The sequence below is a fragment of the Mytilus galloprovincialis genome, chromosome 13 (assembly GCF_965363235.1).
Source record: "Mytilus galloprovincialis chromosome 13, xbMytGall1.hap1.1, whole genome shotgun sequence".
Taxonomy (NCBI): Eukaryota; Metazoa; Mollusca; class Bivalvia; order Mytilida; family Mytilidae; genus Mytilus; species Mytilus galloprovincialis.
In genome coordinates, this window is record NC_134850.1 from 22,354,538 (window position 1) to 22,410,390 (window position 55,853).

Below are 55,853 nucleotides of genomic sequence, written 5' to 3' on the forward strand. Positions count from 1 at the left end.
TTTAACCAAATCAAAGATTGTCATGAGAGAGCTTTCGCCATGCCCATCTTTGGTCCCCTTTAGTATAATCAACACATCACCCATTGAATTTTTGGATTAAAATATGTTGGCCTTGTGAATCACTGGAGAGACATTAATTGTCAAAATGTGCATCTGGTGCAGTAGAATTGGTAATGTTATACATCGTTATAGTTTTCATTAGAATAACAAGCAACATATAAACAATACAATTTAATGATTTTTCATGCTTTAAGGGAATTTGCAGTTTTCATTCGCACTTAAACACGAAACAATAGGGAATAATATCGGAAATTTACGAGTTATGTTACTTGATATGTTAAGAAAGCTTTTGTTATGAACAAAAGGTTTACATCGATGCAGGTAGTGCAGTAAAATGAGAAATGCTTCATACTCTAAAAAAAGAAAAACTTTGGGCCTTTACATACTTCAGTGTAGACAATTACGGAACCATTTAATGTTATTAGATCTATACATTACTATTATATAGTTCAAGAAGCGAATAGCTGATTTAACCCTACTTAAATATGAAATGTGCAAAGTCCAAATACAAACTTTTATTTTCGTCAAACATTTGTTGTCTGAGTACAAAGTACTTCCAGGCGCCCTTATTTATTAAAAAGACCAACCCTTGCTCAAGGTTAAGCCATCTGGTTTTGTATTTATATTGAAATCTATTTAATTTTGTCTTAAAATTGGCAAAGTTAACAGCGCATACTATATAAAAAAAAACAATGTAATCATTTCTTTAACAATAAAATCAATGAATGATCGAGTGTCAAGTTATATAGGCCTATTCAAAGAAAAAAAAAAGAAATTGCGATACGATGACATGGAACGTAATTTCAGACCAGTAGTCAGCACTTCGGTGTTGACATGAATATCAATTAGATGGTCACATCCTTGGGACAGCGTTTTGGAATTTTTGGTTCTCAATACTATTAAAAAAATTGAAAACAACACGCTTAGTAATTTTATGCGTCCGAAGCGCTTTTCAATTTTATACCTCCGAAGTGCTTTTCATCTTTATACTTGTTTGGCTGTGTAACTATTTTGATCTGAACGTCACTGATGAGGCTTAGGTAGACGACACGCGCGTCTGGCTTATCAAGTTATAAGTCTGGAATCTATTAACACCACTGGGTCGAAGCTCCTGCTGGTGGACGTTTCGTCCCCGAGTGAGTTACCAGCTCAGTAGTCGGCACTTTGGTGCTGACATGATTATCAATTATATTCACATTTCTATAAATTTCCGATTTACTAAAGTATGAATTTTTTGAAATATTAAGGAATTTTTATCCCAGGCAAAGAGAACCTTAGCCGTATTTGGCACAATTTTTTGGAATGTTGGGCCCTCAATGCTCTTCAACTTTGTACTTATTTGACTATAAAACTATTTTGATCTGAGCGTCACTGATAAGTCTTATGTAGACGAAACGCTCGTCAGACTTATCAAACTATTAATACTGGCATGACCGTACTAATTTTGAAATCATTTAAAATTATGGCATATTCTCCTTCTTGCATAGCTCTGATTTCTTGTCAGAATTTTGACTTGCCCTTTTAATCTCTTTTTCGTTTTATTAGCTCTTCATCGTATAAACTTAGTTTTGGATTAGAAATAGTTTGGTTTGTGAATCACTGAAAAGACATTGATAGTCAAAATGTGCATCTTATGTAGTATCAAACACCTTAATCATATAAAATACTAAAACAGTTTGAATTTTCATGCTTACAATGTAATGTGAAATAACCGATTTTGGTCGCCCTATCTACTAGTAAACGAAAGTTATATTGAAGCTGACCTTCTGAATTAAAGACAAAGATCATCAAGTAGAAAGTAATGTTTTCTGAAACGTCAGAAAAGCTTCTTAAATAAACCATGGTTTACCAACACAAGACGATCGGGTGTATAAACTTAAGATAAACTTAAGGCCACTGCATACTTAAATGTATGAAAAAGGCAAGTACCATTAAGTTTAACTATAAATTTAGTTGATAGTTAAGGTAACAACTAACTAATTTAACACTACTTAAAGCTGAACTGTGCGAAGTCCGTCTACCAACAAAAGAGTTCTGTCGTCTGCATACAAAGTCCTTTCAAGCCCAGTTAACACTGCATTTAGTACACGTTACAACAGCATGATAATTTAGAAGACAAGAACAAGAATGATCTCTGTTATTATTGAAAAGGACATGCTTATCAGAAGCTCTTTTCACAAAAAGTCGTAAGAGTCGCTGGATGGAAATAATATTTATATCCTATCAACAGAGAAATGTAAACGCAGTAGCCTTAAAAAAATGTTATGCATTTCTTTCGTGAGTGCATGTTGTATATTGTATTGTAAAAACTCAATTTCTTTTCATGTATCTCAATAGGTAAATTAAGTGCACTCTTGATTCACACAGTACTTTGCAAGGTCGTCTTTTCATTTTATAACAAGGACACAATTGTAATTAATAAAATTCTTTCCTAGCATATTAATGATAAAAAACATTGATGAATTCAGACACAAAACCCAAACTGGACAAGCCAAGTTTAGTCATAACAATCCGTGATTCAAGATGTCACATGCACAATGATATAACATGTACCGGAAACAGTAATATTTCATTGGTATGACCTTTTGTTTTTTTGGATCTAAATCGCTTATTAATTTAATCACATAGCTGTTATATAAGACAAAACGCGATAAAGGTCAATTGAATAAGCAATCATGAATATGACCTCGACTCAAGAATATAACTAATCTACTGACATCCAATGTTTCAGAGGAAACTACCGTTGAACATATTTAGGCTTCTTGTGATTTCCTATAATAATAATAATAATAATAATAATAATAATAATAATAATAATAATAATAATAATAATTTTGTTACTACTACTTCTACTACTACTAATACTACTACAACTTATAATAATGATAATGATAATAATATTACTGATAATAATATTATTATTATGAATAATTATAGGAAATATAAAAATGTTTTGATGTATAAGAGTTCTTTAATACTTCAAGGAAAATTTACGAAGTATATTTTCCTATCCTTTAAAATAATTTTTATCATAATGAAAATAAGCAACAAAATTAATGATTTTACTGAAATACATTGATTTTGTATTGTATTTTTTTAACTGACAGATGCCATTGACATCAACGCTTTGATATAAGAACGATTTTAATATATTTTCGAAAACAAATACCAATAAAGCTGACATACACATTTGTATGAAAAAAGTAACCAAAATGTTTTGCAACATATAATAAAATGGCAACACAATGTAGCTTGTTTAAAAAAAAATTGAATGCATTTTCAAAGAGAATAATGTTTGTTACACAATGGACGCTTAATGCAACATAACATGATATAATTTTCATATAACAAAATTTATTTTCTTAATTATGACGTTTAAATTACACAATAATATGCTTTTAATAATTCCAAAAATTCAGGGATTTCCAAACAATAAATTGGAGTCATAATTAAGAATGTTTCCATTTTCTGCAAATGGACATTTGCGTGTGTAATGCTTAAAATGTATATTTTGAATAGTGAAACAAATTTTCTGACAAACTTTTTTTCACTATGTTACAACGTACACGATTCTTTAACAATGATTTGATATAACCTCATGAGGGACAAAGCAGAAGTTTAAACTGATGTTGCTTTGCTTTTCTGCTTACAATATTCTTTTACTTGAACCCAAATACATTCAAGTGATAATGTTATGGGGTCATCAATGCACCTCAACTTTGTATTATTTTACTTTCTAACTATTTTGTTCTGAGTGTTACTGATGAGTATTATGTAGACGAAACGCAAGTCTGGCTTATCAAATTGTAAGCCTGGTACCTTTGATAACTAATTATCCCCGAATCAAATTTCATCCTGATTTGGGTAAACGAATTGTTCGGTAATGCTACTGAATATTTAAAAGTCATAAGCTCTTACATAAGTGACGTCTTTTGTCATATCCGAGGAGTTACAGTTCATAATAATCCAAAATGTATTATAAGAAAACACGAACAGTTTAAAATTGATGTAATTTTATTTTGATTGAGACAGGCTGTCCAATTCATCAGTTGTTATGCAATCACAAGGTCAAACACGTTATGCATTTTATGAGCATGGTCAAATACATGGCATAATTTAATAAATACGAGTGACATTGTCGGTAAATAAGAAGTGTATAAGAAGAATATCTTTGTCATGACTCTATACACGTATTATCAGGAACTGCGCAGTTTATATCTGCTGATGTACATGTATGATCGCTTGTGGTCGATATATCGTTTGCATACTTAATAAAGCAGCTTTCAAAAAGCACATTCTTAACTTTTCGGAGAACCTTTCGAAAATGAAATACATTGTCAAGAATCCAATTTGTAAGCCAAATTAGAGTTAGTCTATATATTGATTGATTGCATGATTAATGTTAAATGCTTCATTTAGCACTTTTGTCCTATTTTGTGGCGGTTAGTCTTTATTGGTAGAGAACGCCGGAGTACCTAGCATCAACAACCGACCTTTGGCAATTAAGGTTAGAGTAGTCTGCACATGCCACATGTTAACTCACATCCTAAGTGTTATCAGGCCAATTATATATTAGTTCGACTATTTAGACCAGTTGGGCACCATCGCCCCTGTTTCTGATGAAGATTAAGATAAAAAAGAAATGATTACATCATGATATAATAGAAAGATTTTAGGACACTTTTGTTTGTGATTGTTTTTATGTAACGGCTTCTACTAATGCTCCCAAATTTATATTTAGACTTGCATATACCTTTAATTTGTTTAATTCGAGCGGTATTGATAGTTCCGTTTTTATGTGGTGTACAAAGGTTACGTTTTGAGTGAAGGCAATGTTCTATGTACTTGAACGTTTGACTTTAATTATTTTATTGCTAGGGTCTTAAATTTCGCATTCAGAGTAACGTCACCAAGAAAATACTACATTTAGTATTGTTCCTGTAGCTAAAAAGTTCAATTTGGAATGTTAGCAGAACCGTCTGTCCTGCTTCAGGTTAAAGTGTTTGTTCAATGTTGTTTTTGATGACGTTGAAGGCCAAATAACTTAAAACTTAGTACACATATTCCCTATAATAGAGTTTTTACCCAAATATTACGGTCTGCTGAACACACAGTATAATAGTGTGAGTGGAGCATCCGTGTACTATCGACACATTCTTGTTGTTAACTATAGAACCGCATATTTGACAAATAAATACGAAAATCGCAATTTTTTTGGAGTTTATTGCAGATAGCTTGGCACTGAGGTACGTACATCGGTCATTGTTTTTTTAGCAGTACACATTTCCCGGTATAATAAGACAGAAGCTACCAAGGGGCCTCCAAAACTTATAGGTCGATTAAAAATTACAACGCCGTTGCCAAAAAAAAAAAAAAAAAGACCAACGCACAAAAATCTAAATTAAAAACTAATGAGCGAGCAATACGAACCACACACAACTATGGGTAATATCAGTTGCACATAATTAGTAGTCATAGCATTAATATATATTTGACTTTTCTTTTAATTATATTGTTATGCTTTTTACAATTCTAGGCTATTTTACCACACATATGGAAATTTCGACATTATTAAATGGGTGTTAGTGACATGTTGTTTTTATTTAAAAAGTCGAAGAGGAACAAGTTTCTTGACAATAAACATGATTTATATAATGTACAAAGTAATTAAAGTTTACCGATTTACTATCAAAACGTTACGTCATGATCCATATTTAAGTCAACATATATTATATATGTACTAATGATGATGCATAACATAAGTGATACACAATAAAAAGTTATACAGATAATGTAAGCATATCCAAAACATAATATGAAAAATACCTAAAAGTGTTAGCAAACTAATTCCCTTCTCAACCCCCCAAAAAGTAAAAACATTCCCAGGCTGCAGATACATTTGTGTAGTTCCATAAATGAAAAGTGACAAGAAATACTGTGGCATGATGTACCTTTGATGCTTGAAAATACAAAATTTCAATTCTTGTATCTATGATGAGTTTATTTAATAAAAAAAAAGCAAAATACAAAATAGAAGAAAATTGGACAAAACAACAACAATAACAGCAACAATAACAATTTTAGTATATAATTTGCACAATACGTAATTTGTGCCGATATTCGATCCGTAAGTCTACAATGAAGAGACAAATCAAGATAAACAACAGAAACTCCAAAAAAGCGAGACGGCCCTCAACCATAAAACTCTTGTCAGTATTTCAAGTTCAAATTTTTCCTGGAAACACCGAATCCAGTATTTTGATTGGTTGATTTCTAAGTCTGAGTACGATTATCGTGCACGATAGGTTTATGTTTTTCCATACAAATATTCAAATAGCGATCAATTGTTTGTTTACATATTAGAAAAACAACACAATGAAAGATCATTGGGTTTTGTTATTCAAAGTAAGCTCATCGGAGGTCTCGTAGTTGTGTGTTCGTCTAGAGTGCGGGAAGTCGTGATTCAAACCCCAGACAAATGAAACCAAAACCTGTTTTTTGGTAACTGCTGCTTTCCCACTAAGCATGGGACATCAAGGCGGAAGAGAAAAGACAAGTAAGTCGAAGTCAAAATAATTATTACGGCAGGTTAACCTGTCATCCTCTGGACTGTTACCTTGTAAACTAGCAAGTTCAAAATCCTGTTCAGTGTGTCTGTTTGGTACAAATAAGGTAAATATTCATATTTAATTAACCCGTTGATATTCCCGTCCTGAATATGCATTTTAAATGCCGCTGGATGTTTAACAACTATTTATCATCGTCATTCTCCTATTTTATGTAATGTTTTGAATGTTCTATAATCTTTATGTAACAATATCATATTATTTATGTTAACACATGTGAAAGTTTGACACGTTTAAACTATGAATCCTGTTCAGTGTGTCTGTTTGGTACAAATAAGGTAAATATTCATATTTAATTAACCCGTTGATATTCCCGTCCTGAATATGCATTTTAATGCCGTTGGATGTTTAACAACTATTTATCATCGTCATTCTCCTATTTTATATAATGTTATGAATGTTCTATAATCTTTATGTAACAATATCATATTATTTATGTTAACACATGTGAAAGTTTAACACGTTTAAACTATGAATCAAACAGTAAAACTTACTAATAAGCACAAAACGCGTACCTTAAAATATAGTTTATGGGTAAAATGTGAAAGAAAAGTATGTCGTGATTGAACGAGGTTTTTTTTATCCGGCTTAGAACATTAAAAAACTAGAGGCTCTAAAGAGCCTGTGTCGCTCACCTTGGTCTATGTGAATATTAAACAAAGGAAGCAGATGGATTCATGACAAAATTGTGTTTTGGTGATGGTGATGTGTTTGTACATCTTACTTTACTGAACATTCTTGCTGCTTACAATTATCTCTATCTATAATGAACTTGGCCCAGTAGTTTCAGTGGAAAATGTTAGTTAAAATTTACAAATTTTATGAAAATTGTTAAAAATTGACTATAAAGGACAATAACTCCTTAGGGGTCAATTGACCATTTCCGTCATGTTGACTTATTTGTAAATCTTACTTTGCCTAACATTATTGATGTTTACAGTTTATCTCTATCTATAATAATATTCAAGATAATAACCAAAAACAGCAAAATTTCCTTAAAATTACCAATTCAGGGGCAGCAACCCAACAACGGGTTGTCAGATTCATCTGAAAATTTCAGGGCAGATAGATCTTGACCTGATAAACAATTTTCCCCCCATGTCAGATATTCTCTAAAGGCTGCGGTTTCAGAGTTATAAGCCAAAATCTACATTTCACCCCTATGTTCTATTTTTAGCCATGGCGGCCATCTTGGTTGGTTGGCCGGGTCACCGGAAACAATTTTGAAACTAGATACCCCAATGATGATTGTGGCCAAGTTTGGTTTAATTTTGCCCAGTAGTTTCAGAGGAGAAGATTTTTGTAAAAGATAACTAAGATTTACGAAAAATGGTTAAAAATTGACTATAAAGGGCAATAACTCCTAAAGGGATCAACAGACCATTTTGGTCTTGTTGACTTATTTGTAGATCTTACTTTGCTGAACATTTTTGCTGTTTACAGTTTATCTCTATCTATAATAATATTCAAGATAATAACCAAAAACAGCAAAATTTCCTTAAAATTACCAATTCAGGGGCAGCAACCTATCAACGGGTTGTCCAATGCATCTCAAAATTCCAGGGCAGATAGATCTTGACCTGATAAAGAATTTTATCCGATGTCAGATTTGCTCTAAATGCTTTGGTTTTTGAGTGATAAGCCAAAAACTGCATTTTACCCCTATGTTCTATTTTTAGCCATAGCGGCCATCTTGGTTGGTTGGCCGGGTCACCGGACACAATTTTTAAATTAGATACCCTAATAATGATTTTGGCCATGTTTGGTTAAATTTGGCCCAGCAGTTTCAGAGGGGAAGATTTTTGTAAAAGTTAACGACGACGGACGACGGACGCCGGACGACGAACGACGACGGACGACGGACGCCAAGTGATGAGAAAAGCTCACTTGGCCCTTCGTGTCAGGTGAGCTAAAAAGTGTTACACAACTGTTCACCTGTTTATGTAATGCCACGTGATTAAATCTAAATTGCAGTGTATAATTAACCTAGAAAATTACAAAGGGTACGATGGAAGGTGAACTAATTAAAACATCAATCGAAGAAAACTAGACAACTTAATAATAAAAAAAACCCTACGAACAAGAATATGCCCATATTACACGGATTCCCCACTCGCACTATCATTTTGTGTGTTCACTGGACCGTGAAATTGGGATCGAAACTCTATTTGGCATTAAAATTAGAAAGGTCATATCATAGTGTTAAGTTGATTAGACTTCAACTTCATCAAAAACTACCTTGACCTAAATCCATAACATGAAGCCGGACAGACGGACGGACGACCGGACGAACAGACGGATGAAAAAACGAGCGGACGCATAGACCAGAAAACATAATGCCCCTCTTCTATTGTAGGTAGGGTATAAAATCCAAATTACATTTCGATGGGGTCAACCATTCCTTTGCTCTTTCAATAGACGCCCATTGTGTTACTCCTTTTAAGATTACTTGATATAAATATCCGATGATAGACATTATACAGAAACAGAAATATTTTTATTTATGAGTTTTATCATTTAATGTAAACAGTAAACCAACAAAATACTGAACGCAGAGAGGAAAATTCAAAACGAAAAATCATTATAGTGCCTAACATGATTTTGTGAGGTAGACGAAATTAAAAACCAAAAAAAAAAAAGACCTTAAAACGATCGTATTGACTTTTTTGCTCTAAAAGTAGGTAGATCGGACATATTTTGACTTTATTTAATGACTTACTTAGTTTGGGATTAATTGTAATTAGCATGTTCCAATGAGACTGAAAAATGTTGTTTTTTTTGAAAAGATGAATAATAATTTTACCTAGCGTAGCGGTGTGTAAAGTGTATTTCGGCATTTCTCTCCGAAAAATGACTTGTTGATTGGAATAAAACGTCTTATTTGAAAACTTTTTCTGTTTTTCTCCGCAATTGACTATTAAAAAATAATCTATTTACTGTGTATTTTGAAAATTTTGTGAAAATAGGAGAATTGGCATTTCTTACCTTTCATACCTATACTTTCATTGATAAAACATAACATGGACTCATCCAGTGTCCAGTTTGAAGGTCATTTTAGTTACTGTATGCACGTCCTGATTTAATCAATAGTCATGTATGAAAAGTATAAACAGTTTGAAGGTAAACCAATTATAACTTAACCCAATCAAATTGCGTAATATTTAATAACAATGACCGGTCCACATTATAATAAGTAATAGGGGTAATCTGGGTAGGGAGAAAATGTAAGATATTCAATATCTATTTTTTAGCGATAACGAATAAAAATTTGTCAACCAAAAGTTTTGCTATAATTTCATTAACATGTCGTTCTGTATTGGTACAGTTTTTTTTATCTTTCATTTATGTATTTAAGGCCGTACAAAGTTTGGGCTTCAAAAGTCCACATAATTATTGACTTTATACAGAAAATTTATCCTTTTAAAACATAAAATGTTTCGAAAACAATACGTTTCTACAAAGCAAAATCATTTCTCAAAACACTGCAAAAAATTTCATTTCGATTGGTACAGGAGTATTGTCATAAAGTGTGTTGAAATGAACAGTGGTATAGCAAACATCGAATTCCCTCACACAATCTTGTTAGGCACTATAATCAGATAGCAAAATCAAAAGCTCAAAGACAGCTGGATAACAGCTGTCGTATTTCTAATTTGGTGCATTCATTTTCCTTGTGTATAAAATGGTAGATTTTACCTGGTTTTATAGCTAACTAAGCCTCTCAATTGTATGACAGTCGCATAAAATTTAAATGAAACAATATATAATTTGTTTGTTAATATTTCTATTTAATACAAAGAACAATATTATTCAAATGTCTTTTGACTGCATGTATAAGATTTTTTTTTGTGTTTGAATCAACAAATGAATTATCTTAACCATAATTTTTTAAAAGATTTTAAATTGTCTTAGATATTAAAAAATAAGAAAGTTAATCCAACAAACGGCAATAAAGCTAAAAAAAAAAAACTTTTAAAGAAAGTAATGATAGTGACATATGATAATGAGGTTATTTACTGGTATTTTGTTTGTTCTATTATAATCAGTTATTACTATTTACTTTCCAGTGGGCGTTTGTAACTAACAAATGATCTATAAGTTATGTGTATAGTATACAGGAAAATATCGGGATTACAATAACTCAATATCAGTACATTTACATGATTTATAGAGAATTTGATTATATAAAGATTGTTTTTAATATATTGTTCACGCACACTTGTTTTATAGTAAAACTAAGCCAAACGAGTGTATAAAACATATTCATATTTTTTTTTAATTTTAAGTTTCATATGATTTTTAAAAATCAATAAGTTAATAAGACAACCAAAGACCTCCGAACAAAAGAGGATGTGAATGTCTTCAACAATACTTTTTAAACAATTTGTTATACAACTTCCAATCAAAAAGATCTGATATCTGCAGAATATTTAAGAAAATGCTCATTTCGGTTAAATTTATTGAATTTCTCTTACGCAACACGATAAATGATTATAGTGTTCTCAATCATAATATTTGACATAAAAACCTGTTGAATTCAATGAATATCTGAACAGCCTTTATGTAACATCTTCAGGGGCAATTAAGTAGGTGTGAGTGCCTCGCTTAAAACGTGTAAAGATATTATGGCAAATAATCTCATCAGCAAGATTGATCTTCATTCTAAAATTGACATAGAATAAACTACATAAAAGAAATGCATTTATTTGAGTAATCCGTCATTTACTTTACACGTCGAATTGAAGCAACAGCTCTTTAAAATTCTACATTTTCGGTACATTTCACATATGACTTATTTGACAGTATAGTCGAGTTACTCGTGGTACGTCTACAGGGTTTTTGTTTTAAGTTGTATGTTTTCTTGTGTTTTACTGTTTGAGCGTACATGATATTGCCCCTTATATTAGAGTTATCTTATTTCTATTTTCTAAGTGTATGTAAAAAATATAATAACAAAAACACAGAACTCAGAGGGAAATGATAAACGGAAAGTTCCTAAGCAAATGGCAACTTTAAAAGCTCCAACACATCAAACTAATGTAACACAACTGTCATATTCCTTACTTGTTACATGCATGTTCTTATACTTGACGTTTGCTTTTGTTGCAGTTCAGTGGTACTATTGATTTGTTCTATTTGTTACCTGGATTTGGGGTTTGCTGTATCGAAATTTGATTATTGAACAGCGGTATACTGCTGTTGTCTTTTTTTTTTTTAGAGAGGCCATGTGTTATCTATTGAAAGATAAGACGTCCGTCCCTTTCAAAAATACCATTTTCCCATTGGCAGTCATTCAAAAAACCGCCTATCATCCTCGTGGTTCAGACTTGCAGCACTCACCAATTACATAAATTGCTGATAGTATATATGAAATAATTGCCATGTTTTCCATTGGAAATTAGCAGTAAACAATCAATTAATCATGATCGACTTAATGGTTATATAAATTGGTAATTTGTTTTAGTCCTAAATATGCATGTAAAATGTGCTACTAGTGTTAACGACTAAGCAAATGATTAATATACATATCAGATACTGCTGAACACGCCCATCATTTCAACATAGAGGTTAAAGTGAGTAATATATGCTTTGTTTGAATGAGGATATTTTTTATTAGTTTTTCAGAAATATATGTTTTGCTCCGATATCGAAAGGACTTTTTTTAATTCTATTTCGTCTGTACACTTATTCGTCATTTTGTCATACAACTTTGGTATCGTCAATACTTTGTAATGAGCCCGTTTTGAAATTTTTTTCTTCGATAAGGGTCTTTTTAATAAAGGATGAGTGCCGATTCTTTAAGTTTTTATTGTTCTGTAATGACGATTTATTTGTTTTTTCGTGTAAAACTATTGTAGATAGAGGTAAACCATTTACAGAAAATAAAACCTGCACGCATGCAAATTTAATCAAATTCAGCAGTTGAATGAATCCTAATATGAATTATTACAATGCACTGACAATTTATGTCATCCTCAATTGGTACACGCATTTCCTTATGTAAAAAATGGTGGATTAAACCTGTTTGTTTTAATGTTAGCTAAACCCTTCACTCCTATGCCTTTGGCAATACAAAAAAAGTAAAGTTAAATCACAAAAATACTGAGTTCCGAGGAAATTCAAAACAGAGAGTCCCTAATCAAATAATAAAACACATCAAACGAATAGGCGTGAGTTTCTAAAGTTTATATTTAAAAATTAATTGAAATACACATAAGACTATTCATCAAAGCACGACACATAATGTTATATAAACGCTTTCATCACACCTTTAAATGTCAACAAATCTTTTAAATACTATTTAATTTCAAATGCAAAGACAGTGGCGTAGTATTATTAAATGAGATTGTACATTTTAGCCTGAGGAGTGCATAACTAATTTTTGATTCGTTTTATCAAGCACTAGTAACGTTTAAAGATGAGTATGAGGTTTTGTTTTCAAATTTGTGTTTTTTCCTTTATTTTCTGCCACTATGTTGACGCTCAATTCCTTGCGGGAAACTCAGGGTGGCCGCCAAGTGGAAATGTTATACCCCGTGTGACCGCACCAGCACGTAAGTAGAAAATAAAAATAACTAATGACTTTATTCTATTGAACTAGTATGTATATTTGTTTAGGGGCCAGCTGAAGGACACCTCCGGGTGCGGGAATTTCTCGCTGCATTGAAGACCTGTTGGTGACCTTCTGCTGTTGTCTGCTATATGGTCGGGTTGTTGTCTCTTTGACACATTACCCATTTCCATTCTCAATTTTATTAACATTAAATTCATTCTGAATACATAGTATATGACATGATATAGTCGCTTGCACATTATGTTTGTCATTCAAAATGGCTTCTCAAATCTAAGGTGTCAAATAAGGCAGATTACGGTATCCGTAATGATATTCAATTGAGGAATTCTGGTTTTATTGCGTTAAATTCATTCTGAATACATGTTATATGACATGATATAGGTGCGTGCACATTATGTTAATCAGTCAAAATGGCTGCTCAAACCGAAGGGCTCAAAATGACCTCTAATTAGTAAATACTTGTAGGATCATGTTCGGTCAATAGTCACTGAAGCGTTCGTGGCACAAAGTTAATGCATACATGTATACGCAACTGTTTCATATTAATACACAATGACAAAAAAAAAAATCAAAAAATCTGAATGTAGCAAAAATATACAAAATGGCCACCCTGTACAATGCTTTGATATGTTTACTGTTTGATATTTTGGTGTAAAATTTCATCTTCCACACGCTTGACTTTATTATGTATATGTTGAGGATCTTGGAGTGTCTTTAAAAGTACCCACTGTAGGTAGGACAAAACTGACAAATTAAGATCGTAGTCGATATTACCCTGCCACAATCGGTGCTTCTAACTATTATCACTAAGGTTGAAAGTCAGGTGATCACTAATGATCAAGTACTTAGACCGCTTGGCTACTGTGGTATTCTGTAAGTCGAGGAAGCAAAGTCATTATCCGGACCCAAAAATAGGCATACCAGCAACAAAAACCAGTACACATGATTTTTAACAAACCTTTCTGAAACTGTCTATTTATAAATTATAAAGAAACTAAAAGTTTCAACTCCCCGAGGCACGGTTTGCCATCGATACATTTGCTATTACTTTTATGTCATGTTTGTCAATACAGCTCGTAAAATGTTTCGATTCTAATACATCATTGGCTTTTAGATATTCGACCTTGAGTGTTCCCAATTAATGAATGTTATATCTGTAAAACGCTTCAGATACATGAAATTAATAAACAATATTAAGCAATTCTGGTTAAACTAGCTTCCCTTATTCAAAGCTATGATGCATAGCCCGCCTTCAGCTATATCGTTTGTCCTCCTTGTTATAATCAACTCTTCAATTCCTGATTTATTTTCGGATTTTTAATGTGGCCTTGAGCATCACTACTGACGAAATGCGCATTTGAAGTGTAAATGGTGCCGTTTATGTTATTACTACCACTAGGGTCATAACTTTTCTGATGGACCGCTACCAGAGATTATCACCAGCCCAGTACTGAAACGACAGCAAATGCAAAACCAAGATTTTTTTACCGACAAATGACATAAAAAATTAAAAACATATAATTTTGAAATTCATCAAATTGTCTCATTACTCTTAACCACTGTTAATGCTCCTTACCCCGCCCTGATTTTTCTTACTTGTCTTGAATATTGTATTCGTCAGTTGTGAATGACAAGGGACATAATAAGTTATTTATCGTAATTCGCTGAATGTCTAATAACAACATTTTATTTCACCAATGTATTATACAATGTCATTAACTATCTTTGATTAAGTTATGATGTAATGTTATTCACAGTTTAATAAGAGTGTAGTGTGTGAATCTACTACACTTTTGTATGATATTACAAAAATAATGACTTTAGTGGTGTAATAAATAACGAAGAAAAAAAAAGTAAAATTGAGAATGGAAATGGGAAAAATGCCAAAGAGACAATAATCCGACCAAAGATCACCCAACAGCCGAAGTCCAACGGGTCTTCAATGCAGCGAGAAAATCCCACACCCGGAGTAGGGCTTTAACTGGCCCCTAAACAAAAATATATACTAGTTAAGTGATAATGGACGTCATACTTAACTCCCAAATATACACAAGAAACTGAAATAAAAATCATACAAGACTAACTGATCAGAGGCTCCTGACTTGGGTCAGGTGCAAAAATACAGCGGTTGTTTTTTGAGATCTCAACCCTCTCTTATACCTCTAGCCGATGTAGAAAAAAACACACACAACAATACGCACAGTTAAACTCAGTTAAAGGGAAGTCCGATTCCGATGTCAGACTAGGTAACAAAAGAAACTCCTTTGGCTCAAAATGTATATTTTCAATTCATAACAAAAACAAAGGATATGGGGTCACTATCAATGAGACAAAATCTGTACATCTGTATAAAAAGCAAAAACAAAAAGCATAGGAAAAGCGCTTTTATTGCTGTTCTTCATCTTAAAGTTGGGAATGAAACTATGAAAGGCTGATACATATAATCATTGGAGTAAAGTAAAATAAACTGTTTCGCATATGATATAACACAATGTTCAAAATGGAATATATACGAGAAAAATTTAAAATAAACATTAGTAAACATAATCTATATACATGGTGTCAGTTTTTTTAAAATTGTCACCAATTACAAAAGATTTACTACTCGCTCGTTCAGCTCAGTTTCAATACAACAAATTTATTTTCCTTTTAAGCTCGATGCAGTGCAATCAAAAGTATCAACTGTGAAAAATATGGTTTCAATGTCACAATGTTCCCGACTTTTCTTGGGCATCTAAATGTAGAAGCTGCTGATGCCCTGCTGACTCACACATTTAAAAATACTATTGTATGTCCAATTCCAAGACAATCTGCTGAATTGATAGGATGTGCCATTATTCTTCCGCTTTGTGAAATGGGTAAAAAAGTGCCCCCATGCCAGGAGGATTGCACAGGTAAAAACATAAAGTATTATAAGTATTTTGTATGTTCAATATTTTTGATGATATTCTTTGATAATACGATCGAGGATCTAGTTAATAAAGTACTACAACATTTTTAGTTTGATCTTTAGTCTCCGTCGTTTATATAGGCTTTGGTTTTTCAAATACGGCCTTGAAAATCACTGAAGAGACATCTTCAATTGTCGTACTAGAAAGCAGAAAACTAGGTTTTACAAACAAAACAAAAACTTCGTTACATTTTCTCAAAAGCCAACTAAAATTATTGCAATGGTTAAATAACCGTATCTAATTGTTAGCTTCTCAGCCAAGCATAACTGACATAAGATTGAATACAAGTAAAAAGTATAACACAATTTATAAAAATTACAGTCAATGTTTGCCAGACGTAGTCATATCTAGTTTCTAGATGTAAGTAAAATTTGTTGATTTTCAAAATGCCGATTAATGAATTTTACACGAAAATTTGATCATATTGACCTTTGATCCATGAATTATAAACAGATTCTAAAACTGCATTTAGTGTGATACGATATTTATCCACTCGAAACAGTTAACGTTTCAAATTTAAAACGCGAGGCTCGCTGAACGTTTTGAATATCTAAAATGTAACTGTTGAGAGTGGACAAATATCGTATGACACGAGATTTGGTGGTTGAATCTGTTTCTCTAATGCTTTTATAACAATATGCAGGCAAACTTATTCTTTTTTTCGAATGATCTGCAAAAAGATGTGTTCTTTCTAAGTGACGTTATCAGGTATGGTCGTCTTTTTATGCCGTCACAATAGGAAATTCAGAGGAAAGCAAGAAGATTCGACGTCATCATCGGATTTTAACCAATGAAGAACTGAGATCAAATGAACCATACGTTGATTACATTTTGTTAAACAACGGATGCAGAAAGGGATAAATTGACGAAGAATTAGAGAAATGGATATATATCGACGATGAATATGAATCAATCATTTATCAAAAACGACAAAAGCACACTTCGCTATATGTATACATTCTTCAATATTGAAATTAACATGTTAAGCATACAATTCAATAAAATATTGTTTAATATCAAATCTTTGTAAATACTATGTTGAAATACATTCAAAGTTTATATTAATAGTTCAAAACTCGTAAATCTCAAAGCGTTTTTACAGCAAGTAGAATATTTTGTGATTGTTCATTTATTGGTTAGACAATTTCTCACTTCTTAAGGATTATTTACCCTTTTGTTGATTCACTGCTAAATATATGGAAATTTTATAGAAAATCCACAGCCTTTATCCTTGTATTCAAATATTTGGCAATCTGTTGGCTGATAGATATAAGATTATTGCATGCAGTGCTAGCATCGATTTACTTAAAAACACAAGTTTATTAATGTAGTTATTGGTTAAAACGAAAAAAAGTATGGACCAAACCAAGTACACCTTTTAAGGTGCACTCGACTTAAGTGACTCAGTACGAGGTATTTTGGAATTTACAGGTTGATTAGAACTTTTTGTAAAAAATGAACACTTGCACATCATAGAAAAGCAAGTGAGTAATCTATGTTTCAAATTTTATAACACAAATATCTGTATTAAAGGCTGTGTTTTTTCTATAAAAATCTTGGTTTATTTGCCACAAAGTACTCTTTTTCTATTGAAAGGAAACAGTAAATAATAATACTTTGTATCAAGTACCCCCTTGGTATATGTACAAAATGGCCTATCTCTATTGTAGTTTTGATACAATTGAAGTTTAAAAAATTCGTACAAAAATGGCTACAGAAGGGGTCATAAACCATAATGATACATTCATGGCAAATTTTAACTCATCAAAATGTAAACAAAAAAAACATAAAAGTGTTCAAAAGAAATGCAAATAATCTTCCAAAAACAGAAATTCTATTTTATGTTTCGAAAACGAAACGCACACCTGACATATAAAATATCAATACTGGTATCTATGAGTTAATTTAAGATTTTGGATCACCAGGCTGAGCCCAATAGTCAGAACTTAGTCGGAAGTACTTTTATCATTGATATGGTCATAATTATAAATAAACTGTTAACAAATATTTTCATATACTCAGGATTATCTACACAAAGAATAACTAACCTCAGCTGTAGTTGACATACCTTTCGGAATTATGTTTTTTCCTTTTTATATAACTTTTTATGGCCCCGCAACGAAGTTGTCGATGCCACATATTTTTACCCTTGTCCGAAATTTCCGTAATTCTGTAATTCTGTAATTCTGTAATTCCGTAATTCCGTAATTCCGTCATTCCGTCATTCCGCCATAACCCATTATACGGAGTTTTTTTCTAAACGCCTTCAGATAATGAGCTGATTTTTGGTATGTGAGTTAACCATGATTAGTTACAGATCAAGTTCACGTTTCGCTCCGCTCTGGTAATTTTTGCGAAATTACGGGCTTTGCACTTTGATAAATTGTTGAAAAATCACAGTTATACAGACTTTTTTTTCTAAACGCTTTCAGATATTGGGATGATTTTTGGCATGTGAGTTAATCAATATGAGTTACAGATCAAATTTAAGTTTTGTTCTGCTCGGCTAATTTTTGCCGAAATTACGGGCTTTGGACTTTGATAAATTGTTGAAAATCACAGTTATACGGACTTTTTTTCTAAAGACTTTCAGATATTAGGCTGATTTTTGGTATTTGAGTTACTATGATGAGTTACAGATCCAGTTTAAGTTTCCTTCCGCTCGACTATATTTTGCTGTAATTTCGGGCTTTGAACTTTAATAATTTTTACAAAATCACAGTTATACGGACCTTTTTTCTAAATGCTTTCAAATATTTGGCTGATTTTTGGTTTGTGAGCTAACCATGATGAGTTACAGATCAAGTTCAAGTTTCATTCCCTTCTGCTAATTTTTGCAAAAATTTAAGGGTTTACAAATATGAAAATTGTTGAAAATCACAGTTATACGCACTTTTTTTCTATACGCCTCCATATTTTGAGCTGATTTTTAATAAGTGAGACTACCATCATGTTTCTGTCCACATGTGTTATTGAAATTGCAGATTTTTCAACTTTTTGAGACGGGCCATTCGTGTCGCTGTGACCCATCTAGTTTGATTCTGCGTCACTGATGAATGTGTTTTTTTTGTAGACAAAACACACATCTGGCGTACAAAACATATATCTGGTATCTATGATGAGTTTGTTTACTAGTTTTTGTAATGAGTTTGGTATACTATTTCAGTACCGTTTGAGCTTTTGATTTTGCCATTTAATTAGGGACTGTCCATTTGAATTTTCCTCGGAATTCATTTTTTTTTGTGATTTTACTTTTCATTTTTATTCCCTTTGCAGATGTTATCACGCAATGCAGAGTTAATCAATCCCCAGGATATGAGATGTCTCTCAGAATATGTACTTTATTTCCAAAAAGGTTGTCAGGCATTAATTGTATCAGAATATAAGGTAGGCAACCATTACTGTTATTGTGATAATATGGTTACTTGTGAACTGCAATTCATCCACATAGTAGGTGGTGCTTTGCATTAATATATATGTTAAAAGTGTTATAGTCTAGTTAATTAAGATAACTATTGCCATTCGAATTATATTAAAAATAAACGAAACCCTATAAAAATGAGAATGGAAACGCAAACGGCGTCAAAGAAACAGCAGCCCCCCAAAAAAACAGAAAACAGCCAATGGCTACTATAATAGGTCTTCAACACAGCGAAAAATCCCGTATCCGGAGGAAGGCTTCAGCTGGCCTTTTAAAAAAAAGATATATTAGTTCAGTGAAAAAGGACGCCACACTATCTACGAAACATTAAAATGATCTAAAATACTAAAACTAAAAACAAAAACAAAAACGCAGGACAGACTAGAAGTTCCTGACTTGAGACATGCGCAAAATGTGCCGGGGATAAAAAACTTTGTGTGATCTCAACTCATCCTCTATATCTCTAACCAATTTGGAATAAACATCCACACACATCAAAACGCAGAGTAAAATTTCAATTTAAAGGAAGCCCGATTCCGATGTTGGAAGAGGTATGCTCATGTATCATAGATCTATCATATATTGACGCCAATTTTTTTCGTTATTTTGATAGTAGAACAATCTAGAATTACTTTAAAAGATATTTTGTTTTGTACTGCATGTATTTCTCTTTACGTTTACGTTAAATTTACGTTTAATTCTGATCTTTTTTTTATAGGTATGACATAGGAGTGAAAAGATATTTGGAAGCTCAACATTTGAACATGCTCTTTACAAAACAATAAAAATTACCAACGTCACAATTTATATTAAATTGCTTTTGTCTTTTTTCAATACTTCAAACAATTAACATAGATAATTAGAAATGAAGTTTTTGATTAGTATTCCGATTTCTATTGTGTGAATGAAGAATATCCTGCATTTAGTTAACTAATGTACAAAAAAATAGTCGTAAAAAAATATATTTCTATAGCATATTAATAAAGTATCATGTTATTCTGCTTCTGTGCTGAACGGTAATATTAGAACTTCTGTTTACATCACAGTTAATTTTTGGGTCTTAGACGAGGTCCGTACTAAGCCATTTCGATTACAAATGCTTTAGAAAAGAGGAACGAAAGATACCAGAGGGACAGTCAATCTTCTTAATCGAAAATAAACTGACAACGACATGGCTAAAAATGAAAAAGACAAACAGACAAACAATAGTACACATGACACAACATAGAAAACTAAAGAATAAGCGACACGAACCTCACCAAAACTAGGGGTGATCTTAGGTGCTCCGGAAGGGTGAGCAGACAGTAATAAGTGTTTAACTTAAACTGAAGGATGGAAACAATGCCATGCACATTGTCGGAGGAGCGAGAATTAATATGTTATCTCTTCGAACCAAGAAAAAGGGTCATCCTTTTTATTAAGCTGGAAAATCAATTTAAATATTTAAATTATGTACATTTTTATAGTCCATTCAAACTAAGTTTGAACATCAAATTAATTGCAACAGAAAATGTGTTAGTTCTAACCTATAGCATTTAACCCCAAAGATACACAGAAAAAGTCCCATAAAATCTAACTTGAGGAAAACTCAAAATCAGCATTTCTAATTTCCTATGGAAATAAACATTGGAAGGGGAGATAACTCCGCAAAAATGAGTCTTTTTCTTGTCAAATTTTGGTTGATTTTCTTAAAATTCATGTAAAGTATGATCCTTTGATGGGGTTATAAGTTCGTATTTGACTACATTATATAATCTTCTGCTGATAAAATGCACAAAACCGAAGTCTTTTTATTTTTGTTCTCACATTTTTCATTAAAGAATTGCAAATTTGAAAAATTTGAAAAAATAATGTGAATATGTGGTATTGTTTATGTCTGTAAATTATATTTGTTCAGTATCTACCTTGTTTCAAGATACTTTAAGCCACAAAAAAAAAAAAATAAAAAAAAAATAGATGATTAATTATTTTTATTAAATTAGAGATTCTTTATCTTGGCATGTTGAAAAATCTAATAAATGGTAAACTCATGAATTATGAAATTTAGGTTGCAGCTTCATAGAAGATATGAAACACCTTTAGAGTTGTTTGTTATACTCTAAAGACGGCTAAAATATCAAGAATCAATACATTCTGTTGAATAGAAGCGGTAAAGTTATAATTCTCTATAATTTTGTATTGATATTTCTGCCTTTTTTGCAACGTTGTGTCCCATTTCAATGCAAATCTCCATAGGAATTCTGAAATCGTTTTTTTTTCAGTTTTCCTCAAGTTAGATTTTGTTTGACTTGTTCTATGTATTTTTGGGGTATAATGTTTAAGATTCAAACTTGAATATCTTCTGTTGCAATTACTTCAAGGTTAGGGTCAAATTTATGCTAGATTGACTGGACTCGGGGGATTTAAATGCATAGATACCCACAAAAGAGGGAGGAAAGAAACCAGAGGAACATTCAAACTCATAAACGATCATAAATCGAAAAAAAAAAAACCGAAAAAACTGACAACGACATAACATATGCCTATCGTTTCTTTGTGAAGCTTATCAATTTTCTATGCTTCGGCAAACGTTGATTTAAGTCTGTTTTGCTAGAACATAAAGAACTTGGAACTGGCTCCGTTAATGTGATAACAGGTCTAGTCTAACTTGTGTGTTTGACACAGACAGCTTTAGTCATATATCATATATGTCATACATTGTTTTATTAGACAAAAGTTCAGTATTTGAAATGATGATGTAATTTAAAATCTTTGTATCTAGAATTCGTTGATATAGCACGTTCATTTGTAGGACATTTGAATACACTCTCTGTATTTCTAAATTTGTGTACACCCTTAAAAAGTAAAAACAAAACTATCGAGCGCCAATGGAAAATTCAAAATGGGGAGTCCATCGAAAATAAGCAAATTTGACTAAATCACTCTTTTGACTTTATCATCATGCGGAAAGAATGATACACTATATTGTGTGTCATTGTTACTTTAACCAATAAAGTACAAAGGCTAGTATTTTAAAATTGAATTTTATGGAGCAAACTTACTTAAAACATATAAGTTAATTCGTAATTAAACATGGTGTTACAAAATATAAACATAATTTTACACACCATTATATTTTTAAATGTCCTGTACCAATATATATATATAAGAATCTGTAAGAGCAAACCATGATAGGTCCAAGTACGGTCTTCAACACAAGTCCGGTTAGTCCGTTTCTTTGTAGGTTGGCATTAAGTGTGTTGCAGAGTTTCTGTTGATCCCTTGTTTTCCCCTTATAGTTGATGTGCTGCCCTCGATTTTATTTTGTAATCAAGATATGTTTACTCTCAATCGATATATGACTTTTGAAAACCGGAATACTACTGCTGCCTTTATTCACCTCAACCAATAAAGTACCGCGAGCACAAGGGCTGACTTTTATAATTGTAGTTCATGAAGCAATACAATTGAGAAAGGAAATGGGGAATGTGACAAAGCGACAACAACCCGACCATAGAGTAGACAACAGCCGAAGGCCACCATTGGGTCTTCAATGTAGCGAGAAACTCCCGCATCCCCAGGCGTCCTTCAGCTGGCCCCTTAAAAATATGTATACAAGCCTACTGAGTTGTAGACACATTGGTGGCCTTCGGCTGTTGTCTCTTTGGCTCCATTTCCATTCTCAATTTGATTAAATTACATATTTGTTTATTATCAATTCAACATGGTATCACAAAATACAACCATATTTTACCCACCATTTTGTCATAAAATGTCCTCTACCAAGTCCGGTTGTTATCTCAATCGTTTCAGGTTTGTGTTTCTGTTTTCAACGGTTTTAGTTTGTAACCCGGATTGGTTTTCGCTTAATCGATCTTTCACTATTGGATAGCGGGAAACTACTGTTGCCTTTGTTTCCGAAAAATAGTTTCGTCTAAAAGTAAATGCACATTTACTCTGCATATCGTCATTTAAGTGAAAAAGGTACACACACTCAATTGTTCAAATGAGTTTGACATTATTTCTCAATATGTTACAATATCAAAAGTAAGTCTCTTACTATCAAATTGTGTAATTATGTAAAAGCTGCATGGAGTATTCGATCTAAAATAGTCTAATAACTTTATATTTCATTGTATTGTACTTCTATTGTTCTCTGTTGTCTATGCATGTTTTATTATGTAATATACGTTGTTAATTTTGCCATAGCATGTCTAAAATAAAGATTCATTCTTACATTCAAAAGCTTAAGCATCTGAGCAGAAGATAAAAGACCTATTGTTACTAGAACATGTCACCAAATTGCTTTCCGTTAAATAAAAAAAGAAGCTAGAACGTAGCGTTAAGTTTACAACATTCCAAACTCCCTTCAGAATGTGTATGTAAATCAAAAATGGAAAGCAAATAAAAACTGATAAAATCAAACGTGAGACTTTATCAACAAACAGAACGAATACTAAAAAACCGTCATAATCCTGACTTGGAACAGGCATATTCTGATTTTCCAGCTAGCTTAACATCCCACTTGTACCACATTTGTTAAAAGTTCTGCAAATTGTTAATTATATCATTTTCAAAGTATCCAATACATTATATTATATAGCAATCAACTCTTTAAAGTAAGTTGTTAGAAAGTAGGAATTTTAAAGAAAATACAGTATCTGTCATTACATGCCTTTAGTGAAAGTAAAATAGGATTTTAAGGATTAAGTAGAACATGGTTTGTGATTATTTAAATACCGTTCTTCCTTTATACTATATATACTATCAGTATCACGATGTATTTCATTATTTTGGTGACAGATGATTTGATACTAAGACATATCATTTGAAAGGTTAAGAAAGTATAAAAAAAAATCCAAATTCCAAGGAAAATTAAAAAAGGTGTAATTTGTCCCTCATAGGATACACGACGCTCTACTAAATAAGGGTCTAGAGGAAGATATCTTAAATTTCTTTACCCTTTTCTTTATACCTTTCCCCCTCTTTTCTTCATTCAGTATGCCCATTATTATCCTTTCTTATTATTGATGACCTATTTTTCTGTATCCTTTATTTTCTTGCTCTTTATTTTGCACTTTTTGGACAATATTCACTTTTCCTTAAACCCCTAGCCCTTCTAGACCTTCCTATATCGACCATTAGAACTAATGGAAAACAGGTGTCATACTCCTGACCGGTACAAACACTGTCCGAAGAGTTAACCAGTGGTTTTATAGCTAGCTAAACCTTCCACTTGTATGACAAACATTCATGGTTTCATTACATAAACCAAATTGTTTGAGCAATCCAAACATACATAGTTGGTTAACGTGACAATGGTTGGAACCAAACAGTCAGAATAGTGTAAACATATATCTTAAATCTCCAACACAACTAACATAAAAGTCTAAAACCGCGGATTTATAAAGTTAAAAATAAAAGCTAACAGATATTTATTTTATTAGATTGTAGAGTTTAGTTTTCTTGATTGAATTGTTTTACATTGTCATATCGGGGCCTTTTATAGCTGACTATGCGGTATGGGCTGTGCTCATTGTTGAAGGCCGTACGGTGACCTATAGTTGTTAATGTCTGTGTCATTTTGGTCTCTTGTGGACAGTTGTCTCATTGGCAATCATACCGCATCTTCTTTTTTTATATAATGACAAAGACCCTTTACAGGTAAAGTTAAATTCAAGATGATGAAAACACCACTTATAAAAACTTAATGTATCCTTATCGTACATCTTAACATACCCGGAACAGGAACGGCCTAACCTGAAAAAAACAAAGTTGAATACTCAAAAACCGCCCAAAAAGGAAAGTAAAAATCAACCATTATATTCTCTTTAATGCATAATATATAAGTACAGATTTATGTAATGTTCTTTATCGCTATCTTATGCATTTTTCCTTTGATCTTTTTTTTGTGATAATATTTTATATCAAACCCTTACCCTAACCCTTGAGATGAAAAATTATCGCTAGAAACTAAGGAGGCACGTGGCGTTGCTAATGCAATTGACATGAAATTGTAAAATAGGTAAAATAGCGATAAACAGATTATCATTGGTCATCTAAACTCGATTGCTTTTCTCGCTTTCGCCGTGCCAGTTCAAGCGAGAAAATCAATCTCGTTGAGATGATCAACGATAATCTATAATTATCTAACTATGTTTTCTTAATTGTTATGTGGTTTCAATGGAATCGAAAGTCTTTGTTGTACAAACATAGACCTTAACTTTAAAGTTGGTTAAAATTTTCAACATAAATTGAATGTAATTGGACAAGATAAATATGATGCTAACAGAAAGGTCAAGTGCGGTACGATTATATACTCTCTAAGACAAAATTTCGTAAAAAGGGTGTTGAATGCAATTACTCACACAACAGATGAGTCACGTGGAGATGTCTCTAAATGAAAAAAATGATTAGGATTTCAGTGATGTATGTGCTTCTTAACATAAAAATGTATAATGCACTTAATGTCCTTGGGATCACAAATGCAGTTAATTTATATGGTACGTGCGCAATGAATCTTGTAGTCTGTCATATATTTTTTTTTATCAAGTATGAGACGAACGTTTGTAAATGAAAATTAAAAAATGGAGTAATTCGTGTTGATTATGACCTGTCAAACTTTGAAATCAACAATCACATTATATAAGTATAGTATCAGTAATGAATTAGTCTTAAAGTCATATTCCTAATTTTCTTTCGTTGAGTGACGGTTTTTCGTTTCGCCGTTTGCATTTCTCTCTAATCTAACTTTAACATTGAATCAAATAATCTATTCATGTTTTTCCCACTAAAATTCCGATTCCGATGAAAGAAAAAGCGATATAATCTTGATTGTCAGAACTCAAAACTATGTAAACAATTTTAAAATTTAGGTATATTAGGTATATGCCCTCCTTTCGTTCAGTGCTGCTATTTTACATTCATCTGATGAAGACGAAGAACTGACAATACAATTATGTACGAGAGAAGTCTTGTTTGTCTTAAAAATAGTCTATAGAAGCTATTATCCCGCACACAACGTCTACTAAACATTGGTTAGAAAGAAATGGACTTCTTCAAATTTCCAAAATGACTAAAAACCCTGCCATCGGTTTAAATTCAATTGATTAAGGCGATATAAGCCGATTACCATGTTTTTGTTTATGTTTTCTGAAATATTCCCTGATGTTTAGTTTCTGAACCATCAAGTTTAACCGATATTGGTTAATTCAAAGTTGCCTTTATTCAACTTTTGCACCATAGTTTGATACGTTGTATCTATGTCTTGGTAGATAAAAAGACAATTGAGCGGAATCAATTCCGATTAAGTATTCATCAATTTTGTCTGCAAAATAGAAATACCACATTTTAAAGAGGCTAAATAGTATAGATTCTCCGTTTTTTCATGTCTTCACACTTTAAATCTTTTGTTTGTGAGGAGAGTGAAAAAATAAAATATACAGAAATACGAGCTAAAATTAAAAAAAAATCTATTGAAGTTAATTATATGTAATAAAGCCTGAAATATATAAATGAACGAAGGGGAATTATTTCAAATTAAAGGGGCACTAGCTACGAGGTATATAAAAAATCTAATATATTATGTTGTTTGCTGAATCATTAATGAAATGCAAAAGTGAAATATGAATTCGTTTTAAACTGCCAGTATGGTTCAATTTTGTCAAAATAAGCTTAAAAACATTGATTATCAATTATTCACTTGCAAGTGAATAATTCGACCTCATTGACTCCGTATTCATGTGAACTTCAATTTAACCCCTAAGCTTGAGATGGATAACACGAGAATTGTATGTGTAAAGTTATTTAAAGGAAAAGAATGTCAACATTGAAAGTGAAACAAAGTTGATTCATTTGATTGACTGGTCCGATCCACAAAAAAATATTCTTATACAGGTAAAAACGATGATAAACATTTATTTTTCATCTATAATATGAAATTAAATAGACCTAGAAAAATCCAACAGCACGAGTTTGCTTAATCTATTTATATCCATATTAATGTTTACATCGCTTATATGGTCATCGGATGACTTTAGAGGTCGAATCGATAGTTTATTAGATGGCGTCTAGACTGAAATACGCACGAAACGAAGCTATGCATTTTCATGCCCGTGCCCTGTTAATTGTTTATTTTAGACTTTTAATAGTTTGGATAAATGTTTTACATTGTTATAAATCAAACATGCAAATTTGATTTAAATCGGTGAACATGAATTTGACAGCTAGTGCTCCTTTAAATAGCTTGATATATTTTACCGCAAGTTACGTAATACAAATGCCATTCAAGTAATGTCAGAGTCAACGCACTTTTTATGCAATTAATTTCTTAATGTTTAAACTTTTAAACTAATAACTAATCAATGTTATACTTAACACACAACTTTTGGAAGGAGTTTCTGCAATTAATTAAATGAAAATAACAATTTTTTAACTTTCGTTCCTGTTTTTCTGTATTTACTGTCATCAGGAACGCTCATACATTAACAACATTACCAAACTGGTTTGCTTAGCTCGTGTATGTATTGACAATTTACATTGTAATCAATGTGATATAATTGATAAATATCAATTCTGGAATCTCATTTGAAAAAAATAGTCAAAACTTTTATTACATGAAATCATAAATACAAATAATTGGTAACGTCCACTGTTCACATTTTACAGAAAATAGGAAATCTTATCATACCATTTTTCTATATTTAAATAACACTGCAAATATACAAGTTAAAAATAGTTGTATGCAGATTCTTACACATATGGAGTAGGATCTGCTCACCCTTCCAGAGCACCTGAAATCCCAGTTTTTGGCAAGGTTCGTTTTGCTTAGTCTTTAGTTTTCTGTGTTGTGTCTTGTGTAGCATTATTTGTCTGTTTGTCTTATTATTTTTTCAACCATGACATTATCAGTGTGCTTAAGATAAATGAGTTTGAATGTCCCTCTTGTATCTTGGGCCACTCTTTAACCGTCAATTTGACCAAACATTCAAAATCCAGATATTCAGTTATAACGTTTATTAAATTGATGATTTCGACCTTGATATATATTAATGGTTTAAGTATACAACAAAAGACCTTTTTTGTGTAATTTTTCTTGTTTTCACTGATTGCTATTGATTTGAACTGCTTCGTTTTCATTACGAACAAATAGGTGTATATTTGATTAACTAAAACATGAGCCTTATATCTTTGTTGGTTTTACTCCATTTTTTTCTTTTCAATTCTATGTATTCTATAATTGATTGATTGTCTGGTCTTTTCCTTATTGATGATAGTTGATGATAGTAATGTTTCAATCTGTATATAATTCTTAATACATATGATACATGTGATATGAACATCAGACTGAATACGAAGAAATTAATAAGAAAAAAATAAAGAAAGTAAAAAAGAAACACAAAATGTCATTAACCTACAATTCGACATGCATTACAGTGCATAAGGACTTACAAAAAGAAGTCAAACATGCGCCATTTCCTTCAAACAATCCTGAATGTGCATGTATATGTCATAGTTTTATTTACGACACACACAATGTTGCTGTATAATTTTTGATTATGTAAATGTCAAATTGACACAGATAGGTGTATGCAGTGAAATATTAATGTGTAATTTCCATTTTGATTATTTACATGTCAAATGAACACACATATATGTATTCGAGGCAATCTTATAATTCCAAACAATAATCATATTAAATATTGTGTTATACTGAAATGAGAGTGTATCGTCATGCCAAGATTTGTACTCATAACTGTGATGGCCTGGATTTAAAATCTAAAAATTTAAAATCTGCCGCTGGGTTTAGATTACCAAAAAATAGGAAGTCCATGTATCACGATAATGACTAGTTCTTCAGTACCTTTTATTTTTATCTCACTGAGAAACCATGTTTTACAAATTGTTCAAAGCAGACATAAGTTATTGTACGATTTCTTAAGGAAATAGGGGAGATCAGTCATAGTTATAACTTTTATATACTGCCATTCATTTAAGTTTAATTTTCAGTGTATGCATACACAAATAAAGGCTTCGAAAAGTTTATGATTCTTGAGTAGTTTGTTTTATCAGCATCGGAATATTCGGCAAAACGATCATTAGCAGACGTGTCGCGCTGTCCAGTTCGGCCATGTTCTAAAAGTCTGAATCGTAATTGCGTTTTATTAAAGGGACACCACTCTTAACAGAGTCCGTTAACGATTTTGTCTTCGTTTTTCTTGTGCGCTATTTTTCTCTTAAAGATCGATGGCATTTTTTACTTCAGAATAAAGAATGTGATATGGCCCCTTGTTATTTAATAAGAGAAGCTTATTCTTAACCGATATATAATAATGTGTATTCGTAGCATTGCAACTGAAAGTTCAGCATAATTCCATCAACGGTTTAAAACAACAGGCTATATATAGTCATATAGATTACGTTAGCCGTATTTCACAACTTTTTGAAATTTTGGATCCTCAATGCTCTTCAACTTTATTTTTGTTTGGCTTTATAAATATTTTGATATGAGCGTCACTGATGAGTCTAATGTAGACGAAACGCGCGTCTGGCGTACTAAATTATACTCCTGGTACCTTTGACAACTACTTCTCCAATAAAATCTGCATTATTTTACAAGGACTATGCGCGTGGCCCCTCCACTTTTGATTTATGTAAGCCTTACAACCTCTTCAATGTTATTAATTTATTTTTATTTACCTACTGTGTTCTTATTTAACAAAATATGTAAACTTTCTTAATGACATGTCAATTAATTCATTTTCGGACAACGACCCATTATTTGCATTAAACTGTTAAATAGTGTTGCATTACTTATTAATGCTAAACACGAACTTGTTGTGTAACTGTGCTTATGATTATATAAATTTACACGTGTACCCGTTGCCTTATTAATGACGTTGTTGTGTAACTGCTTCTTTTTATGATCATGTAAATGTCACCGTGTCACAAGGGTGGTTATCTAATGTTGTTTATCGACTTTTTATTAAACATTAATTTACTTTCAACAATGGTATTATCATGAATATTAACAAGATTTACACCCTTATGTTTTATTTGACAATATAATATTAATTGTCGAAAAAACTTTCAGAAAGAGGCTACAAGGACATAAAATAGGTCATATTCATAAATCTTTAATTTTAGATTGCTTTCATGCCATGAATTTGTCTTTAAGCAAAAAAAAAAAAAAATAAAGCAAGTGATATAATTATTGAAATAATAGTATTTAAAGGTCTAAGAATTTAAACATAGTTCTAGTAAAAATACAATTGGTTCTGAAAAGGCTTTAACGTGAAACAGTAAGCTGTTTATGGCAATACCTTTCGGAATTTTGAGTCATAAATGCTCTTCAACTTTGTACTTTATTTGGGCTTTTTTCCCTTTTTGATTCAAGCATCTTTGATTACTGTTGATTCATTATTATTCGATAGATACGAAGTTTCGTTGGTTTCGTGTATACGTTGGATACGAATTTTCGTTGGTTTCGTGGGTACAGTGGAACCACAATTTAAAATGTTCAACTAATTGCAAATTTACTATAGGTTTTGCATGCAGAAATTGGCCAAACCACGAAATCAAATATCCTCGAAAATGCAAGTGTTCCTCAATCCACGAAAATTGATACCCTCGAAAATAAATGAATCCACAGTAGTTATTGTAAATCAAATATAAGTGTAGTGTAAAAAAAATTGATGAGTGATTTGATATAGTCAAAACAAGTTAAAAAAAACACAAACAAGAGGAATGTATGGACATATAAGTTTTGATAACTATTATAAGAAAATTTTATGTAAAATATAGTTTCGTCGTACCTTGATTAAGATTATCAATAGTTATGGGTATTTGAGGATTTAAAATATGACACCGGTCACACCACTTTCAACGAATGGTTGCATGTTTTTCATGGTGATTTCTGCAAGAGGTGAGATAATCGGATTGATTTTCATAAATATGTTTAATAGTCAAGAATATCGGAAGACCAAATTATGTTAAAAAGGTTCCATATTTATTCTAATAGATTAAATTCGTATTGCTGCATAACCTGTGACTTATTTACTTCTATTTTGATCATATCAGTAATCATGTCAATTAATACAGTCGGAAAAAGTAAGAAGTTACTCAGAATGAAGATTTCCTGATAGAGGAACCAGCGGTAAAAATACCATATAATTCACGATCGTGAAGTTAACGGATCTATATATGTTAATTAACCTCGCAACATTATGTTTGTGCCTGTCCAAAGTCAGGGGCCTGTAGTTCAGTAGTTGTCACATGTTGGTGGAAACTCAACACTTCTCGACATGAGGGAGAAACACAACTTAAAAACATACTGTTTAGTTGGAAGACTTGGCTCATTAGAGGGGCAATAAGGCAGCACAAAAGACAATTGAATAACAAAAAGACAAATGATATAAAGAATACTTGCTCTTTATGGAATCTGGTTCAAAGCTCATTTTGCACCAAAACCATATTTGCCAATAAGAAAAGGTCAACCAGGTACCCAACGAATTTAGTTTAAGGGCGTAAGTCCAAAATAAAGGTATCGTCAATATGTATGACAACGAATTACTGGCTACAGTAGTTAACCATTGTTGGAAGCTCATAAATCCATTCATATGTACATTGACCTATAATGGTTTACTTTTATAAATTGTTATTTGGATGGATAGTTGTCTCATTGGCACTCACACCACATCTTCCTATATCTATATAACAATCAAAATACAGGTGGCAAAAAAAAAACCAACCCAATAATATAATGTGTTCTCTCTGTACTTTCCCTTGTACAATATACTTTAAAAACACCGCAACCTTTATATTTCTAATATACGGTTAACAATTTGTATCACACAAACTTACTTCTGATTAAATAAATGACAATTCTTATATCCATTTTATTCAATTTTCATTTATTCCATATATAAAAGAAATATTATTCTCTTAAACAAATCTCAAAATGAGTAGGTACTCCTGATTTAATTTTACATCGTTTGAACCCTGTAGAAAATGTTAAGTGTACCCCTAAAACAAAACCGACTGATATCGACATTATATAATTTGTATGATAATTACATCCCAGCTCCTGTGTTCTAACAGGGATGATCTGAAACGGATCACCCCTACCAGATCACCCCAGTTTGAGTTTCTGTTATGCATGCTTTCCTTTGTTCTGTAACATTTTGGCGGGAATGTTAAATCCGCTATAAAACTTATAATTAATTATACGGAAAAGACTATCTATTAAAATTCACCTAGAAAAACTCCAGTGTATATGCTGGGATTCGAACTCAAGACCTTAAGCATATCAAGCCACGACACATACCACTACACCCGGGCGACTGGATACGAACTAACAGTAATTTAACATACTTAAAGGAAGCAAGATCTTTTTATAAGTGGGGCGAGTTGGCAGACCTTTATTCAGTGAGGTTTAAACCTTTTTCGTTAAGAAGTGAGTTGTCAGACTGATTGTTCAATTTGATTTTACACTTTTTCAAAAGTGGGGCGAATCGGTAAACAAAAGTGGGGCGATTTTTTTATAAAGTGACGGTATAGTATGGGCAAGTGAGGCGAGTTGACATTGTTTGATATCTACTCAACGTGTTCGGGGGTCATAAACGGTATACATCATAAAGTAATATATAAAGTATATTATAATGGTTGTGTGGCGTTCTAAACTAGATTTTATGATTTGTAAATGTTTTTTCGTCTAATCTAAAACAGCTGGGATGTAAAATAGTTATCCCATTCGTACTTGGTGTGTCAGTGTTAGATCACCCTCTGGCCTCCGGCCATCGGGGTGATCTTACACTGACACACCGCGTCCTTGTGGGATACCTATTAATTATCACGAGAATGTTTGAATGTGATTCACCTGACTATCAACGTGTTTTCATGATCGGTGATCATTAGGTGATATAATAGTTATTAACGAGTGTGGCCTTTTCACGAATGTGACATTTCTGTTACAAATAGACAAAACTTACATGCCACATTTATGACGTTTTATTGTGTATTCGTAACATTGCAAATGAATTTCAGCATCAAAACTTTAAAGCAAGGCAGCTTTATCAGACAGATAGATAGATAGATACTTTATTCTCTAAAAACTAAATACAAGTTTACATTGAAAAATACAATATAAATACACATACAATAGTTTAGGCAAAAAAATGCAGTACAATATTCTTAAATAAAGTACAAAATTTATGATGGTATACATGTTTAAAAACATTTCTAATCATATTAGCGCATCAATAAAATCAGCATAATTAAAAAAGGGCTATTTGCAAATGAATGTCAACATCAAAGTAAGCAAGCTTTATCTAATGATATTTATTTATCAATAAAATTAGCATTATTCTAAAAGGACTCCCATTACAATAGACTGAATAGTGGGAGGGGAAGGGGCGTATAAACAAGCTATGCGCATGTCTCCTTATCATTTGAATTGTGAGGGCAGTACATTCTCTTCAATGTTATTAATTTATTTTAAAAAACCCACAATGATCTTATTCAACAAATAATTCAAACTTACTTAATGACATATCAATTAATTCAGTTTCGGACAACGACCCGTATTTGTATTTAATACTATAGTTTCGAGTTGTTTATTAGTGCCACACATGATCTTGTTGTGTAACTGTGTGTATGGTTATATAAATTTACACGTGTACTCGTTGCCTTATAAAAAAAAGTTGTTGTATAACTGCTAATTTTGGTCATATAAATGTCACCGTGTCACGAGGAAGGTTATCTAATTTTGATTGATATTTGAATTGTAACCATTTTATTGTTTGATAAGCATTTCTTTACTTTATACAATTAAAATTGGTATTGTTTAATAGTATCATCATGAAATATAAACAAGATTACCAGTCCAATGTTTTATTTTGAAATATATGATACTTATTGTCAAAATAATTTCTAACTGATTTTCTTCAAGGACATAAAATATGATTAAGTTCGACCGAATATTTTTCACTTTTAAAGGGCATGTTCATAAATCGTAAAATTGTATTTCCTTTTACGACATAATTTTTTTTTAAGGCAACAAATATATACTGAAAAAACTTCAAAATAAAAGTTTTTAATAATCTTAAGATTAAGAACAAAAAATATTCTGAAAACAATATTGTTCTTTAATGTCTAAAAAAGAAATACTGTCAAATATGAAGTATGTGCTAAACCGCTCTGAATTTTTCAAAATAATAAAGATTTTCTATCAAATGAATAATTATGTCAGCTGTATCTGGCAAAACCTTTCGGAATTTCGGGTCCTAAATGTCTTCAATGCCGTACGTTATTTGGTCTCCTCTACTCTCTTTGATTTAAGGGTCACTGATGCGTCCTTGTAGACAAATTGCACGTCTGGTATATATGTAAGCCTGGTATCTTTAGTTGGTAAATTGATCAAGTTAAAAAAACAAACAAAAAAGCAAGAAGAAAAGCAAATACTAAGCAAAACGAACCCATCAAAAACTGGGGGTAATATCAGGTGCTCCTGAAAGGTAAGCACATACTGCTTCATATGCATAATAAAGTAGCAAACGGTAGAAGTTATTCAGAATGAAGATTTCCTGAAAGAGGAACTAGTTGCAGTTAACAGACATATGTTAATTAACCTCGCAACATTCTGTATGTGCATGTCCCAAGTCAGGGGCATGTAGTTCAGTAATTGTAACATGTTATTGGGCACACAATCCTTCTCTGAGACAGAAATACAACTTCAAACATACTGGTAAGCTCAGTTAAAGACTTGGCTCATCAGAGCAATAAAAAGGCAGCACAAAAGACAACTGAATAACGAGAATAAAAATGACATTAAACCCGAAATACGACTACTGGCATTTTCTGGAATCTTGTTCAAAGTTCAATTTCATCAAACATAAACAGTATTCGCCAATAAGACAAGTCTACCAGGTACCCAACGAATTTAGTTTTAGGATGTATGAGACAAAGCATGTCTTTTTGTAAATCCAAAATAAGGGTTTCGTTAGGTTTTCCAACGAACTACAGGCAACAGTAGTAATTGGTGTTCAAAGCTCTTAAATCAATTCAAAATACACAAATCGATGTGAAAGAAAAACAATAAGATATTGTTCTCTTTCTGTATTGTCCCTTGTAGACAATGTATTTAAACCCAACTACCCCTATATTTCTAATATGTAGCATTATAACGTTTTCAATATAATGACATTTGATGTGACAGTCATACAAGTGAGAGGTTTAGCTTGCTACAAAACCAGGTTCAATCCATCATTTTCTACATAAGAAAATGTCTGTATGACAATTGTTATCCATTTGTTTGTATTGTATGAGCTTTTGATTTTGCGGTTTGGTTGGGGACTTTCTTTTTTGAATTTTCCTCGGAGTTCAGTATTTTTGTGATTTTACTTTTTAAAACTTGTATCTCATACACAGTTCTGATCAAAGAAATATTTATTCATATATCCTTTTTATACTTTTTACAATTATTCTTATTCATGTAAATAGAAAAAATCTTGTTCCCACTCAATCATCTTAATATGCTTGTATTTAAAAAAAAAGAACACATGTAGTACGGTGACCAAGTAAGGAAAAGTCGCTTATTTAAGGAGTTTAATCGTCATTCGGACTATACGGCTATAAATCACAGTATTGGTAGTTCAAAGGTTACACTTCACACTTTCACTTGTCGTCAAAAAATCGTACGGTGCAGTTTTTGTAAAATGGGCTTTGAAGTTCGTTCCCTTACTTTAAAGAAAAAAATACTTTCAAAAGAATTTAGGCCTTCATTCTAAAAGAACATTCATGATATGCTATTTGTTATTATATACATTGTTATAAAACCTTATTTTAACAATTTCAAACCAAGTCAAGCAAAATTAATCTGTTGTTGAAGAGTTTTTGTAAAAATTGAACACACCGAATATTTTGCATTTAATAGAGTACGTTTCAATTCATTTTCGTCATTTATTTTTACGCAAAATGTAAAATAATCAACATTTATATGATATGTCAAACCTTTATTTAACAACAATTTCAAAATCAATTATCTCAGAAGCATTATTTCGACTTGTGCATTGAAACAAAATATACACTACAATAGAAGATACAGGTTACAAATTTTCCTCTAGAAATTCGACTTGTACAAACATATTGAACCGGACCGATACTATTATTTTAATCTATAAATGATATTTCGTATAACAACGATTTTTCGTTGCCAAAATTTGTTCAATTCGATCTCTTTTGTTAGTTCATAGTTCTATTTCGTGTTGGTTATCGTGTCTTTTTCAAAGATTTCTTATTTTCGTATGTTTATTTGATATAGGTTTTTTTCTTTTTGATATATTGTAAAAAGTAAGAACCAAGTCTGAATTTGGACATGTACTTATCTGGAAAATGTTTGAATTATAAAGTCCTTTACGATTAGGTCTTAGTAGTTAAAAAAGGCAACACATGCGTTTTAATTTTGAAAAGTGTATCGTCTGCCAGAGAAGAAGTACTGAATCACTTTCTTTACTGTAAAGAGTAAACGTTTCTTCTTAAGTTCTGTTGAAAGACTTAATGATGGAATCTGCTAGCAATGTGTTAAAGAGTATGGGTCGTTTGATGAAATTCCTGACTTGGTGATCCAATTCGATTGTTATGTCTCTTGTGCACTTTCCCTACCTTCCTTTGTACCATCACTCACAACTTACACCAGTCTGAAAGGTGGTATGGCATTGCTTAAATGTATTGATGATAACAGAAAAGTAAAAATTTTGGTGACCTTGCAGCTGACTATTATGAAAATATGACCCAATGATTTTCTCTAGCGCTCACAGTAGCAGACATTCTTTTACCGCTACGACATGAAAAATCAATAAAGTTGTCTGCTCCAAAGTAAAGCCGCACAAAGATTTCAGCTTCCACCAAAGTGTATCAGATTATTGAAGGGAGAAGGATTCTTCTCCCTAATTTCTTTGGTAGTTTTTCTTCTTCACAACTATGACAAATCCCCTATGATTCCACCTTATAGTGAGCTTTACTTAGCCGGAACGGTTGTAAATCCGAAATTGCCGAAGTTATTTCAGACAATAGTGTTAATTATTGTCGTAACTTTGTTGAGTGCTAATACCCGTATAATAACTAATGCCTCTGTGTGTTCACTACTACAAACAGATGACACATGCATGCGAGGTGTAGGTGCAGATGGGGAACATTAGCCGTGTAAGGAATAGTTGAAGAATTTTACCCATTCACCAAATATGTGCTTGCTTTTCCCCAACAATTTATAAACTGACTCCTACTATACACACTCTTTCCGGATGCGACACAACTTCGTCTCTGTTTGGGGTAGTGAGAAAATTGTATTCAGGACTTTGAAGGACACGCACGACTACTGTAGTTACAGAGCTTTGGGAGTACTGTTAGACTCTCGAAAAGTCAAGTTAGTCAGCAACCCAACAAATCAGACAAGGCACACAATAACGGCAAACTTAGACTCTCGAAAAGTCAAGTTAGTCAGCAACCCAACAAATCAGATAAGGCACACAATAACGGCAAACAATGGCTGAACTGGTAAACGTTTCTTTATTACTGATCAAGTTACAATCTGAACTGTCTGAGAAAGACAGTTCTTTTATACATCTACCAACGTGACTTAAATTTAGAAAGAATGTTGTTTGTTTCTACCTTTGACAGGTACTTACTTTTAGAAAGCCAAAAGCGATATATAAATATGTTATAAACAGTGGTCATTACTTTTGCTTCCATAGCTAAGCATTGAAGTTCATTTAATACAAAGCAATAAATGTCAATTAACTGACCACTACACGATGACCACCTGCCAAAAGTATAGGTTTACCTTAAAGCCAAAACATGTACATACTAAGTCACGTTGTAAAACAATTATATATCTGCAAGTTAAACTTTAATATATATTATAACTTTACTGTCCATTTGTATATATGTCCTTTTGTATATAAAATTATATTGAATATTAAAGTTATTATATAAGCACTGCATAGTGTTACATTCCTCCCAATGTACTGGAAATATAGTTCAATATTTCACTAAAAGTCGCTAAATATAACTTAAATAGTCAATACTGTTTCTCCATTAAAAAGTCACATTTTTAGGGTTCATCCTTCTAATTAGTTTCACATGGTATTGTTACGGAATTCAACTGAAGTAAATAGTTATTAAAAGATGTTCCAATTGTTCTATGTTGTCCAATAATTACAACAACTGTCGTCTACTATATAAAACTGACTAGACACATAAAAGTCTTGACCTTAGATCAATGTCACGAAGAGTTCATGGTTATTTCCTTGTACCATAAAATAGTGGTAATAAAATTGTCCACATACGTCTGTAAATACACAGTTCATGATATAGTTGATTAAACGTTCACTATGAATATATGGATTATATATCAAGGTATCCTAAATCCCTTCAGGTCACTACCATTCTGTAGCCTGCTTTCTTCCTTCAACGACTAAATACATGTTATAGTTTATTTACACAATTATTTACAATATAGTACTTCACAGTGTCCACTTTGATTAATTTTCATGTTAGATGTGATCGTATAGATTTTTGTTAATTGTCAATGATCGGTAATTTCAGCACTGGATAAATGTTATTTTGTGTATCTTCCTTGTGGTTGACCAGCATTGGTGCAGAGGCTACATCTCTGTTGGTGGTAACTTCACCCTCGGTCTTTGCCGACACCAGATGCCCCACTTTATCATATTTGGCAGCGAAATTCATCACTTTTTCGCCACCCCCTCTCCTGGCTGAACAAGATAAGCAGAACCTAACTTTGCGTCTATATTTACATAAGATGAACATAGCTATTCCAACCAAAAGAGCCCCAAACAAATATATCAATGTATATACCCAATTTGGTAATTCACTATCCTCAGTTATTTGACCCAAGCTTTTTAATTGGCTAATTAAATCATCCATTGGTATCTCTTTAATTTGATCTAACTCTTTAGGTAACTTTGTTAAGTTAAATTTCGGAAAAGACTGGTGAAAAGGTTCCCATAGCTTTTTGGATGTCAAATCATAATTATTTATTATCCTTATAAAAGAATCGTCCGTTGAGGTAAATTTACTTTGTTGATTATAAAAAGGCAATAATGTCATAAAGTCATTCGTCGCTGTACATGTCTCATTAAGCGTCAGAATATTTATTGGAGGGAAAATCCTTTTTGTCAAGGTCGTTTTATATTTAGAATTTTGACAAGCAATTGCAAAATCAAGTGGTCTATTTGTCGTCACTAACCATGATCCTGACGAAATATAGTTTGCCATGGGCAAGATTGAACTCGGTTCTACTAAAACCTTACAAAATTTATCAATGTCATTTTCTTTTTTCATAAATAGTGAAATCGCACAATTCTTACTTAGATTTATAGGGTAAACAGGACTTACTATTTTACAAAATTTTGTAAAACGATCTGTACATTTATTAATTTCATCATTATTTAGTAATACGTATTTTGACCGCTCAGCATTTACTGCAAAATATTCAACATTTATATCAAATTTCGCTACCATTGTTAACAATTTTGTACTGTTGTTTTTCATAGGCATAGGGAGATTATATGCTTTATAAACCTCGAACCTATTGTTTGAATCGAGAAGCGGAAGTGAGATAATGGCTAATATTTTATCATCGTAAAGTACAGTGGTGCAAGTCAACAATCTATAAAAGAACCACAAATTTGAATTAGGATCCTCTGATAACTCTAAGTATCTAGGTAATTTGTTTTTAATTTCGTTTAAAAGTCGTTTTAAATTTGTTGGAGTAATAGTACTAGGTGAAAGATGACCTAATGATAACATATTTAATTGCGAACCTAAATGTTCTAAATAAAACATTGCTTTCTGCATTAATAATTTTAATTCACCGGTTATCAAATCTAGTTGAACATACTTTTGTATATAATTTTCAAGATCAATTATTTGTTTTTCAAATGCTTCTGTTACATTTTCGAGTTTGGAATCTATTTCACGCAAGTCCCCTATCAAAGAATTAATTGCATGCCTATTTTCGGAAACTTCAATTCTTGTTACATTTAAAATTGAAAGATTTTCTGATAAAACATGAGAAAGTTTATTTTGATTATCTGCAAGAACTCTTATGTTACCTTTTATTGCACTTACATCTGAATCTGTTAAAGTTCCAAACAAAAAATGCATGGCTTTACCGATAATTGGTAAAACACTACGTTTATTCCTATGTAAAGCCTTATAATCATTAAAAATTCTTAATATCGAAGTATGGGTATCTGTTAATAATCGAAATTCATTTCTTAAATTAGAGAAGGTATTTTTAAATCCTTCCTTTTCCGGTTTATCATATCGTCTCGTTATCTCTTGAGCAAGCGCGGCTGTTTGAACAATGTCATTTGAAAGTTTCTTTATAAAATTATCAAAAGGTTTTAAGTCTGTGACAAATGTAACCAACCAATTTGATCTTGTGGTCGTAATTGAATTTATTTTGTCGAAAACTACATTTTCTGAAATAAATGCTTGTTCACCCAAACAAAAGAGGAGGGTGACAAGAAATAATGTCTTCATGTCCGTCCTGTAATTTAAAGAAACATTAATTATTAGTCGTTTAAAAATTAGTGCAAAAGTTTGGGAAATATGCTTCCATAAACTGTTCAAAGGTCGTATACACGGGAAAATCCCTTACAAAACGGTTATATAGTCTCTGAATTGAACAGTGATTTTTTAAAAGTGATAAATAAGTTTCACCACGCCTTTTAGCGGCATTTTCCCTACTCTTGACAAGGTCGCGAATATAAGAGGGGGTCAAATTGATATCAGGGTTTTGTAGGAAAGTTTCAAAAGAGTCCCTCATGGTTTCTCCTAACATATTCGACTCATGGAATACCCTAGCTTTAAAATTCCAAGTTTTGAAGATTCGTTTGATTATAGAAGGCTTTAATCCTTCTTCTTCCAATGTTTCTTTACATCCGGAATATGCTATGTGGGAAAATTCATGAATTATTAAATTGACTTTTCCTTTTGTTATTTCGGCCTCAGCCAGTCTTTCTAAATCTTCTATTCCAGCCATCTTCTTACTGAAAATATATACCAAAATAGTTTAGATGGAATTTACTTTTTAACTAAGATACTTTTTAAACATTGGGATATATCGGAGAAAATATCGATTATCTGCTGATCATTATTTTCGCTCTGCTTACATACAGATTTAACATTTACAGAATTAACTGACATATTTTCGCTATCTGAATATTTGTCGGTAACATCCTGGTCACGGCACCAATTCCCAGGTGTTAGACTCTCGAAAAGTCAAGTTAGTCAGCAACCCAACAAATCAGACAAGGCACACAATAACGGCAAACAATGGCTGAACTGGTAAACGTTTCTTTATTACTGATCAAGTTACAATCTGAACTGTCTGAGAAAGACAGTTCTTTTATACATCTACCAACGTGACTTAAAGGAGTAGGGGCAATAAGGGCCAAAATCGGCCCCAATTTTCACAAAAAAACAAAGTTCCTTTACAGTTATATATTACCAACTAAAATAATCATTATAAAGTGTGTTTTCAAAAAACATGTTATTTTCGGCAAAAATCGCGTTCCGTGACGTCACAATAGAACCTCGAAAACGCCATGATTTGTAATTATTGCTTAAAAAACAAAGATTTTCAGTACGTTTTACGATAATTCGTACCCTCCACAGGCATGTGCCAAAATTTCCTTTAAACGATAAACGGAACTATAAACAAACAAGATAGTAGCAAAATATTTTTTTGGCACATGCCTGCGGAGGGTATGAATTTTTTGTCAAAAGCGGAATCGTTTCTTCAAGGGAGGCATTGAACACCTGACGTTAAACCCGTTTCAGATTACCAGTTTACTCGCAAATACAACTCGACTTCCACGTGATGCAAATTAATATTATTTATTTCAATGTTGATTGTTTTAACACTTCTTTTAGTCTCCTTAGTCTTTTTCACCGCGCTGAAGTACGTCCATTATTCATAGTTCATTATTCATTATTCAATAATGAATAATGAAATAGTTCATTATTCACTATTCAATATTGAAAAATGAATAATGAATAATGAAATGGTTTATGTTTCATTATTCAAATTGAAGCGGTGAATAGTGATTTTTTTTTTTTAAATTGACCGTGACACTATAACTATATTTTGATTCGCAATGACCATAAGAGGGTTTACGGACGACCTAAATGCCACAATATGCATAAAAAATGAGGAAAAGTAAAAAAAGAAGATGTGGTATCATTGCCAATGAAACAAACATCCACAACTATAGCTCACCGTACAGCCTACAACAATGAGCAAAGCCCATAAGGCATAGTCAGCTATAAAAGGCCCCAATAAGATAATGTAAAACAATTTAAACAAGACAACTAAAAGCCTTATTTATTTTATAAAATTAACGAAAAACAAATATGTAACACAAAAACAAACGACAACCACTAAATTACAGACTCCTGACTTGGGACAGACACATACATCAATAATGTGACGGGGTTAAACATGTTAGCCAATTTTGAATAATGAAATGGATATTTTGAATTATGGAATAAACTGCTGCCACCCTTTAGCCCCTAATTATAGATAAACCTTATACCTCATTCGAAAGCTATAACGGGAGAAACAAAATGTATATAGTCAGCATGTTCCGCAACGCATATTAGAGGACTTAAATGTCGAAATACGCGTGAAAATTAAGAAATAGCCAATTGTGAATAATGAAATGGATATTTTGAATAATGGAATGGACTGCTGCGACCCTTTAACCCCTAATTATAGATAAACCTTATACCTCATTCGAATGCTTATAACGATAGGAACAAAATGTATATAGTCAACATGTTCAGCAAGGCATATTAGAGGACTTAAATGTCGAAATACGCGTGAAAGTTAAGAAATAGCCAATTTTGAATAATGAAATGGATATTTTGAATAATGGAATGGACTGCTGCGACACTTTAGCCCCTAATTATAGATAAACTTTATACCTCATTCGAAAGCTTATAACGAAAGGAACAAAATGTATATAGTCAACATGTTCAGCAACGCATATTAGAGGATAGATAAACCTTATACCTCATTCGAAAGCCTTTAACGAAAGGAACAAAATGTATATAGTCAACATGTTCCGCAACGCATATTAGAGCACTTAAATGTCGAAATACGTTTGAAAATTAAGAAATAGCCAATTTTGAATAATGCAATGGATAATTTGAATAATGGAATGGACTGCTGCGACCCTTTAGCCCCTAATTATAGATAAACCTTATACCTCATTCGAAAGCTTATTACGAGAGGAACAAAATGTATATAGTCAACATGTTCCGCATGAATATTAGAGGACTTGAATGTCGAAATACGAGTGAAAATTAAGAAATAGCCAATTTTGAATAATGAAATGGATATTTTGAATAATGGAATGGACTGCTGCGACCCTTTAGCCCCTAATTATAGATAAACCTTATACCTCATTCGAAAGCTTATTACGAGAGGAACAAAATGTATATAGTCAGCATGTTCTGCAACGCATATTAGAGGACTTAAATGTCGAAATACGCGTGAAAATTAAGAAATAGCCAATTTTGAATAATATGAAATGGATATTTTCAATAATGGAATGGACTGCTGCGACCCTTTAGCCCCTAATTATAAATAAACCGTATACCTCATTCGAAAGCTTATAACGATAGGAACAAAATGTATATAGTCAACATGTTCAGCAACGCATATTAGAGGACTTAAATGTCGAAATACGCGTGAAAGTTAAGAAATAGCCATTTTTGAATAATGAAATGGATATTTTGAATAATGGAATGGACTGCTGCGACACTTTAGTCCCTAATTATAGATAAACTTTATACCTCATTCGAAAGCTTATAACGATAGGAACAAAATGTATATAGTTAACATGTTCAGCAACGCATATTAGAGGACTTAATGTCGAAATACGCGTGAAAGTTAAAAAATAGCCAATTTTGAATAATGAAATGGATATTTTGAATAATGGAATGGACTGCTGCGACCCTTTAGCCCCTAATTATAGATAAACCTTATACCTCATTCGAATGCTTATAACGATAGGAACAAAATGTATATAGTCAACATGTTCAGCAACGCATATTAGAGGACTTAAATGTCGAAATACGCGTGAAAGTTAAGAAATAGCCAATTTTGAATAATGAAATGGATATTTTGAATAATGGAATGGACTGCTGCGACACTTTAGCCCCTAATTATAGATAAACTTTCTACCTCATTCGAAAGCTTATAACGAAAGGAACAAAATGTATATAGTCAACATGTTCAGCAACGCATATTAGAGGACTTAAATGTCGAAATACGCGTGAAAGTTAAAAAATAGCCAATTTTGAATAATGAAATGGATATTTTGAATAATGGAATGGACTTCTGCGACCCTTTAGCCCCTAATTATAGATAAACCTTATACCTCATTCGAAAGCCTTTAACGAAAGGAACAAAATGTATATAGTCAACATGTTCCGCAACGCATATTAGAGCACTTAAATGTCGAAATACGTTTGAAAATTAAGAAATAGCCAATTTTGAATAATGAAATGGATAATTTGAATAATGGAATGGACTGCTGCGACCCTTTAGCCCCTAATTATAGATAAACCTTATACCTCATTCGAAAGCTTATTACGAGAGGAACAAAATGTATATAGTCAACATGTTCCGCATGAATATTAGAGGACTTGAATGTCGAAATACGAGTGAAAATTAAGAAATAGCCAATTTTGAATAATGAAATGGATATTTTGAATAATGGAATGGACTGCTGCGACCCTTTAGCCCCTAATTATAGATAAACCTTATACCTCATTCGAAAGCTTATTACGAGAGGAACAAAATGTATATAGTCAGCATGTTCTGCAACGCATATTAGAGGACTTAAATGTCGAAATACGCGTGAAAATTAAGAAATAGCCAATTTTGAATAATATGAAATGGATATTTTGAATAATGGAATGGACTGCTGCGACCCTTTAGCCCCTAATTATAAATAAACCGTATACCTCATTCGAAAGCTTATAACGATAGGAACAAAATGTATATAGTCAACATGTTCAGCAACGCATATTAGAGGACTTAAATGTCGAAATACGCGTGAAAGTTAAGAAATAGCCATTTTTGAATAATGAAATGGATATTTTGAATAATGGAATGGACTGCTGCGACACTTTAGTCCCTAATTATAGATAAACTTTATACCTCATTCGAAAGCTTATAACGATAGGAACAAAATGTATATAGTTAAAATGTTCAGCAACGCATATTAGAGGACTTAAATGTCGAAATACGCGTGAAAGTTAAAAAATAGCCAATTTTGAATAATGAAATGGATATTTTGAATAATGGAATGGACTTCTGCGACCCTTTAGCCCCTAATTATAGATAAACCTTATACCTCATTCGAAAGCTTATTACGAGAGGAACAAAATGTATATAGTCAACATGTTCAGCAACGCTTATTAGAGGACTTGAATGTCGAAATACGAGTGAAAATTAAGAAATAGCCAATTTTGAAAAATGAAATGGTAAAATGGTGGATATTTTGAATAATGGAATGGACTGCTGCGACCTTTTAGCCCCTAATTATAGATAAACCTTATACCTCATTCGAAAGCTTATAACGAGCGGAACAAAATGTATATAGTCAACATGTTCAGCAAGGCATATTAGAGGACTTAAATGTCGAAATACGCGTGAAGGTTAAAAAATAGCCAATTTTGAATAATGAAATGGATATTTTGAATAATGGAATGGACTGCTGCGACCCTTTAGCCCTTAATTATAGATAAACCTTATACCTCATTCGAAAGCTTATAACAAGAGGAACACACAATGTATACAATCAACATGTTCTGCAACGCATATTAGAGGAGTAACGAAGGACTTAAGTATCGAAATACGCGTGAAAATTAAGAAATAGTCAATTTTGAATAAAGAAATGGATATTTTGAATAATGGAATGGACTGCTGCGATCTTTTAGCCCCTAATTATAGATAAACCTTATACCTCATTCGAAAGCTTATTACGAGAGGAACAAAATGTATATAGTCAACATGTTCCGCAACGCATATTAGAGGACTTAAATGTCGAAATACGAGTGAAAATTAAGAAATAGCCAATTTTGAAAAATGAAATGGTAAAATGGTGGATATTTTGAATAATGGAATGGACTGCTCCGACCCTTTAGCCCCTAATTATAATACACCTTATACCTCAGTCGAAAGCTTATAACGAGAGGAACAAAATGTATATAGTCAACATGTTCAGCAACGCATAATAGAGGACTTAAATGTCGAAATACGCGTGAAAGTTAAGAAATAGCCAATTTTGAATAATGAAATGGATATTTTGAATAATGGAATGGACTGCTGCGACCCTTTAGCCCCTAATTATAGATAAACTTTATACCTCATTCGAAAGCTTATAACGAAGGGAACAAAATGTATATAGTCAACATGTTCAGCAACGCATATTAGAGGACTTAAATGTCGAAATACGCGTGAAAGTTAAGAAATAGTCAATTTTGAATAATGAAATGGATATTTTGAATAATGGAATGGACTGCTGCGACCCTTTAGCCCCTAATTATAGATAAACCTTATACCTCATTCGAAAGCCTTTAACGAAAGGAACAAAATGTATATAGTCAACATATTCCGCAACGCATATTGGAGCACTTAAATGTCGAAATACGTTTGAAAATTAAGAAATAGCCAATTTTGAATAATGAAATGGATATTTTGAATAATGGAATGGACTGCTGCGATCTTTTAGCCCCTAATTATAGATAAACCTTATACCTCATTCGAAAGCTTATTACGAGAGGAACAAAATATATATAGTCAACATGTTCCGCAACGCATATTAGAGCTCTTTAATGTAGAAATACGCGTGAATGTAAAGAAATAGCCAATTTTGAATAATGAAATGGATATTTTGAATAATGGAATGGACTGCTGCGACCCTTTAGCCCCTAATTATAGATAAACTTTATACCTCATTCGAAAGCTTATAACGAAAGGAACAAAATGTATATAGTCAACATGTTCCGCCTTAAAGCACTTAAATGTCGAAATACGTTTGAAAATTAAAAAATAGCCAATTTTGAATAATGAAATGGAAATTTGAATAATGGAATGGACTGCTGCGACCCTTTAGCCCCTAATTATAGATAAACCTTATACCTCATTCGAAAGTTTATAACGAGAGGAACAAAATGTATATAGTCAACATGTTCCGCAACGCATATTAGAGCTCTTAAATGTCGAAATACGCGTGAATGTAAAGAAATAGCCAATTTTGAATAATGAAATGGATATTTTGAATAATGGAATGGACTGCTGCAACCCTTTAGCCCCTAATTATAGATAAACTTTATACCTCATTCGAAAGCTTATAACGAAAGGAACAAAATGTATATAGTCAACATGTTCCGCAAGGCATATTAGAGCACTTAAATGTCGAAATACGTTTGAAAATTAAGAAATAGCTAATTTTGAATAATGAAATGGAAATTTGAATAATGGAATGGACTGCTGCGATCCTTTAGCCCCTAATTATAGATAAACCTTATACCTCATTCGAAAGCTTATTACGAGAGGAACAAAATGTATATAGTCAACATGTTCCGCAACGCATATTAGAGGACTGAAATGTCGAAATACGAGTGAAAATTAAGAAATAGCCAATTTTGAATAATGAAATGGATATTTTGAATAATGGAATGGACTGCTGCGACCCTTTAGCCCCTTATTATAGATAAACCTTATACCTCATTCGAAAGCTTATAACGAGAGGAACACACAATGTATATAATCAACATGTTCCGCAACGCTTTTTAGAGGAGTAACGAAGGACTTAAGTATCGAAATACGCGTGAAAATTAAGAAATAGCCAATTTTGAATAATGAAATGGACATTTTGAATAATGGAATGGACTGCTGCGACCCTTTAGCCCCTAATTAAAGATAAACCTTATACCTCATTCGAAAGCTTATAACGAGAGGAACAAAATGTATATAGTAAACATGTTCCGCAATGCATATTAGAGAAGTAACGAAGGACTTAAGTATCGAAATACGCGCGAAAATTAAGAAATAGCCAATTTTGAATAATGAAATGGATATTTTGAATAATGGAATGGACTGCTGCGACCCTTTAGCCCCTAATTATAGATAAACCTTATACCTCATTCGAAAGCTTATAACGAGAAGAACACACAATGTATATAATCAACATGTTCCGCAACGCTTATTAGTGGAGTAACGAAGGACTTAAGTATCGAAATACGCGTGAAAATTAAGAAATAGCCAATTTTGAATAATGAAATGGATATTTTGAATAATGGAACGGACTGCTGCGACCCTTTAGCCCCTTATTATAGATAAACCTTATACCTGATTCGAAAGTTTATAACGAGAGGAACAAAATGTATATAGTCAACATGTTCCGCAACGCATATTAGAGCTCTTAAATGTCGAAATACGCGTGAATGTAAAGAAATAGCCAATTTTGAATAATGAAATGGATATTTTGAATAATGGAATGGACTGCTGCGACCCTTTAGCCCCTAATTATATATAAACTTGATACCTCATTCGAAAGCTTATAACGAAAGGAAGAAAATGTATATAGTCAACATGTTCCGCAAGGCATATTAGAGCACTTAAATGTCGAAATACGTTTGAAAATTAAGAAATAGCCAATTTTGAATAATGAAATGGAAATTTGAATAATGGAATAGACTGCTGCGATCCTTTAGCCCCTAATTATAGATAAACCTTATACCTCATTCGAAAGCTTATTACGAGAGGAACAAAATGTATATAGTCAACATGTTCCGCAACGCATATTAGAGGACTTAAATGTCGAAATACGAGTGAAAATTAAGAAATAGCCAATTTTGAAAAATGAAATGGTAAAATGGTGGATATTTTGAATAATGGAATGGACTGCTGCGACCCTTTAGCCCCTAATTATAGATAAACCTTATACCTCATTCGAAAGCTTATAACGAGAGGAACAAAATGTATATAGTCAACATGTTCTGCAACGCATATTAGAGGACTTAAATGTCGAAATACGAGTGAAAATTAAGAAATAGCCAATTTTGAATAATGAAATGGATATTTTGAATAATGGAATGGACTGCTGCGACCCTTTAGCCCCTAATTATAGATAAACCTTATACCTCATTCGAAAGCTTATTACGAGAGGAACAAAATGTATATAGTCAACATGTTCCGCAACGCATATTAGAGGACTTAAATGTCGAAATACGAGTGAAAATTAAGAAATAGCCAATTTTGAATAATGAAATGGATATTTTGAATAATGGAATGGACTTCTGCGACCCTTTAGCCCCTAATTATAGATAAACCTTATACCTCATTCGAAAGCTTATAACGAGAGGAACACACAATGTATATAATCAACATGTTCCGCAACGCTTTTTAGAGGAGTAACGAAGGACTTAAGTATCGAAATACGCGTGAAAATTAAGAAATAGCCAATTTTGAATAATGAAATGGATATTTTGAATAATGGAATGGAGTGCTACGACCCTTTAGCCCCTAATTATTATAGATAAACATTCTACCCCCATTCGAAAGCTTATTACGAGAGGAACAAAATGTATATAGTCAGCATGTTCCGCAACGCATATTAGAGGACTTAAATGTCGAAATGCGCGTGAAAGTTAAGAAATAGCCAATTTTGAATAATGAAATGGATATTTTGAATAATAGAATGGTCTGCTGCGATCTTTTAGCCCCTAATTATAGATAAACCTTATACCTCATTCCAAAGCTTATAACGAGAGGAACAAAATATATATAGTAAACATGTTCCGCAACGCATATTAGAGAAGTAACGAAGGACTTAAGTATCGAAATACGCGTGAAAATTAAGAATTAGCCAATTTTGAATAATGAAATAGCTATTTTGAATAATGGAATGGACTTCTTCGACCCTTTAGTCCCTAATTATAGATATACCTTATACCTCATTCAAAAGCTTATAACGAGAGGAACAAAATGTATATAGTCAACATGTTCCGCAATGCATAATAGAGGAGAAATGATGGACTTAAATATAGAAAAACGCTTGAACATTGAAAAATAGTTTATTCTGAATAATGGAATGGACTACTGCAACCCTTCCGTCCCTAATCAAAGCAAAATTTATACACCAAATTAAAGCCGATTGGTAGAGGAATAAACTGAGTATAAACCTTATGTGCTGCAATGATTATTAGAGGGGTTTCGGAGTACCTTAATGCCAAAATACGCGTGTAGTTTATTATATAATTTATTTCTGCTGGGACCGGACCTAAAAATCCGAAATATTGCACGCTCGTTGACGAGATTAAGCGGGCAAAACGTGGGTGGTTGGGGTTGAATGGAAAAAAGTGGGAGGTTGGGGTCGTGGAAAAATGAACCTTTTTGGAAGAAAGAAAACACAAAAAAAAAACCATAGATGGAATAAAGACAATGGCTTGTAAGGTTACAAATATGTCTGATCAGAGAGAGAATATGGCACAAGAGGTAGACATTTTGGAAAATATTGATGAGGAAACTCTCAAATGGCGAGAAGTAGATCAGGACTCGACCTGGATTGTCAAAGACATTTAAGATTTTGACACAAAGTGTGGTTCGGAAAAATTATAACCTTGTACTGAAAAGAGAAAACATATCTGCACTTGGGGATATGAAAGACTAAACAAACACCTTACCACCGTCTGGGCAAAGAGAGAGACCGACGGAGCTGTGCAAATCGTGAGCTATGGGATGAAAAAAAACAGGCACGCCGGGTATATGATAACCACAACTTGTATATTTTTTATAAGGACGGTATGATTTGAAGTGTAAAGATCTATTGTTTAGGCCTGAAAATCGGGTCTAAAACCATTTAATTGGGGATGGTGGGAAAATCATAAAAGGAACATTTTGACAAACTTTGCTTAAACTGGACATGAGTTGCTGCAGCTGATCTTTATGGTCGTAGTAGTTTTTGAGGCTGGTGACGAATTTCCCAAACTAGGCATCATCGATCTGTTCATCATCAGCTAAAGCAGAGCTGACACATTGCTCAACCAAGGACTTTTTGGACTGGACCAATCGCGAGGTATCGTGGTGTTTCTTTTTCTTTTTGGTTGCATGCCTAGTAATAAGTGTGAGATCCATTGCGGTTGTAGCATTCAAGCAAGCTAGAAACCCCAGAGGAAAGGTGGCTATAGCACCTGTACCGGTCAAAGCTAAACCCAAGGTTCTACTGGTTAACACCAAACTACCAACAGAACAAGCACCCAGTGCTACAGATACAGCTTTGTCCAGACGTTTATAGGAGTTCAAGGTAGTTTGATACCTTCAAATTTCTGCTTCGAGTTGAATCTACACACATTCGACTTTAGTCTGCCGGTACCTAGCATCTAATCGTTCATTTGTTTTATAGGAGCATACCGAGGAGGGGAATATTTTTGAAGGGGCTGTTAGCATCTAAATATAAGACCAGACCGGCTCCGCTTCTACCTGAGGGCACCGATTACCTCAGGGCATACAGCAGCGGACCTAACTGCCACCTGCGCTTCAAGTAGAGACAATACCCATAGGTAATCGAGGCGTTTGAGGATTTGAGGTAGAGACCGTTGCCACTGGGATTCACTGTGTAAACGCATCCACCACGTTTTAGGTACTATCCAGACCTTAAGGCCTTGTTGACGGCTACATCACCCAAACAAACCAAGAGATCTTACTCAGGTTGATTTCTGCTACGTCCTCAGGTTGATTTTCGCAACGTCGTTCACGGCAGCAGCAGGATGACATTGTCGTCCGAGGTGCGCACGAGTGACAATTCGTGCTTAAATCCATACACAATCTTGTTGTAATCGTCTGCAAAGACGAAAATGTGTCTCAGGGGTATGGTGAATGAAAACGATCAAGTATCTCTGCATAGTCGCCAAGGTCGTCGAGCTTGAACGATTCTGGTTTCTTTTTTACCATGACTTCCCAGAGGCCAAGGGTTCCTTTGTATTTCACACTCTCCATGAAAAAATTATCACCGTCATAAGTAAATGATGACCTTCTGGTGAAGATACCATCGTTTTCAGAAGGGTGTGGTCGGGAGTAGTCAAACTGAGCTACAAATGCTGCTGTTCTCGAGCTCCGAGGACGGTGTCTGTAGTAGGTGGTCCAATGAGTAGTAGTGTCGAGGATTGCGGGAACGTTATGCATTCGTATGTGTGCAGTCGCCACGGACGATGTGACGTCGCGTTTCTATGTATATTGTATTTAAGATTCTATGCTTGTTTGAATGAATGTTGAACCACACGATTGTATTTATTGTTAGCCAAACCCTAAACGAACACAACACGAAGTACTAACACACTTAAAACCCAACATTGGTGACGTGACTAATGGATAGAGAGAATGGACATAAGCAGATTAAAATAATTGAGAGCGGGGAACAAAGCAGTGGTGACGAAAGTTTTTAACAAGATGGAAGACGCTATTGTTGATTCAACTTAAGACCCAGAGGAAATATGTACATTATTGGAAGCAGTTGAAAAGAAAACGAAAACTTTAGCCAATATCGACGAACAGATTTTAAATTCAGTGGACTCGGAGGGAATTACTGATGACATTATAGAAACAGATGAGAACTATTTAGAGAAAGAAAGTAAAATTAGAAAATATAAAAAGTTCTTGAAACCCGTCGCCACCGCCACTTCTTCAATTTTAGATAGCATTGCCCAAGAGTTTATACCACATTCACATTCAAACCCATTTACGCATTCCAGTCGGGAGCTGTCACAAACAAGTTCAACCTCAATCCAAAATCATCGCCTACCCAAGTTAACGCTAACAAATTTTAGCGGAGATATATTAGAATGGCAATATTTCTGGGATTCATTTGAATCGACGATTCATCATAACAATACACTATCCGACATTCAGAAATTTTAATATTTGAAGTCCTTATTGCAATCAGATGCTGCAAACGTAGTTTTAGGCCTCACCATGACCAACCCAAATTACTACAATGCTATTGAACTTTTAAAGAATCGTTATGGCCAAACCCACAAGATAATCAATGCATATATGAGATCACTTTTGGATATGCCGGTGCCTGATGAGCGTTTAGAGAGTTTAAGAGCATTTTACGATAAGTCTGAGGCATACATCAGAGGTCTAGAGTCATTAGGCCAATGCCAAGAAATGTTTGGTTCATTACTGATTCCAGTTATTCTAGGGAAATTTCCGACAGATCTCAGGAAAAATATTACACGGGAAAACGGAAGTGATGATTGGAATATACAGAAACAACGAGACGCTATTTGCTGAGAACTTTCAATTCAAGAATCAGGACATAATGACATGAATGAATACATGTATCAACCGCCGACAGCTAATCACACCACAAATTTTGTAGCAAGCGTTAAGAAGGATTTAAGCAAAACTCGCCCACAAGGAAAAACATCGAAGTATCAAGGTATGAAAAAAAACCAATTAATTCCGCACAAAAAAAAAGCCTGCACATTCTGTGAGGGGGACCACTTTTCCAATGACTGCACGGATGTCGCCGAACATGAAAGAAGAATAGCCATTATTAAAGAAAAGAAATTGTGTTTTAATTGTTTTGGAAAGCACAGAGTATCAGATTGTAGCACTAAATACGACTTTAGAATTTGCCATCGTAAGCATCATACATCAATTTGCAAGAACAATATAACACAACAATCAGAAGATAAGGACACCACAGAAACTTCAATGCTGTACACATCAGCCAGTCAAGAAACTTCAACCGTTTTGCTTAAAACAGCAGTAGCTCAGGTAATGTCGGTGAATAATACAGCAGAGACAAACATACTTTTCGACGAGGGTGCACAACGGTCTTTTATTACTGCAGACTGAGCTACTAAATTAAATGTACAGAAAGAGGGATCCGAAAATCTGAATATTGTTTCTTTCGGGAATAAAACTAGCTGTATAAGAAATTTAGACAAAACCACGGTACAGTTGAAAGCCAATAATGGAGAGATTATACCTATAAAAGTACTGATAGTTATCACCATAGCATCACCGCTTCAGAGCCAGAGCAGAAAAATCACGCAGGGACTTCACTATCTACATGGATCATCTCTAGCCCACCCCGTTACAGACGCAGAGTCTTTTGAGCTTACTCTTCTAATTGCAGCATACTTTTATTGGAATATAGTGCAAGATAAAGAAATGCTTGGAAATGGTTCGACTGTTGTGAGCTCTAAACTCGGATATTTGTTGTCAGGCCCAGTTCCAGTCAAGAATAATAACCAGTCAACTTTAATAATGAATGTTTTGATATCTCATAAACAGGAAAATTGCGATTTAGAGGAATTTTTGAAACTGGAATCTTTAGGAATTGACGAAAAGGAAGTTGATACGCAATTGATAGATGTCATGGAAACCTTTGCCGAATCGTCCATTACAAAACAAAATGGGAAATATGTGTCCAAACTACCATGGAAAGAAAACTACCCGGAGTTTTTAACAAACAAAGATTTCGCCAAAAGAAGAACAGAAAATGTAATACGTCGTATTTCAAAAGACAATGAAATGTTCCGAATGTATGGAGATATTAAAGCTGACCAAGAACGGAGAGGTTTCATAGGAAAGGTAAGCGATGAGACTCTTACTGAAAATTTAATTCATTATATACCACATCACGCTGTTAAGAAGGATTCCACAACCACGCCTATACGAATAGTTTATAACTGTAGCTGTAAAGCAAATTCTTACAGCGCTAGTCTCAACGATTGTTTAGCAGAATATCCGCCTATGATGAACGACCTTACTACAATGTTGACACGCCTTAGAATGGAGAAATATGCAGTGACAGCTGATATAGAGAAAGGATTTCTACACATATAATTAGACGAAAATGACAGAGATGTTACGAGATTCTTTTGGTTACAGAACCCCAACAATCCGAACAGTCAATTAATAACTTACAGATTCAAAGTAGTACTGTTTGGTGCAACATGTTCACCCTTTATTTTGAGTGCTACATTGATGAAACATTTTAGAGAAAATCCATCTAACACATCCTCAAAACTGCAAAGGAACATATATGTAGATACCATTCTGACGAGACAACTCTACTCAAGTGTTATGCAGAATCTCGACATTATTACACGATGCCGGTTTT

The 55,853-nt window shown here is 32.9% G+C and overlaps 1 long non-coding RNA gene across 1 annotated transcript; it reads left to right on the forward strand.

Moving 5' to 3' along the window:
* Positions 1–13,034: 13,034 nt before the first annotated feature.
* On the forward strand, positions 13,035–20,446 carry LOC143057507 (uncharacterized). The gene is made up of 4 exons (XR_012972726.1): positions 13,035–13,240; positions 15,915–16,154; positions 19,488–19,598; positions 20,351–20,446. It is a non-coding gene; the product is annotated as an uncharacterized LOC143057507 (long non-coding RNA).
* The last annotated feature ends 35,407 nt before the right edge of the window (positions 20,447–55,853 follow it).